Raw genomic sequence first — 72,089 nt, forward strand, 5'->3', positions numbered from 1 at the left:
TTTTTTACCTTTTGCAAACAGTTATCTCCATTTCACTTAAACGATAACAATAACAGTACATGGAACCAAAAATGCGAACATTGAATGAAAACCACAACGATGGAAGTGACGAATCCGTAACACTTCCTCCCCCCTCCCCCCCCAGAAAGAAAGTTTGAACATAGTGAAAACTTTCTTTTCATGCAAAAACCCTTTTAACAAACAAAAGTAAAACTCACACCCAAATGATCAATTCACGTGAGAAACAATAATTAATATTCCCCAGAATAAAGCAACAAAACTTCCAAACAACCTTCAGAAATTTCCAAAGTTAGTTCACTCTGGACAAAGCATCAGCAACGACATTGTCCCTGCCTTTTACATGCTCAATTTCCAAGTTGAACTCCTGCAAAGCCAAACTCCATCTCATCAACCTCTGATTTTTATTTTTCATTTTTTGAATGGAGGTTAAGGGGTTGTGATCACTGATCAGTGAAGACTTTTATAGGAAAGGTAGTAGTTCCCAGATACACCTCATAATGCTGATGCGCTAGCAGGAGAGCAGAGGTCTCTTTTTCCATTGTGGCATAATTTGCCTGATGTTTGTTAAACTTTTTCGAATAATAGCACACCGGGTGATCCACGCCATCACCATCTTCCTGCAATAGAACTGCCCCAGCCCCCACATCACTTGCATCAATGGCCAACTTGAATGGTTCTTGAAAATCCGGGGCTGATAGGACAGGAGAGCTCATTAATATTGCTTTGACGTGAGCAAAGGCAGCTTGATATTTGTCATCCCAAACAAACTTGGTCTCTTTCCTCAGCAAATTCGTTAAAGGGGATACCACATCAGAAAAATTCCTGCAGAAACGCCGGTACCAACCAGCCATACCCAAGAACCTCATAAGCTCCTTCTTCCTTTTTGGAACTTGGAAGCGATCAATGGCTTCTATCTTGTCTGTCACCGGTTCCACCTGACCCTGACCGACTACATGGCCTAGGAACACCACCTGTGCTTTCACAAACTCACTCTTAGATAAGTTGATGGTCAACCCTGCCTCTGTCAATTTCTTGAAAAATGCATGAATTTGTTTAATATGATCTTCAATGGTCATGGTGTGGATGATGACATCATCCAGATAAGCCTCCACCCCCTCAAGGTCTGCAATAAGCTTATTAATCAGCCGTTGAAATGTAGCATGCCCGTTTTTCAATCCAAAGGAAAGAACCTTGTACTGATAAAACCCATTTGGTGCGACTAAAGCCGAGATTTCCTTGGCTCTATCAGTAAGTGGAATCTGCCAATACCCTTTCAGCAAGTCAAATTTAGTTACAAATTTAGCTGGGCCTATTCTATCAATACAGTCATCAATCCTCGGGATGGGATATGAGTCGGTCTTGGTCACTGCATTAACCCGTTTTAAATCCGTACAACAGCGAAAACTGCCATCGGGTTTTGGAATCAACACACATGGTGAGCTCCGTTCACTGCTGCTTGATTCGATGATGTCATTCTCCAACATATACTGAACCTCCTTCTGAAGATACTCCATCTTCACAGGGTTCATCCGATAGGGGTGTTGCTTCACAGGAGTGGCTTCCCCCACCTCAATATCATGATATACCAGGTCAGTATGATCAGGTACATCTGTGAACAAATGTGCAAACTCAAAAATTAGGCTGGAAAGTTGTCCTTGTTGTTCCCTTGTCAAATGACCTAATTTCTCATCTAAATGACTCAACACTTCCGTGTTCGTCAATCTCGGACAAGCCTGGTCATCAAAGTTATCAAACTTCACAATGGCCTCAACCTCTGGATTCTCTTGCACCCCGACTACAGGCACGACAGGTGAGACAGGAATCATTTTTTTCACAGGCTTCCTCTCATAATCTTTCTTCAGTCGGTTGACATGACACAGCTGCCGCTTTTTCCGTCGGTCGGGAGTTGTCACCACGTAATCTGTTTCATTAACCCTCCTTTCGATTGCATAGGGACCAAAATATCTAGCCTGTAGTGGCTGACCTGGAATAGGAAGCAACACTAACACTCGGTCCTCAGGACTGAAATTTCTTATCTGAGATTTCTTGTCATGTCTCACTTTCATTTTATCCAGTGTCACTTTCAAGTTTTCTTCTCGCAACTTCACAAGCCTTTGCCAATCTGTGCCTAACCGTTGACACATACTCTACCATTGTTGACTGCGACTCCTCCTGTAGCCACTGTTCTTTCACCAATTTCAATGGTCCTCGAACTGCGTGTCCAAACACAAGTTCAAAAGGACTGAACCCCAATGACTCCTGAACAGATTCCCTCGTAGCAAACAACAATAAGGGTATTCCTTCATCCCAATCCTTGTCACATTCAAAACAATACGTTCTGATCATATTCTTCAATGTCTGGTGAAACCTTTCCAAGGCCCCTCGGCTGTCGGGATGGTAAGTACTTGATCTTACTTGCTCCACTCCCAACAGGTGTACCACTTGCTGAAAAAGCGTTGACATGAAATTGGAACCCTGATCAGACTGGATGATCTTAGGTAGGCCAACCAAAGTGAAAAATTTAATCAAGGCCTTCGCAATAACTGCCGCAGTAATTTTCTAAGAGGCACTGCCTCTGGGAACCTTGTGGAAGCGCACATGATGGTCAGCAAATACTGATGTCCAGCCTTAGTTTTAGGTAAAGGGCCTACACAGTCAATAATGACTCAGCTGAATGGCTCTTCAAAAGCTGGAATTGGTTTTAAAGGTGCGGATGGGACTTTCTGATTAGGTTTTACCACCAGCTGGCAAGAGTGGCAAGATTTGCAGAACTCCGCCACATCACGTCGCAATCCTGGCCAGAAAAAAATGTACCAATATTCTGTCACATGTCTTGTTCACTCAAAGGTGCCCGGCCAAAGGTGTCTCATGCGACAAACTCAAAATCTCCTTCCGGTACGGCGGTGGCACTACTATTTGGTGATGAATTTTCCACTCATCATTTGCTGGCACCTCCGGTGGTCTCCATTTTCTCATGAGTATTTCTCCTTTCATGAAGTATCCAACAGGTATCTTCATAGCCTCTTCCTCTGTGACGGCTTTATCAATCAAACTCCGGAGCTCCACATCTCCGTGTTGTTCTTCAACAAGTCTTTTTCGGACCAGCACCGTTTGCTCAACCTCGTTCACAGATGTCTCCGACTGACACTCCATTTCCTCTTTTGGTCCAGGTGCCACCTTTTCCTTCGGTTCCTTGATGTCACTCCCTTTCCTATTACCTCTTTCAGAATTTTCCTCCAATACCTCTAAGGAACCCAACTCCACCTCGCCTTCCTTCTCCTTCTCTTCAGAGCGCTTCCTACCCATAGCACGAGTCACGGCACAGGATTGAAAGATACCCGGAATCTCCTGCTCTAACATGCAGTGTTATTTTCCATACGAGGCTTTTCAACAAACATCGGGTTACCAGAAACTTGACCACCAGCCAAATCATTCCCGATAACAAAAGATATTCCCACTACAGGAAGCGTGGCTTGTAAACCTACGGTGATCGGTCCTGACACCAAATCAGACTTCAAATGGATGACATGAAGTGGAGCTTTAACATAGCCACCAACCCCCTGTAAAAGAACACTAACACCAGTTGCCGTCTTCTCTGACAATGGCAAAATGCCTTCAAGCATCAAAGATTGATGTGCTCCTGTGTCCCTCAATACCCTAACAGGTCTCTGGTTAGTCAAGTCCCCATCCAGTGACACAAACCCCTCGGAAATAAAAGGTTTGTAACCCTCTTGGACAAGGTCGTTCTGTGGTGCCATAACTTTGGCATGGGAACCTTCACAAGGCACTGTCCTCCAAGGACGATTTTCCGCATTGGCCAATGCATTCGGAGTTGCACTCGTTTGACTCCGCTCCTGATTTTTCCTTTTCAGGGTGTAACATTGGGACATCAAATGCCCAGGTTTCTTGCAAAAAGCGCAAGTAGGCCCAGAGGAAAAACTCGTGGTCTGCCTCGGGCCCCCCGGAAGATAGGTATGTCTTCGAACTGCAGTCTTCTGATCCCTGAAAGTCGCGGTATCAGATTTGTTCCCATAGTCCACTCTACGACGCCTCCATGAAAATTTGTTCTCCAAACCTGATTTTCCGTAACTCCCCTGGCTAACTCTAGGTGGGAAGTTAGGTTTATGGAACCCCATCCTGTGTGTCAAGGCATAGTCATCTGCCACTGTTGCTGCCTCATACAACTCCGGTACTTTTTTTTCATCCAGATGTACTTTAATGTCCACGTGGACACACTGTTTGAATTCCTCCACCAAGATCAATTGTCGCAAAAGGTTGAAGTCTTTCCCATTCTCCTTCGAGTCACACCACCGATCAAACATAGTTTCCTTCATTCTGGCAAACTCCACATGGGTCTCACTCTCCCTCTTCCTGGCATTCCTGAATTTTTGCAGGTAAGCTTCAGGGACCAATTCATAGGCTTTGAGAATGGCTTTCTTCACTATCTCATAATCTGCACATTGGTCAATCGGTAAAGCCGAAAATATATCTTGAGCTTTACCCACCAGAACACTTTGCACTAACATAGTCCAGGACCCCACAGGCCATTTTAACATTTGAGCCACCTTCTCAAAGTGTAAAAAAAGCTTGGCTACCTCCTTTTCATTGAAGGGTGGAACCAGCCTCACATGCCTACCAACATCCCAAGAGTTCTGACTGGTTGGCGAACTAGCCGGCATGGATACTACTTCTCTCCGTTCCCCCAGTAATTCCAGCTCCTTGAGTTTAAGTTCCTTCTGATACTCCATGTCCCATTCCTTTAACTCCCTTTCGGCTCTCCTTTCCTCTGCTCTTTCCTCTGCTCTTCTTTCTTCTTCAGCTCTCCTTTTCTCTGTTCTTCTCTCCTCGAGGTCCTTTTCAGCTCCCCTTTCCTCTGCTCTTTCCTCTGCTTTTCTTTCCTCGAGTACTCGTTCCTGTTCTGCTCTTCTTTCTTCGAGTTCCTTTTCAGCTCTCTTTTCCCCTGCTCTTCTCTCCTCGAGTTCTTTATCAGCTCTCCTTTCCTCTGCTCTTTCCTCGGCTCTTCTCTCCTCGGCTTTCCATTCCAACTCTTTTAACCTTTCCTGGCTCTGCAATTGCATCTCCAGTTTTCGGATGTCCACATTTCCTTTTTCCTCTGGTAACTAATCCAAGGCTACCTCTTCCCATGTTCCTTGTCCCACTAGAGACTCTACCACCAATGTCTGAATCTCTGCTTTCTTCATACTAACTGAGACGTCCAAGTTAAAATATTTGGCCAATATCATGAGTTCCGATCTTTTTAACGCCTGGAACTGTGCCTCGACTGGGTGCGGTGAAATGGCTGAAGCGAGGTGAAAAGCCTGGAGCGATGCGAAATCCGGAGCGAGGCAAAATGGCCGACGGGCCCGTACTGAAGGCGTACCTGCACTTCAACAACGATTCTCTTCGGAATCAACCGCAAAACCCGGCACGCAGGTTTATCTGTCACAGCAATAACCACTCTTTCACCGGAATCCCTTTCCTGGAAACCCAAAGTTCGCTCGTGACCCCCCGTTCACCAGCGTTTGCTCAAGACTTCAAAGCAGCTCGGCTTCTTCTCGACTTCACTTGCTCCGCTTCTTCTTCCTCCTCTTCTTCATCCGGTTTTCTCTCAATCCGGTTTCCGGTTTCTTTTAAAACATTAATTTTTTTACCTTTTGCAAACAGTTATCTCCATTTCACTTAAACGATAACAATAACAGTACATGGAACCAAAAATGCTTACATTGAATGAAAACCACAACGACGGAAGTGACGAATCCGTAACAATACATATATACATATAAATACATATATACATACATATTGTTGCGGTTTTGAGAACCCACACTTGTTGTAAATATCACATCATTAAAGCTTAAAGGTAGCACCCCATAGATAGGCCAGAAGCAACACATAGGTCACCATAGGACATCAGTTATTCCTTAGTCTGTGTGTAGATAAGGCATTTTCCAATAGATGAATCTGCGTTGTGTCAATCAAATAAGAAGTAGGCCCTTAAATCCATTTTGCAGCCTCCCTCCAAGCGACGTCATTAGGCGCGCTCCAGTCTGTGCCCCATGGCCCTTCTCAATTTGTTATGCACCTTTGTTAGCAGCGTTCACTGCCCTTGAGCGTGAGCTCGCTAAACGCCGCCATAAGCCAGGAGGTGAAGCCCGGAAAAATGGGGCGGAGCACCAAGGAGGAGGTGTGGCCACGTCACCCAGCCATCAGGGCGGGGCCGGTAAGCGATAACCAGCCAACCAGGGCTGGAGTGACATCGCCTGACAGGGCATGGTTGGGGCTCGCGGAGCATTCGCTGGCTTCACTTATAAAAGCCAGCGCACAAAGCCCTTTTACAGGACTTACAGCGCGCTTGGTAGAGAGGACTGATGAGAAGAGTGCTCGTTAGAGAGGACTCGTGAGTAAAAGGACTTACTTGCTGGCGCTGATTACCACAGGACTCGAGTGAAAGATTGACATTGAGAGGACTTACTCGCTGGCACTGATTACCACAGGACTTATGCAGCGGCGCTCGTTAAAGAGGACTATAAGGAAGCGCGCTGATGAGAGGACGGTGCGAAGGTCGACGTTAGGACAGTGCGGAGAGGACCGGACTTGCACAATTGGCTCTTGCGTACAGGACATTGGGGAGGCGGCATTTGGTGCAAGTCATGCGCAAAGTACGTACGCAATGTACCAGCCTTCCCCCATGAGATAATTGTCCGTTCGCGTTGCGTTACGCTATACGAAGAGCTGCCTGCCGGGTTTTTCATTGACTGGACCGGTGCCGGACTGGAGCCTGGACATGCTGGTGACCTTCCAACCTACCATCTGCAATTCCCCGTGTGAGTGACTTTGTGTGAGACGGGCCCATTTGTCCAGTGAATAAGTTAAGACCGTAATTAAGACTGCCCTGTGTACTTCTCCTTCCTCTTTCTATCATGTGCATTTCTTTCGTTTCCTCTTCTTCTTGTACATTTGTTAATAAACCCATCTGTTCTTCCTATTTTCCTGGTTTCCTCTCCATCCGATCGCATCAGTCTTTTCTCCAATTGGGTAAGCGTGGCACGATTAGGAACCGCTAGAATCGGGTCTAGTCACCTTGTTAACAGCTCGGATCGCGGATTGCTATCCGCTCAGCATTTTCCATCAATATCCTTGGTTCGAGCGGGGGTTATTTCCTTGCTTACTGGGCGGCGTTAATAAGTAGGTAATAAGAAGACGGCTTACAACCCTATTTAACACCGACCGGAAGGAACGTGATAGCCCCGGATGGCGTCGGCTAGTAAAAAGACAAGGGGACTAATCCCCCCTTGGTAAGGGGAAGGCCGACGTTTTGAGACCCACAACAATTGGTAATCAGGAGTGGGGATTTGGAACCTGGGACTAAATTTTTTAGACTAAATTTTGGACACCAATTGCGCATATTGGCCGCAACAATTGGTTTCTGGGAGTGGGAATTGACCCGAAGTGTGCCTAACGCACTCAAAATTACGAGCGGCCGAAATTTTATTGAATATCTAAATTGAATCATGCCATGGATAGCCAAAGTGGTCGGATGCTGGTGGGGGTCTTAGATGAGGAGGAGTTAGAAATAACCCAGGACCCCCGGGAAGAATTGGGACAATTGGGAGAAATGGAAGAGGAAATTGAAGAGGGTGCAGCAGTAGGGGTGGCAGGCGAGCAAAATGGCGGCGCCTTGCACATGGCGACGAGAGCCGAGCCCGCGACACCAGTGGACTGGGGCCTATTTATGACCCACATGATGGCCTTTATGGTCAAGACAGAAGATAACCTGAAAGGAATAAGGGACGAAGCAAGGAGTAACAAGGACGAATACACCCGGGAGCAAAAGAAAATGGGAGAGCAATTGGAAAGTCAAACTGAGGGAATTGGGGGATTAGAAAGCAAATTGGTGGGATTAGAAAGCAAATTGGGGGGATTAGGAAGCAAATTGGGGGGATTATAAAGCAAATTGGGGGGATTAGAAAGCAAATTGGGGGGCCAATTGAAAGACGTGGGTGGCCAAATGGGAGAAATGAACGAGGGGTTAGCGGGGTTGGAAAACAGGATGGGCACCCACGAGAATCGAATGAAAGGGATGAAAGATGGGTTAATAGGGTGTGGTAGCAGAATAGGTGGCCAAATAAAAAAGATGGGGAAGGACATAGACCGCAGGTCGAGCGGGAATGGCACACTGGCACGCAACGAGGTAGCGCGACTTGAGGAACGCGGGGAAAGCGAGGTTGAGCCAAGCACAGCCTGCTGGACTGGGGTAGAAATCGCGACACGGGGTGTGGAAAAGCCGACGGCTGCCGAATTAGAAAATTTTATTTTATTAGCACCGGCTGTCGTCGAGGAAAAAGAAATTGAAATAAAAGAAATCATGGAAATTGGGGCTGAAGAGACGGCAGACTTAGAAAATCAATCGTGGGAGGAAAAGATGGAATGTACCCAAAGTCTGCATTCGCATTGTGATGTCGTGCTGCGTAACCCAAATTAAAGTTTGCAGATGCGGTTAGAGGAGAAATGGGCCCCGAAGGTAAGCATGATTGTGTATGGCGCGAAAAGTTTTGGCGCGAAAGTGTTTGGCGCGAAAGGATTTTTCACGCGCTTGGGATCCCGACGTCACCCAGGCGCTTGTGGGAGGTCCGTGGTGCGCTGTGTGAAAGTGAATGGCGCGAGTGTGAGGGAAAGGGGTGCGCTGAAGCGCGAGTGTGAAACAGAGTGTGAAGGTGAGAGTGAGTGCACAACAGTGTATGTGTGCAGAGTGTGACACAGAGTGTGAGTTGGTTGTGGAGAGTGTGCAAGGATGCACACCAGAGCGTGTCGGAGAGAGTGTGCGAGGATACACACCAGAGATGGATTGAGAGAGTGTGCGGGGATGCACACCGGAGCGGTTGATTGGGTGTACAATGGAGTGCACACCCATGGTGGTTACGGAGTACGTAACGGGGGAGAGTGCACAAGAGGAGTGCGGGGAAGAAAGGGGTGTTACGGAGTGTGTAACAGAGAAGTGTGTAACAGAGTGTGCGAATAGAATGAGTGCACCAGGGTATACGCGAGGGTGTGTAATGGCCAGGTGTGTAATGGAGTGTGTGAACGGCATGAGTGCGCCTGGGTGGTGTGCAAGAGAAAGTGCAATAACGGAGTGTATGGAGACGCCTGGATGTGCGAGTGAGAAACGGGTCGCGTGGTGTGAGAATGCGATTCAAGCATCGACGCAGACCGGGGCAGCCTTTAGGCCGACGGATAGCCAAAGTGAGCTCTCGGGACGTGGTGTGCTTTGTGTGCTGTGGGAGCTGGCGGGGATCGTTGCCACGGCACTCTCGCAAGGAGTGCCGTGCACGATTCGTGCCGGGCCCTACCCTGTATGGTCGGTGCCGCGCTTTGACTGGAAAGGCGAACGGCACGATTCCGGGGGAGGTAGGCCAGGTCGGACCCTCGCCCCCTGGCGGGCGCGGTGCTCCAACCGGTGGAGGTTGGGTCATCGTGGCGGAGACTGAAAGGCTCCGCGCCGAGATGGTGCCTGGAACCTCAGTCCGAGTATGCCTCCTCCCCAGAATCGAAAATGCCGGACGGACCCAACCAACAGGAGACAGGCCACCAGTATGCATTGCTCGGCTTTTCAAAGCCGAGCTGGGATGATGTATTGCCGCACCGAGAGGCTCGAGTGGAGTGGACGGATAGCGATAGTGTTGGCGATGGTAACCGGTGTAGCGGGATGGTAGATCTACCATCCCTCACATCAATTCTTGGGGCAGAGGAGCAGTAGCTTATGGGGTTTGGCAGTGTGAACTAGCCATGGCGGGCTAGGATAATTGTTAGGGACTTAGAAGTGACAGTAGGGACAAGATTTAAGTGGAGACATTGTACCAGTAGTGGGGACGTAGTCAGATTAGGTGGATATTAATGACGAGGGATGTGCTTAGTATAAGGGATGATGGGGAGCACGAGTTTTAGAGGGAAATAGATAGTTAAATGATGCTGTGTGTGTGGAGAAATTGTGTATGAGTATGAGGATGCGCTTTAGGCGCAAATGAGGAATTGAGAATGAGAGTCTTTGTGGTGAGAGTGAGCAAATGAGGCATTGGTTGTGAATGATGTGTGTGTGTGTAAAAGTGTATGGCTGGAGTATTGTGGACAAGTGTAAGTGTATTGAGTGATTGACTTGCATGGGGTGCAAGTGAGAATACTGAGTGGTGTGGAATAAATGGTGTGGAGTAAATGGTGTGTAGAATGAGTGGTGTCGAGTGCATGGTGCGAAGGCGTGGATGGGGGAAGATGGAACCCCTTCACGAATACCCGGGGAGGGTAGTTTAAAGTTAGGTAGAGGGAGTAGGATATTGACATATTGACGTTTTGACGTTTTGAGATCCGCAACAATATATATATATATATATATATATATATATATATATATATATGTATATATATATATATATATATATATATATATATATATATATATATATATATATATATATATATATATATATATATATATATATATATATATATATACATACATACAGGGTGAGTCAGAAGTATCACCCGATTTCTGTTTTTACAGTCACGTGAAAAAGTAAGTACACCCCATGTAAAGTTTTGACTTTTTCAACATATTTCAACATACACCTATTTGATCTTCATTTCAACAATATTGATAGATAAAGGTGATATAATATAACAAATATCATGAAACATTTACATTTTGTAGTCCATTGTATAATTTAAATAAACATAAATGCAAATTTCGCACGTTCAAAAAGTAAGTACACCCCGACATGTATCCCTACTTCAAATACCTAAACTTAGAATCAGGTGCACCAGCTCAGGTGCAAATGATTAGAACATCGTTAGAGAGGATCTTGGAGGAACCTGTCTTATTTAAACATCAAACATTTAGTTTGGTTTGCTCTTCGTTGTTGAAGTGTGTGACGTCACCATGCCTAGATCAAAAGAGCTCTCTGAGGCCTTCAGAAAGAAGGTTATAGATGCCTACGAGTCTGGGAAGGGATTTAAAAAGATCTCCAAACAATTTGAAATCAATCATTTGACTGTCCGGAAGATCATCTACAAATGGAGAAGATTCCAAACAACTGCCAAATTGTTCAGGCCAGGCCACCCCAGCAAGTTCAGCCCGCGAGCAAGATGCTGAAAGAAGTCTCTAAGAACCCTAGAATGTCATCACGGGACCTACAGGTAGCTCTTGCCACTGTTGATGTCAAAGTGCACGAGTCTACCACTAGAAAGAGGCTGCACAAATATGATCTACATGGGAGGTGTGCCAGGAGGAAACCTTTGCTGTCCAGAAAGAATATCAGGGCAAGACTAAAGTTTGCCAATGAACACCGAGGCAAAGACCAGCACTTCTGGAACAATGTGCTTTGGACAGATGAGTCAAAGGTAGAGCTACTTGGCCACAGTACCAGAAGACATGTTTGGCGAAAACCAAAGACAGCATTTGACCACAACAACCTGATACCAACTGTAAAGCATGGTGGTGGAAATATTATGGTTTGGGGCAGCTTTGCTGCATCAGGGCCTGGGCAGCTCACAATCATAGAATCCACTATGAATTCTTCATAGTACCAAGAGGGCGCTGGAGGATAATGTGAGGCCATCTGTCGGAAAGTTGAAGCTCAACCGAAGGTGGACCTTGCAACATGACAATAACCCTAAACATACCAGTAAAACCACCAAGGAATGGCTGAAAAGAAAGAAATGGAGGGTTCTGGAATGGCCAAGTCAAAGCCTGGATCTAAATCCCATCGAGATGTTGTGGGGGGATTTGAAACGAGCTGTGCATGCAAGAAACCCCTCAAACATCGCACAGCTGAAAGAATTCTGCATGGAGGAGTGGGCAAAAATTTCTCCCAGTCGATGTCAGAGACTGCTAGACAGTTATAAGAAATGCCTACTTGGGGTTGTTTCTGCCAAAGGGGGCAATACCACCTATGAGAGCCAAGGGTGTACTTACCTTTTCCACATGCGAAATTTGCATTTATGTTTATCGGTATTTAAATTATACAATGGACTACAAAATGTAAATGTTTCATGATATTTGTTATATTATATCACCTTTATCTCTCAATATTGTTGAAATGAAGATCAAATAGCTGTATGTTGAAATATGTTGAAAAAGTCAAAACTTTACATGGGGTGTACTTACTTTTTCACGTGACTGTATATATATATATATATATATATATATATTGTTGCGAATATGGAATTTGGCCTCCATATCCGCTTGTAAATATTCCCCTATTTCTCCAATACTCCCCAACTTTCCCCAATCCCCCATTCCCTAGTCCCATTGCATGTAAATAACAATCAGTAGAGCCGACCTTCCCCTTATTCCCTCATTAAATGTCGTGCCCAGGTCCACCGCACCACACACAACTTTCGGACATCTTCCTAGTTATTCTTATTCTATGTCAGTTAAGGCCTCGTCTCCATTAATTATGACTCTTCGTTGCACCAGAATGTGATTATATGGCATCAGTAGTGAGTTTAGGACCTTTCCCATACCTCCTTCCATCTTCTTCCCCAACAATTACAACAACAACAGAGGAGATGGCGGCGGAGCGGGGGAGGATGCGTCCTCACACCGGCTCGATTAGCTCCAGACCATGCGCTCCACGGGGTTACCACGAAGGGGCTCCTTGTCAGCTCCTCGTCAAGGGCGGAGCCTGGTAAACCCCCCGCACGCACCCAATGAGAAGCAACGTGCCGATTCCACGAGGCGGAGCTAACGAGCCGAGGGCGTGTCACTCCCCGCCGGATATACGCGGCCACGCGCCGGATGTGACGTGAGATGCGCACCCAGCTTGGAGAAGGAAAGCCACCTGCGAGCGCTGAGTCAGATGCGCACCCAGCTTGGAGAAGGAAAGCCACCTGCGAGCGCTGAGTCAGATGCGCCCCCAGCTTGAGCAGACAAGATGCCATCCGAGCGCTGCGACCTCCCCGCATCTCTGGACCGGACCGAGTCGATTCTGACCTTTGAGCCCAGGTGCACCTGGAGCCATCGCTACCTGCCTTTCCTTGCCATCAATCCCCGTGTGAGTCAGCATTTTGTCCCGTTTATCTGTCGTCTGTTGGGAATAATATAAGATTGTGTCTAAGTGCTTGTCTTTCTATGCTGTCCCTCTTGTAGTTGTAATCTAACCTTCCGCCTTAATATAACCTCCTCCGGAGGTCTTGAGAACTGAACCCTTGGTGTCGTATTGTGTTATTGTAATCCAGCCGGGTGTCTTCTTTTTCTTGTTGAGCCAGCATAGCGCGATTCGTCAACGTTCGGGCACAATCGGGTAACTTGTGCAGACGTGGTCATACCATAAAACCGCTCGGTAAATAACATCCAAGCCACGTCTGTAACAATTGGTGTCGAGGAGTGGAATTCGAACCCGGGACTAAATTAGTTAGGCCCAAATTTTGGGAGGGAAAATCGAGCCGGAGCGCGTACGGCGCTCGACCGAATCGATTCGGAGCGCGTTTCCCGCGCGAAATTATAACGGCGAAATTTGAATTTGTTTTACGAAAATATAAAAATAAAAAACCGAATTTTGAAAGTCGCGCTATGGCGGATCAAGACAGCTGGGGTCCGGTAAAGGAGAGTGAAGCAGGGTCGGTCCAGGACCAAATTGAGACACGTGAGGAGAGCGAAACAGCGAGGGTAGCAAGCACGCAAAATGGCGCCTCGCTGGTCACCGCGCCGGCAACCGTGGCAGCGCCCCCGATGGATTGGAACTTGTTTTGTATACAAATGACGGCCCTTGTGGTCCAGTATAATGAAGACATGAAAAACAGGATGGAGCGATTGGGAAACCAGATGGGGGTAATGAGGGACGAAGCGAGGGGTACCGGTGAGGGGTTAGACAATAATTTTAAGGGATTAGACAAGAAATTTGGGAAGTTAGACAATAATTTTGAGGAGTTAGACAAGAAATTTGGGAAGTTAGACAATAATTTTGAGGAGTTAGACAAGAAATTTGGGAAGTTAGACAATAATTTTGAGGGGTTAGACAACGGGATAAAAGAAGTGAAAAATGGGTTAGAGGGGGTAGAAAATAGAATGGCTGCCCAGGAGAATCAGATAGAGGGAGTGAAAAATGGGTTAGAGGGGTTAGAAAACAGTATGGAAGGCAAATTGAGGGACATGAGGGACCAAGCGGAAAGGGAAGTTAAACAAATGGAGCAGCAGATAGAGGGGGTCAGAATGGGGGTAGAAACCAAACTGGATGCTCACAGGGAGGAAATGGAGCAGATGAGGGTGGCATCTGGGCAGGAGATGCAAGTGATGGGAGAGGAGATCAGAAGAGGAGTGAGTGAGGAGGTCGGAGGAGTGCGCGAGGAGGTGAGGCACTGTAAGGAGCACATGGAGAAGGAGGTGAGAAAGGGGACTGTAAAGTTACAAGGGGGCATAGAGGACCTGACGCAGGAGGTGGAGCAGCTGACGGTGGGACAGACGGAGTTAGTGGAGCAGGTTCAAAGGAACACTGCGGTATTAGGAGGGTTGAAAGCGACACAAAACGACATAAAAAACGACTTGATAGCGACAAAGAGGGAATGTCAGATGGTACGTGAGGGACTGACAACGAGGTTGGACGAGGTGATAGAGGTAATGGAGACGAAGGACCGGCAGGTGAGGACGCACCTGGAAACGGTCAAGGTAGCCTTAGAGGATGAGCTTGAGGAGACGTACCGGGACATAAAAGAGGTGAAGCAGAAACTAGAAGAAGTGGAAGAAGGGATGAGCGAAATTAAGAAGCGACGGAGAGGGGATAACAAAGAGATAAAAGAGGAAGTAAAAGAATTGGTCCAAAGTCTGTGTTTGGATCGTGATGATGTGCTCATTAACCGGATGAGGGATTCGCAGGTGATGGAGGAGAAGCGAAGAGGAAGAGGACCCGGTGTAAGTGGTGACCAATATGGTCGTGCGTATGATGCGCCAGGGGATTTAAAAAGCTTGGGGATTGGTTTGGATCCGGGTGTTCGTGAAAGGCCGTTGGTGAGGTGTGTGACAGGTCTGGTGTGCGAAAGAGGAGGTGTGCGAGAAAGTCCGACTCTGGGGTGTGTGAGGAAAAAGTGTGTGCCAAGGAGTGAGGGTGCTGGCGAGAGTGAGTCGGTCGTAGCGCGTGTGCGAGGGAGCACATGGAAGCGTGGTGTGGTGAGTGTTACAGAGGGTGTGACGGGAGAGTGTGCGCGAGAAAGGTGTGTGACGGACAGGTGCATGAGGAAAGAGTGCGCTGTCAGAAATAAGGAAGAGTGTCCACCTGTGGTGAGTGTTACAGAGGGTGTAACGGGAGAGTGTGCGCGAGAAAGGTGTGTGACGGACAGGTGCATGAGGAAAGAGTGCGCTGTCAGAAGTAAGGAAGAGTGTCCACCTGTGGTGAGTGTTACAGAGGGTGTAACGGGAGAGTGTGCGCGAGAAAGGTGTGTGACGGACAGGTGCATGGGGAAAGAGTGCGCTGTCAAGAGTAAGGGTGAGTGCTCTGTCAGGAATGGAGGTGAAAGTAGTGAGAGTGACATGGAGCGTGAGTTAGTTGTGACAGGTGAGCGAGGATGTACACCTGGGATGGAAGGATGCACACCTGGAATGGTAGAGCGTGAGTGGGAATGCACGCTGGAATTGGTAGTGAGGCACGTGGTTGGGTGTGCGAATGAGAGCACACCTGTGATTGTCACAGAGGAGGTGACAGAGGAGGGGGCGCGAAGAGGTGTTTTGGTGAGGTGTGCTACCAACGAATGTGTGCCAAAGTGTTCGGTGGTCAGGTGTGTGACCAAGGCTGTGAGTGGAATGGGTGTGCCTGGGTGTGTAAGGAACGGTACGAGGAGCATGGGCACAGCTGGATGTGTGAGCAAGGAACGGGCTGCGGGGTGTAAGCGTCCAGGTGAAGCATCGACGTTACACGGGTTAGAGGTTAGAGCGACTTTTAGCCGAAGCAGGCCCTCGGTGCGTGCCGGGCCTCGCTTTGAACGGCCGCGTCCAGGCTCCACTAGGCGGAGCTGGCAGCCCGATAGAAAGGGTCGTCATGGCGACCACCTTTTGTTGAGACGTGCCGGCAGGTCGAGATCGGGACATTGGATGGCTCCACGCCGAGGTGGTGCGTGGGATCTCGGCCCGGGTAAGCCCCCGTCCCTGCCCCGAATGCCGGACGCATCCAGCCGCTGGCACAAAACAACCAGCATCCATTGTTTGGCTTTACGAAGCCGGGCTTTGGACAGGAATTGGCGCACCGAGAGGTATTAGTGAGTCGACTGGGTGATGAGGTTAGTGTTTTGGACCCAAAATTAGAGAAAAGCAAAATTTGATGATTGGCAAAGGATTGGCAGAGTGATGATTGGTAATGGTACAGTGATTGGCAGATGATTGGCAAATTTTTAATTTGTTGCAATTTGATGTGCAAAATTGGTAGTGAGAGACCCCCGATGTGGTGGGATGGCAAATCCACCATCCTTCCCATGTGGGGGCAAAGGAGCAATAGATTATGGGGTGTATGGCAGTGAAAACTAGCCCGGGTGGGTTAGGTTATATTGATAGGGCCCTTGAAGATGACAGTAGGTAACGTTAAGTTTAGTTAGTGACTGATACCTGTAGTGGGGACGCAGGTAGTTTAGTATGGATGATAATGACGAGGGAGCGCAATAGTTTAAAGGGACGACTGGGAAGCGCAAGTTTCAGAAGGGAGTAGTTAGCTGAGATGATGCTGTGTGTGTGAGAATTGAACAGGTGTGATTGCACAGGTGTGCAACTGGACAGGTGTGTGGAGCAGTGTATGAGTAGTGAGTGTGTGGATCAGCGCGAATGCGCTTGGGGAGAGAAGGGTGCAGGTGGCACCAGGTGTGAGAGCACAGGTGTGCAAGTACAGGTGTGTGGAGAGAGTTGGAGTAAGTGGTACGGAGTGGTGTGCATGGTGCGAAGGTGTGGATGGGGGAAGAGTGGACCCCTTTCACGAGTACCCGGGGCGGGTAGTGTAAGTGTTAGGTAGAGGGTGCAGGTAAATTGTGGTTGGATATTGGCATTTGTGGTGCGGTTGCAGAATGGTGTTGTGGATGGGTGCATTAGTGTTGTGGAAATGGCTGGGCGTGTAGCCTGTTAGTGTGTGTAGTTGGTTGGGCACTCCACCACTGTGAGGATGTCGGCCAGGTGAGGCCGCAGGTGGGCTCTGGGAGCCGGTAGTTGTGAGTGGGTGCCTGAGGATCCCGGGTGTGGATCGGGCAGCCCAGTGCCAGAGAGGGCACGGAGTGGGGAGAGAGCCAGAGGGCCTTCCCCTGGTAGTTAGGTTAGGGTAAGGAGCAGGTAAGCTCGGAGGCAACTGCAGTGGTGGAGGTGTGCAGGTGGGTAGACCCACTGGGAGAGGTACACGTCGCAGCCCAGAAATTGTACGAGGGCACCGGGAGATGAATCGGGGGAGTGAGACCCCAAATTGAAGAGCACCACAGTTTGGCCAATGGGAATTGGTTTTTAGAACCCATAGTGTAAGAGGGCCAATGGTTTGGCCGGAGAAAGACCCCGGGTAGTGTAAAGTTGTTAAAGTCATTTAGGAAATAGTTAGGATTAATGAACCTGTCGCACCATACGCAGCCACTTACCTGAGGTGATGATGATGACTCCACACCTGTGTTTTCTTTGTTCTGTTGCAGGAGATGAATCGCTGTGTGGATTTGTGAGACGCATCACGACGTGGATGAGACATTGGGGTGATTCCATCTCTCCCTCCCTAGGAGGGACTGATGATGAATTGGTAATGGCAAATTATGATGTTGAGTTGGAGATGGCAAATTTTGATGAGAGTTGAAAATGGCAAATTTGATTGGTTAGGAGGGAGAGAAGATGAATTTGGTATATGGGAGGAACGGGGAAGACAGTAGGGATGTTTGTTGATTTGTAAAGTAGATGTTTATGGGTAGTGTTGTGTTGTGTGGACACAGTAAGGGGTAAGGGAGGGGCCATGTAGGTTACCTGGTGGGGGGGGGCGTACGATAGGAACGTACCTGTCTCACCTGGTTCCCATGTGCCCCCAGTGTGCATCACCTTACATTGCGTGCACTTTTGCGCCCTTACCACCTTACTCACTTGTTTCTTCTTTTGTCTCCCACCTCCGAGGATCTGGCTTTGGGGTAGAGAGAGAGGAGAGAGAGGTGCTGGCTGCGCAGTTGTGGGCCTGCACTTTCGCTGTTTGCTGCCGGGATCGATACACCATATGGACCGCAATGTTTGTGGCCACCCACAATGGACCGCAGTTCGTTTGCGGCCAAGCACCACCCGGGGATGGACCTATGGATCAACGTGGCACCTATGCCATACAGGTGAACCACTAATAGTTAACACCACCAAGTGCACCACAAGAAGAGCAAGAGACACCTGCAGGGTTAGGGGTTGTCGAATTTATTTTTATTCCAATGAACAATGGTGACTGCACCGATTGGTGGTGGGGTGGTGCTGTTGATGCTCGGGAAGGGTGCTCTGCACGTTATTAAAGGCCGTCGGCCACAGAGCACTCGTGGGTTGGTGTATCGATGCTGGCAAGCGCGCTCTCTCTATGCATAACATCTGCATGTGTCCCTCCAAAAACAGGTCCTGGATCGTAGTGTAAATAGCAGCGTAGTCGTGTAAATAATGCTCCCTACCGGCTGTATGTGTAGTTTGAGAATTCTTTCCGGATTCGGTTATCCTGTGGGTGTGTTTCTGTGAGGAGAAGGGTGCAACGTCGCAGGGGGACATATTTACTCATTTGTGAATATCTGTAAAACTGTCGCACTCAGGGTAGAGTTAATAGTAGAGGGAACTACACTGCGTGCCACACTAAAGTAGGTAAAAATTTATCGGGTCGGGACGCCCCGAGGGTAGAGAAGGGTGCAATGTTGCGAATATGGAATTTGGCCTCCATATCCGCTTGTAAATATTCCCCTATTTCTCCAATACTCCCCAACTTTCCCCAATCCCCCATTCCCTAGTCCCATTGCATGTAAATAACAATCAGTAGAGCCGACCTTCCCCTTATTCCCCCATTAAATGTCGTGCCCAGGTCCACCGCACCACACGTAGACAACTTTCGGACATCTTCCTAGTTATTCTTATTCTATGTCAGTTAAGGCCTCGTCTCCATTAATTATGACTCTTCGTTGCACCAGAATGTGATTATATGGCATCAGTAGTGAGTTTAGGACCTTTCCCATACCTCCTTCCATCTTCTTCCCCAACAATTACAACAACAACAGAGGAGATGGCGGCGGAGCGGGGGAGGATGCGTCCTCACACCGGCTCGATTAGCTCCAGACCATGCGCTCCACGGGGTTACCACGAAGGGGCTCCTTGTCAGCTCCTCGTCAAGGGCGGAGCCTGGTAAACCCCCCGCACGCACCCAATGAGAAGCAACGTGCCGATTCCACGAGGCGGAGCTAACGAGCCGAGGGCGTGTCACTCCCCGCCGGATATACGCGGCCACGCGCCGGATGTGACGTGAGATGCGCACCCAGCTTGGAGAAGGAAAGCCACCTGCGAGCGCTGAGTCAGATGCGCACCCAGCTTGGAGAAGGAAAGCCACCTGCGAGCGCTGAGTCAGATGCGCCCCCAGCTTGAGCAGACAAGACGCCATCCGAGCGCTGCGACCTCCCCGCATCTCTGGACCGGACCGAGTCGATTCTGACCTTTGAGCCCAGGTGCACCTGGAGCCATCGCTACCTGCCTTTCCTTGCCATCAATCCCCGTGTGAGTCAGCATTTTGTCCCGTTTATCTGTCGTCTGTTGGGAATAATATAAGATTGTGTCTAAGTGCTTGTCTTTCTATGCTGTCCCTCTTGTAGTTGTAATCTAACCTTCCGCCTTAATATAACCTCCTCCGGAGGTCTTGAGAACTGAACCCTTGGTGTCGTATTGTGTTATTGTAATCCAGCCGGGTGTCTTCTTTTTCTTGTTGAGCCAGCATAGCGCGATTCGTCAACGTTCGGGCACAATCGGGTAACTTGTGCAGACGTGGTCATACCATAAAACCGCTCGGTAAATAACATCCAAGCCACGTCTGTAACAATATATATATATATATATATATATATATATATATATATATTTCTGTCAGTTGATTGTTTGTTTGCCATTTGTATTGCAGTGTACAAGAAGGTATAAATAAATGAATGACATGTTTATGTAACCATTTATTCGGGGGAAAATTATTACGGAAGTGTATGTGGATCCCGGAAAGTGGAACGGCTGCCGTGGTCCGATCGAGTGGCCGGCACGCTCCCCAGACCTTACACCTCCAGATTTCTTTCTTTGGGGGCTCATGAAAGACCTTGTTTATCGTGAAAAGCCTCGTACAATTCAGGAATTGAAGGCTCAAATCACTGCAAAGTTTGAGGAAATTGATATCGAACTCTGCAAGCGTGTGTGTCACTCTGTGCCTGCTCGGCTGCAATTGTGCATCGATCACAAGGGAGGGCACTTTGAAAATTGCAAGTAAAACAGCTTGGTACACTTCCGTAATAATTTTCCCTCGAAAAAATGGTTAGATAAACATGTCATTCATTCATTTCTACCTTCTTGTACACTGTAATACAAATGGCAAACAAACAGTCAACTGACAGAAATATATATATATATATAAACAGAAATCGGTCGCTACTTCTGACTAACCCTGTATATATATATATATATATATATATATATATATATATATATATATATATACATACATATATATATATATATATATATATATATATATATATATATATATATATTGTTGTGGTTTTGAGAACCCCTCACTTTGTAAATACTTGTAAATAATATTCCATCATTTAAAACGTTAAAGGTCGCACCCATAGTTAGTTCATATGCAACACGTAGGACACCATAGGAACTTTAGTTATTTTCTTATTATGTGTCAGATAAGGCCATGTTCCCAATAGTTGAATCTGCGTTGCATTAATCAAATAAGATAGGCCCCATTCGCTTCCTTTCCAATCTCTCTCTCCCAATTATATAACGCGCCTTCGCTTGCCAGCAGCGTTCGCTGTGTTGAGCTGAAGTTTGCTCAAACAAACGCCATTAACCACACGGTCAAGCTCGAGGAAGAAGGGGGCGGAGCGCCGGGAACGAGGCGTGACCCTGTCAACTCGCCGTCAAGGGTGGAGCCGGTGAGCCCTCACCAACCAACCAGGGCTGAGGTGAGCTCACTGGCGAGCGTGGTCTCAAAGTGCGCGCATTGATCTCAAAGCGCGATGTATAAGCGCAAGCGCGACGCCCTTTTACAGACTGCGCCGTGGATTGCATTGTACAAACTGCTTGTAAAGGACTGCGCAGGGGACGATCGATTGTAAAGGACTCGTTGGGAAAGGCGCTTTATGAACTTATTGATCGGGAGGCGCGCTTGTTTCAAAGGACTGCGCGGAGACGCTGATTGCACGAACTGCCTGTGATACGAGCCATTGATCGGGGGAGAGAGAGAGCGAGAGTTGGCACAAGCTACGTATTACGTACGCCGCATCCCAGTCCCCCCCGATATATGTAACCCTGAGATACGTAAGGTCCGCTCGCGCTGACGATACGTGCGAAGCTGCCTGCCGGATTTCGCCCGCGGAACCAGAGCCTGGACTGGAGTGGACCGGAACCGGATCCCATCGCCTGGACCATTTGCCTGGACCTTCCTCCCCTACCACTACAATTCCGTGTGAGTGTGTCTGTTTGTCCTGGGGTTATAAGTTAAGACTGTATAGGTAAGCCTGCCCTGTGTCCTGCTTTTTCTTCTTCTCCTTGTACATCCTTTTGTTTCCTCTTTTCTTGTAAATTTGCAATACACCCACTCTTTGTCCTTCCCTTACTCTGGTTTCCTCTTATCCGATCGTTTTGGTCTTTTCTCGATTGAGTACCTGTGGCACGATTTGGAAACCGCTCAGGATCGGGTTAGTCTTTGTTAATGGCTCGGGCCGCGGATTGCTAACCGCTCGGCAATTTCCATCTTATCCGTGGTTCGAGCGGGAGTTATTTCCCTGCTTTACGGTCAGGTTAGTAAGTAGGTATTTGGGACTTCATTGACCAATCACCCGAGCTAATTCCGACCAGAAGGAGCGTCATAGCTTCCATGATTGGGGGACGGCCAGCTTAAAAGACAAGGGGGTTAACCCCCCCCCCCCACTTGGTAAGGGGAGCGCTGACCCCCGAATCCGCAACAATATATATATATATATATATATATATACATACATACAGTGGCGTAGTGACGGGGGGCAGAGGGGGCGACCACACCAGGCACGCAGTGGCGCGCAGACAATGACACCCTCCAAAAAACGTTTTCATGCTCCATTTGGATGTATTATATATCTATATATATAAAACACAGTTTGTGTGTGTGTGTGTGTGTAATGTTACCGATAGACTCCTAAACGGAGAGGCTCACGTACTTGATATTTGGCACAGACATGTCCATTGAGCCTGGGAAGAACATGGCCGACCTAAAAATTTATTTCATAATATTTTTTTCCCATATTTTTACCTCAGCGCATTTCAGCGAGGAATAATATCTGACCGGTGGCAGAGCAGCGTGCTGATTCGCTCAGAGCGATCACGTGATGTTCCTTGCCGCCATTAACTCAGTTACGCGTTCGCACGTATTTCAGAGCGAAAAGCGATTGCATTTTTTCACATTTCAGCGAGGAACATTGCCATTCACACCACATAGGTTTTTTTTTCTTTCATCTTTAGATCCATATTTTTTGCCATAACGTAGCGCATTATGGCTCTCTCGAGCTCGAGTTAGCCAATCACCTGGGAGCATGAGGCCACGTTGGCCATGCCCATGACTCGACGCAGAGTTGCAATCGATCGCTCAGAGCGATCACATGATGTTCCTTGCCGCGCGATTGCGTTTTTTCACATTTCAGCGAGGAACATTGCCATTCACACCACATAGGTTTTTTTTTCTTTCATCTTTAGATCCATATTTTTTGCCATAACGTAGTGCATTATGGCTCTCTCGAGCTCGAGTTAGCCAATCACCTGGGAGCATGAGGCCACGTTGGCCATGCCCATGACCCGACGCAGAGTTGCAATCGTGCGTTTGCGTCGTTTCTTACCACGTGTAAACGTGGTATTTTGTCTACGAGTATTTTGAATTTGGTATTTTGAATTTGTCTATGAGTGAGCGAGACATTGGTCATGAATGTAGAGCAAGCACCGAAGAAAAGAAATTTGTCACGTTCAACCTCCCGAGCAAGGAAAATCGCTGATCGGAGACTCCATGAAGCCGATGAAGGTACTTTTCACCATCGACAAGCCAATCAAGAACGTGTCTCTAGATTCAGACAGTGAGAGACGGAAGATGAGACAGAGGCACGTCTAAACGCCAATCAACAATGTCTGGCGAGGGCCAGACAGCGAGAGACAGAAGATGAGACAGAGGCACGTCTAAACGCCAATCAACAATGTCTGGCGAGGGCCAGACAGTGAGAGACAGAAGATGAGACAGAGGCACGTCTAAACGCCAATCAACAACGTCTGGCGAGGGCCAGACAGCGAGAGACAGAAGATGAGACAGAGGCACGTCTAAACGCCAATCAACAATGTCTGGCGAGGGCCAGACAGCGAGAGACAGAAGATGAGACAGAGGCACGTCTAAACGCCAATCAACAATGTCTGGCGAGGGCCAGACAGCGAGAGACAGAAGATGAGACAGAGGCACGTCTAAACGCCAATCAACAATGTCTGGCGAGGGCCAGACAGCGAGAGACAGAAGATGAGACAGAGGCACGTCTAAACGCCAATCATCAACGTCTGGCGAGGGCCAGACAGCGAGAGACAGAAGATGAGACAGGGGCACGTCTAAACGCCAATCAACAAAGTGTAGCGAGGGCCAGACAGCAGGAGACAGAAGAACAGCGCCAAAAACGACTCAACAACTGGCAACCATCAGGCAGACGGCAGCCGGCCATTGCATGGGAGAAGGCTGCATTCAGTTACAATCCGAACACTGACTACTCCTCAAACGTTGATATTTGCTCCATGTCGTTCACCTGTCAGTTTTGCCATGCCTTGAAATGGAAGGGAGAAACACCAGGAATGTGTTGCAGGGGAGGCAATGTCCTTTTGCCTTCTCTCCAATCTCAACCGGAACCTTTGAAAGAACTACTTCAATCAACTACGACTCAATCCAGACACTTCCTGAAGGAAATCCGTAATTACAACTCTTTGTTCCAAATGACTTCGTTTGGAGCAGACCGCGTCGTCACTGAGCAAGGATTCATGCCTACATTCAAGGTGCAAGGTCAGGTATACCACCTCATTGGCTCTATCCACCCTCAACCAGGTGAGCAACCGAAATTTTTACAAAGCTATTTTATGGGTGACCACCGAGAAGAAGCTGACCGACTCCCCTCCCCCCTCCCCCCTCCCCCCTCCCCCTCCCACTCCCCCCTCCCCTCCCCCCTCCCTCCTCCACAACCCCCTCCCCTCCCCTTCCCCCTCCCTCCCTCCCCCTCCCCCTCCCCTCCCCTTCCCCCTCCCTCCCTCCCCCTCCCCCCTCCCACTCCCCTCCCCCTCCCCTCCCCCCTCACCCTCCCCTCCCCCCTCTCCTCCCCTCCCCCTTCTCCTCCCCTCCCCCTTCTCCTCCCCTCCCCCCTCTCCTCCCCTCCCCCCTTCTCCTCCCCTCCCCCCTCTCCTCCCCCCCTCTTCTCCCCTCCCCCCCCTCCTCCCCTCCCCCCCTCCTCTCCTCCCCCCGTTCCCCTCCCCTCCCCTTCCCCCTCCCCTCCCCTTCCCCCTCCCCTCCGCCGTCCGGCAATGCCGGCTACTTCTGCTAGTAAATTATAATACAACGGACTCCTATCGTGAGATCACGAGGAGCAACTTTCAAAACCACGTTTTATATTTTAAACTCCGTGCTATGTGCCAATCTGTCAGGTCGATGTTTACAAACTTTTTACATCCGGATTCACCTTTTTCCTAATTGTCCCCCGTCGCACCGCGGAGCGAAAGGGGGACTATGGTTTTCCCCTCCGTCCGTGTGTCTGTCCATCCGTCCGTGCGTGCGTGTGTGCGAGCGTGCGTGCGTACGTGCATGCGTGCGTGCGTAAGCGAAGGTCGGCATTCAAATTTGGTGTGTGGGAGCAACCCACGTCAAAATCCAAGATACTGACTGCCATTCTGCTTTGTCCTGTTTTGCCAAGTGTCGCTCCATGAGTGATTTTTCATTACTTGACAGAGAAAATTCCGGCAAGTATGTTGATCGGTTGGCTTGTCTGTCTGTTTGTCTATCTGTCTGTGCGCAGCACTACATCTACACCATTGCACGTAGAATCACCAAACTTTACACACCTATTTGTCTTGCCCTGGAATAGACTGCGCCCAATTGATGACTTCATCGGTCACGTGGTTCGGCCGCCATCTTGGAAAAACCGAAAAAATTTGCACCTCTATATCTCCGAAAGTGCTGAATAGAAAAAATTGAGACATGCCTCCTTGTAAAGAACTCTCCATGGGGAATAAAATATGTTAATGATGATGTCATAGGTGCCTCCATTATGACGTCATGATTCGACAAGTACAAAACTTGATCCGATCAAGATGAAATTTCTTGAGCATAATCCAGGAATAAATTAGTTTAGATAATGATGACAAAATAGATGATAGTGAAGAAATAATGATGATATCATCGGTCACGTGGTTCGGCCGCCATAATTGTCCAAAATGGCCGATAAAAAAGTATATTCCAGCAAGTCCTCTGTCTCTGACCGATTTTTCATCTGTCTGTCTCTGTCTGTGTGCAGCACTACGTCTCTACTGTTGCACGTAGAATCGCCAAACTTTACACACATATTTGTCTTGCCCTGGAATAGACTGTGCCCAATTTTTAACTCTTTCGGCCCAAGGCCTCCATTATGATGTCATAATTTGATAATTCGACAAGTACAAAACTTCATCCAATCAAGATGCAATTTCTTGAGCGACATGACGGCATAAACTGGTGGAGAAAAAAAGTATTGATGACATCATCGGTCACGTGGTTTGGCCGCCATGTTGGAAAAACGGAAAAACTTTGCACCTCTACATCTCCGAAAGTGCTGAATAGAAAAAATTGAGACATGGCTCATTGTAAAGAACTCTCCAAGCGGATTAACATATGTTAATGATGATGTCATATATGCCTCCATTATGACGTCATAATTCGACAAGTACAAAACTTCATCCGATGAAGATGAAATTTCTTGAGCATAATCAAGGAATAAATTAGTTTATAAAACAAATAATGATGATGTCATCGGTCACGTGGTTCGGCCGCCATATTTGTCCAAAATGGCCAATAAAAAAGTACATTCCGGCAAGTCCTCGGTCTCTGACAGTTTTTTCATCTGTCTGTTACTTCCCAGAAAAGATTCCGGCAAGTATGTTGATCGGTTGGTTTGTCTGTTTGTCTGTCTGTTTGTTTGTCGCACTACGTCTACACCGTTGCACGTGTAATCGCCAAACTTTACACAAATATTTGGCTTGCCCTGGAATAGACTTTGCCCAATTGGTGACTTCATCGGTCACGTGGTTCGGCCGCCATCTTGGAAAAACCGAAAAACTTTGCACCTCTATATCTCCGAAAGTGCTGAATAGAAAAAATTGAGACGTGGCTCATTGTAAAGAACTCTCCATGGGGAATAAAATATGTTAATGAAGACATCATCGGTCATGTGGTTCGGCCGCCATCTTGGAAAAACCGAAAAACTTTGCACCTCTATATCTCCGAAAGTGCTGAATAGAAAAAATTGAGACATGGCTCATTGTAAGACATGGCTCCTCACTCTCTGACCGTTTTTTCATCTGTCTGTTTGTTACTTCCCGGAAATGATTCCGGCAAGTATGTTGATCGGTTGGTTTGTCTGTTTGTCTGTCTTTTTGTCGCACTACGTCTACACTGTTGCACGTAGAATTGCCAAACTTTACACACATATTTGGCTTGCCCTGGAATAGACTTTGCCCAGTTGATGACGTCATCGGTCACGTGGTTCGGCCGCCATCTTGGAAAAAGCAAAAAAAAATGCACCTCGATATCTCCGAAAATGCTGAATAGATAAAATTGAGACATGGCTCATTGTAAAGAACTCTCCATTGGGAATAAAATATGTTAATGATGATGTCATTGGTGCATCCATTATGACCTCATAATTCGACAAGTACAAAACTTCATCCGATCAAGATGCAATTTCTTGAGCGCCATGTCGGCATAAACTGGTGGAGAAAAAAAAGATAACGTCATTGGTCACGTGGTTCGGCCACCATCTTGGAAAAACGGAAAAACTTTGCACCTCTATATCTCCGAAAGTGCCAAATACAAAAAATTGAGACATGGCTCATTGTAAAGAACTCTCCATGGGGAATAAAATATGTTAATGATGATGTCATAGGTGCCTCCATTATGACATCGTAATTCGACAAGTACAAAACTTCATCCGATCAAGATGAAATTTCTTGAGAATCATCAAGGAATAAATTAGTTTCGAAAACAAATAATGATGACGTCATTGGTGACGTGGTTGGCCGCCTTATTTGTCCAAAATGGCCGATAAAAAAGTACATTCTGGCAAGTCCTCGGTCTCTGACCAATTTTTCATTTGTCTGTTTGTCTGCACAGAATAATTATGATTTCCTCTGCAACCGTTGGTCCGATTGACAGGAAATTTTCACCACAGGTGCAACTCCACCTGTGTAATTTTTTAATGATAATTATGACATCATAGGTCACGTGGTTCGGTCGCCATCTTGGAAAAACCGAAAAACTTTGCACCTCTATATCTCCAAAAGCGCTGAATAGAAAAAATTGAGACATGGCTCATTATAAAGAACTCTCCTTGGGGAATAAAATATGTTAATGATGAAGTCATAGGTCCCTCCATTATGACGACATAATTCGACAAGTACAAAACCTAATCCGATCAAGATCAAATTTCTTGAGAATCATCAAGGAATAAATTAGTTTAGAAAACAAATAATGATGACGTCATAGGTCACGTGGTTCGGCCGCCATCTTGGAAAAACCGAAAAAATTTGCACCTCTATATCTCCAAAAGCGCTGAATAGAAAAAATTCAGACATGGATCATTGTAAAGAACTCTCCATGGGGAATAAAATATGTTAATGATGATGTCATAGGTGCCTCCATTATGATGTCATAATTCTACAAGTACAACACTTCATCCAATCAAGATGAAATTTCTTGAGCGCCATGTCGGCATAAACTGGTGGAGAAAAAAATAATGATAACGTCATCGGTCACGTGGTTCGGCCACCATTTTGGAAAAACTGAAAAAAATTGCACCTCTATATCTCCGAAAGCACTAAATAGAAAAAATTGAGACATGGCTCATTGTAAAGAACTCTCCATGGGGAATAAAATATGTTAATGATGATGTCATAGGTCCCTCCATTATGACGTCATAATTCGGCAAGTACAAAACTTCATCTGATCAAGATGAAATTTATTGAGCATAATCTAGGAATAAATTCGTTTAGAAAAAAATAATGATGACGTCATCCATCACGTGGTTCTGCCGCCATATTTGTTTTAACACAAAAGCTTTAAAAACCACTGAAAATACATCCTGGTGAGGCTTTGCAATCTCTGATTGCTCTTTTTCTTGTTTGCTTTGTTTCTCTTTCCATAATTCGATGATGAAATCATGGTCAATTACAAATTCAAAGCAGTACTTAACATTAAAATTGCAGCAAGGTTTGATGAGGCTCACACAGAAGTAGTTGTTCAGTGCCATTTCCGAAAGGAATATGGCAGAAACAAATCAGCACCAAGAGGAAAAAATATATAAATTACAAAATTTATTATGATGCCATTGAATATGGCTTTCCATTTTCAATGCGTAATACTCAGACCAAAGAAATTCACATTTTAGGAGGTTGTTGTGGTCCTTGAAATTTTTAGAACAACTCTAAAAAAAAAAAGTCAGTTCGACAGACAGCTTTAGAGATGATCGTGTAAAAGACCTCAGTTCACAAGATTATGAAATAAGCGAAGCTACATCCATACAAGCTTTAAAATCTTCATAAAAGGATCAAGGAGGATTACGTTGCTCACATGTCATTTGTTCAGAACATGTTAGAGATATCAAACAAGGTGACTCTTTTATTGACCGTGTCATGCTCTGTGATGAAGAAAATTTTCATTTGGATGGCACATGAACTTCATTGAATGTCTGAGGAAATTGACCATAATGAACTTTCTAACTTGACACAATGCCACAGCAAAAGTTATCCAATTGTTACATGCTCCTCCCCAAACCCCGGTCACGGTGTACCTCCGAGCCCCGAGAGGAGTCACGGCAGAAAGATGTGTTATTCTGTATGTCTTAGATCAATGGTGAAACCACACCAATTGTTACCAACAAACAAGTATTGTATTAAGATCACACAAGAATAACAGTACAAAAACAATAGTAATCAATTGTACAACCAATATATCCTTCCTATGATGGTACCATCAGTTTCGTACAATATAACTCACTGTGCTCCAAGTGAGTGAAACAAGAACATTCCCAATGTCTCTATTCCAGCATCAAGCCAAAGTCGATCCGCTCCAGTGATCGTCAGAACGATGTCGTATCGAAACCAGAATCCCGCTCGGTTGACAGTCACACTGCCAAAGATGGGCGAAGGCACCCTCCCGAAGCGATGGGGAAATCACACCTTCTGGTATGGGCGTTCAACGGCTCCCACTCGACGAACCGCAATTTCCCATTCAAAATCCACGTTTCACACACACACACCAGATTAATGTCAGGATGTGGTGAAAATGGTTGAAGCGAGGTGAAAAACGTGGAGCGATGCGAAAATCGGGCGTGAGTCAAAATGGCCAACGGCCCGTTCTCGAGACGTAATGGCACTCCAACGATTCTCTTTGGAATCGACCGCAAAACCTGTCACGCAGGTTTATCTGTCACAGCGATAACAACTCTGTCGCAGAAACCCAAAGTTCACTCGTGACCCTCGTTCGCCAACGTTTGCTCCAGACCTTTGCTCAGGTCTCGTCTCTTCAAAGCTGTCCATGCACGCTCGCTTTCGAAGTTAAGTAACTTTTCACAATTGTGTTTTTGTCGAAACTGGTCTTGTATGTACCTATTGGGGTGTCTTTAATAGTATTCTTGGCGTTGGTTTTTTGTACCTGTGTACAGAATCGTCGGTCTTTCTCATCGTGTATTCTGAGGCCTAAGTGTAGTACTAGGCTACTGTGTCCAACCTTGGCTTTAGGCTTTGTTTTTGTCTCAGCGGTTCTCCGATCACGCTGAAATTTTTTTCCGGTCTCTGTTTTCACGGTCTTTTCATCCCATACTTCCTTGTTTTAAAATCTCAAAAAAAAAACAAAAAAAAAACCCAAAAACATTTCCTTCCGTTTTTATTCGTTTATTCGTTCTTAGTTGTTCGTTCGTTCATTCTTCGACCACGCTGTTTGTGATCACGTTGTTAAAAAATGTCTCATCTGAACCCTGAAGACCTGTATTCTGTCATATTCTATAACACCTTTTTCTTCTTCTTCTATAAAAGGATGCTTTCGACTTGCTCACCAAATCCATTCATTCCAAAAAAAAATTCCATCTCTTATAGTGCATCTTTCATTCATTCCCTAAACTCTCCAGCACTCCATCCTCCCTCCAGCGTCCTCAAACGTATTTTTGACTCGAATGTCTCAAGAAACTCATTTTGCAATAAATGTTCGTTTCCCATTAATCGTACATTTTTCAAAATCCCATCACCCAAAATCCCATTTCCCATCACCCCTCCCCTCTAAATCTACCCCCTTGCCCATCCCCTCCAAATCATCCCCATCACCCATCTCTTTCAAATCTTCCCCCTTGCCCCTCCCCTCCAAATCTTCCCAATCACCCATTCCTTTCAAATCTCCCCCCACACCCCTCCCCTCCGAGACTCTCCCTCGCTCCTCCCCTCCTAGACTCCCCTCTCACCCCTCCCCCTCAAACGTCCTCCCCGCTTCTTCCCACTTCCAACTTTCACCTTCATCTCCCTCAACCTTCTGCCTCGCTCTTCCCCCTCGTCAAATAACACCTCACTGCACCTCTCCCAATCACCATCAAACCTTTTGTCTGCCCCATCCTTCCCTTTCTCCGAGCTATTCTGTAATCTCTGACACACCTTCAACAGCTCTCCCTACCTCTTCCTCCTCTTCCACATCTTACCCTACCACTCCCCCCCCCTGTTCTGTATCCGATGCTCCCCCTTCCTCTTCCTTAACAGTATGGACCTCAAACATCCGGGGCCTTCGCTCAAACATGTCTGATCTCTCCATACAGGTTGCTTCTGACAAACCAGACGTGATCTGCTTAACAGAAACTTTCCTCCTTCATGATGTCTCTGATTCCTTGGTATCTCTCCCAGGTTACTCCCTACTCCGGTATGATAGACCTGAGCCTCGTCCTGGAGGTGGGGTTGCTATCTTTATAAAAAAACTCTCTTCCTCACTCGCCCTGCACTGCCCTCTCTCCACCTCACCCCCAGGAATACCTTTGTCTACGGCTTCCCCTTCGCTCCCACCTTTTGTTCATATGTGTGTTGTACCGTCCACCAAACAGTGATGACTCCATCTACATCTCACTGTCTGAGAATATGGACCAACTTCTATCGACCCATCCCAACTCTCTCTTCCTCATATGTGGTGATTTCAACTGTCACCATGCCAGTTGGCTGGGTGTGGGTACCTCTCTCACCAGCCATGGCTCTTCAGCAAAGGACTTCTGTGACTCACTGGGACTGACACAAACTGTCAATTTCCCGACCCGGATTTCAGTCAACGGAGCATCTTCTCTTCTGGACTTGGTTATGACTAACTTCCCTGAAAATGTCTGCTGCTCTTCTTCTGCTCCAATCGGCTCTTCTGATCATGTGCTTGTTAAAGTGGACATCTCTCTGACCATTCTCAGAGAGCCTCCTCAGCGTCGACGAGTCTGGCATTTCACTCAGGCCAACTGGCACGGTCTTCAAGCAGCCATCAATCATCTGGACTGGTCTCCCATCTCTACTGCCTCTGACATAAATTCTTCCTGGGAATTCTTCCAAAGCAAACTGCTCTCTCTCATGCACAGATTTATCCCATCTCGTCTTCTGTTGTCATACCCTTCCTCCCATCCATGGTACACGGAATCTTGTGGTGAGGCTATTGCCCAGAAACAACTTGCTTTCGTCTCCTGGAAAGCAAATCCAACGGAAGGAAATCTCATTTCCTTTCACAAAGCCCGAAACAAGTGTGTGTCCACCCTCAGGAGAGCCAGGAAACAATATCTCTCCGTTCTCAGGACCGAACTCTCTTATCTGTCTCCCTCTTCCAAATCCTGGTGGCGTCTGGTCAAATCTGTTTCTGGTGTTTGTTCCCCCTCCATCCCCTCCCTCACCTCAAATGGCCACACGGCTGACTCCGCACATGAAAAAGCTGAATGCCTCAACTCTGTGTTTGCCTCGAAATCTTGTGTCCCAAACCCATCCCTCTCTGTACCCACCGTACACAGTCGTACCCAGCTGCTCCTGGACTCTGTGTCCTTTCCTCCTGACAAGGTGGAAAAGTTTCTGTCAACCCTCGACTCGGATTCTGCAACTGGACCTGCGGCATCAGCCCATGGGTCCTAAAATCCTGTTCTTCCGCTCTTTCACTCCCTCTCTCTGTTCTCTTCACCCTCTCTTTTGCTCAAGGTCATCTTCCATCTGCTTGGAAATCTGCCAACATCACCGCTTTGCACAAAAAAGGTGCAAAAACAGATCCCAGCAACTACAGACCAATCAGCCTTCTCCCAATTATCAGCAAAGTCATGGAATCCATCATTGCTTCAGATATGAAATCTTTCCTCTTCTCCAATGGCTTGATCTCTGATCATCAATTTGGTTTCAGACCTGGGCACTCTACTCTGGACATGCTGCTTCTGCTTTCTCAACAATGGATGGAGGTCCTCAATGCCAAACAGGAAATTAGAGCAGTCTCCCTTGACATATCACGTGCCTTCGATACGGTCTGGCACCCCGCTCTGCTCACCAAACTCTCCTCTTTTGGTATCCATGGAAATCTCCACGCATGGCTGGCGGACTTCCTCTCTAGTCGTAGTCAACGTGTGGCCCTGAATGGGTTTCTCTCATCTCCTCTTCCTGTTCAGGCTGGAGTTCCACAAGGCAGTGTTCTTGGCCCTGTCCTTTTTCTGGTCTTCATCAATGATCTCTCTGACTCTCTTGAAAATCCTCTGTATCTCTTTGCTGATGACTCTACTCTCTGTCGCTCCATTCTTCATCCCTCAGATCGGCAGTCTGCTGCCTCCTCACTCTCTGCAGACCTGGACAAAATCACAGACTGGGCAAACAAGTGGAACATGTCTTTCAATCCTGACAAATCTCACACTCTTACGATGTCTCTCCGAAAAGACCGACTGGACAACCCTCCCATCCACTTTCTGAATAATCCTCTCCAAGAAGTTCTGTCACTCAAGCTTTTGGGTCTCACTATCTGCCATGATCTTTCCTGGGAAAACCACATTTCAAATCTGGCCTCCAAAGCCAGTCGCCGACTGGGCATCCTCCGTCGTGTGAAGTCCTTCCTTGGCACACCTGAGCTCCTCACCACATACAAGGCTTTCATCTGCAGCTCAATGGAATACTGCTCTCCCCTCTGGGCTGGTGCTCCTGCCTCACACCTAGCTCGTCTTCACGCTGTTGAAACCAAAGCATTCAGAATCATTGGAATCTCCCGCGATGAAGCTAACTCCAAGGGCCTCTCACTCACTCACCGCAGGCAGGTTGGTGGTCTTTCCATCTTCTACCGACTCCTCTCTGGCCTTGCCCCCCCAGCTCTCTCTGGGCTCTGTCCCGCAAATATTCCTACAGGTCGCACAAGATCTGCCTGCAACCCTCTTATGGTCAAACTGCCAAAATCAAGACTCTCTGCTCACCTTCACTCCTTCATTCCTCTTTTCTCCCGCCTCTGGAACAAACTCCCTCACTCTCTTCAATCCCACTCCACCCTCCAGGTCTTTAAAACAGCTGTTCACCACCATCTCTTATCTTCCCCCATCCAAAACCTTGATCTTTTCTACCCCCGCTAATTTCACCCCAATTCCACTTTTTGAAATACCAACTTCTGTCCTGGAAGTCATTGGTGTCCTTGTGTTTTATACTTCTCCCTCCACCCCCCCCCCCTTCCCATGCCTCCTCCCCCCAAGCCCTCTCCCTTCCACACATCTCCCTGCTCTCAAATGTTGTGTTTGTGTGCTTCACCTTCTCTCCCCATCTTGTTTTCCGCTCCCGCTTTTTATATATTTTGTTTGTCTGGTTGATTTGTTTGTGAAGTAAATGTTAGCTCTTTCACGAGCCTCGATTCAGTATACAAAAAAAAAAGAAAAAAAAAAAGACCTCAAAGCAGCTCGGCTTTCTTGTCGAACTCACTCGCCTTCCGCCCTGTTTCCCTCCTTCTTCCTCTTCGTCGTCGTCCAGTTCGGTTTCATTTAAAACATTAACTTTTTTACCTTTTGAAAATAGTATTCTCTATTTCCCTTAAACGACAACAATAATAGTACATGGAACCAAAAATGTTTACAGCGGATGAAAACCACAACAACGGAAGTGGGGAATCCGTAACACAATAAAATAACATTACTTAGTTTTTCTTTTGTCAAAAGGAATACACTAAACTGCTTTCTCAAATTTATCTTCACTGGGAATAAGTAATTAAAGATAAACAAGCCTCAAATTTCAAAAATTCAGAATTACTAAAACTGGCCATCATGTAATTCTTACATGTGACATGTCACAGGTTTACAAGAGCTCTGCATGGTTGTTGTTCTTCTTCTTCTTGTTGGGGGGTCGATTTTTACGGCATAGCCCGCAAGGGAAACACCGTTTAGAACAGCATTTGTCTGTCCGTCTGGTATGTGTATGTATGTCCCATCTGCCGGCATTTTGCATGTTTATTCCCTTTAAAAGTCGTTTTCTCTGCAACCGTTGGTCTGATAGGTACGAAATTTCCACCATTCGAGCAACTCATCCTGTAGCCTTTTTCGTGATAATTATGATATCATAGCTCACGTGGTAGGATGCCATCTTGGAAAAACCGAAAACGTTTGCACCACTCTATCTCTGAATCTGCTCCATGGAAAAAATTGAAAGGAGGCTCATTGCAAAGTACTCCCCATGGAGAATAATATATGTTCGTTAGGATATCATAGGTGCCTTTATTATGATATCATAAATCGACAAGTAGAACGCTTGATCGGATCGGTATGAAATTTCTTGAGCATGGTCTCGGGATAAATTGGTCGAGGAAAAAAAATTGATGACATCATTGTTCATGTGTTTCAGCAGCCATATTTTTAGGGCGTACACCATAGAGCAATGCCTTCTGGAACAGCAATTGTCTGTCCGTCCAGTGTATGTATGTATAAATGTCCCTCACAAATGTCCACCAATCAGAGCTGAGAATATGGTCACATAACAGGGGGACAGCAGATCCTCCTCTCAGCATGTTTAAGCCCGGCTAGGCCATTTTAGACTATCGGTTTTGTTGAAATGTGCACCCATTGGTCAGACAGATGCCGGACCCAACCCACATTTGTTGCTTGATTCCATCCACCATGCCACCCTGACAAAATAATATGGCCACCATCTTGGGTTTCTGGTAGGCATAAGACATCAGACCTGTAGGCATCTGCTGATTATACACTGCCCAGATTTGTTGCATCAGATTTCCATTGCCTTTGTTTCAGTCAAGTGTTACTCACAATGAGGGATCCAGAAAAATCCAATCATATGTCGAGTAAAAATCATTATTAATGTTTAATCAAGCCCGTAAGCATGCCCTCCCTAAAATGAAAGTTATTAGTAAGTTTTATTTGAGCCTATCAGCATCTACGGTACGTGATGAATTGTTCCCTCAGAGATGAATTGTATTATTTATTTTTTTTGTATACAGAATCGAGGCTCGTTAAAGAGCTAACATCTATCACACGAACAAATCAAACAGACAAACAAAGTATATAAAAAGAGGGAGCGGTAGACAAGATGGGGAGAGAGGGGGAAGCACACAAACACAACATTTGAGAGCAGGGACATCGGGAGATGTGTGGGAGGGAGCGGGCTTGGGGGGAGGAGGCGTGGGAAGGGGGTGGGGGGGGGGGGGGGGTGGGGAGAAGTATAAAACACAAGGACACCAAGGACTTCCAGGAAAGAATTTGGTATTTCAAAAAAGTGGATTTGGGGTGAAATTGGCAGGGGTAGAAAATATCAAGGTTTTAGATGGGGGAAGATAAGAGATGGTGGTGATCAGCTGTTTTAAAGACCTGGGGGGAGGAGTGGGATTGAAGAGAGTGAGGAAGTTTGTTCCAGAGGCGAGAGAAAAGAGGATGAAGGAATGAAGGTGAGCAGAGAGTCTTGATTTTGGCAGTTTAACCATAAGAGGGTTGCAGGCAGATGTTGTGCGACCTGTGGGAATATTTGGGGGACAGAGCCCAGAGAGAGCTGGGGAGGGGGCAAGGCCGGAGAGGAGTCGGTAGAAGACGGAAAGACCACCAACCTGCCTGCGGTGAGTGAGTGAAAGGCCCTTGGAGTTAGCTTCATCGCGGGAGATTCCAATGATTCTGAATGCTTTGGTTTCAACAGCGTGAAGACGAGCTAGGTGTGAGGCAGGAGCAACGGCCCAGAGGGGAGAGCAGTATTCCATTGAGCTGCGGATGAAAGCCTTGTATGTGGTGAGGAGCTCAGGTGTGCCAAGGAAGGACTTCGCACGACGGAGGATGCCCAGTCGGCGACTGGCTTTGGAGGCCAGATTTGAAATGTGGTTTTCCCAGGAAAGATCATGGCAGATAGTGAGACCCAAAAGCTTGAGTGACAGAACTTCTTGGAGAGGATTATTCAGAAAGTGGATGGGAGGGTTGTCCAGTCGGTCTTTTTGGAGAGACATCGTAAGAGTGTGAGATTTGTTAGGATTGAAAGACATGTTCCACTTGTTTGCCCAGTCTGTGATTTTGTCCAGGTCTGCATAGAGTGAGGAGGCTGCAGACTGCCAATCTGAGGGATGAGGAATGGAGTGACAGAGAGTAGAGTCATCAGCAAAGAGATAGAGAAGATTTTCAAGAGAGTCAGAGAGATCATTGATGAAGACCAGAAAAAGCACAGGGCCCAGAACACTGCCTTGGGGAACTCCAGCCTGAACAGGAAGAGGAGATGAGAGAAACCCATTCAGGGCCACACGTTGACTACGACGAGAGAGGAAGTCCGCCAGCCATGCGTGGAGATTTCCATGGATACCAAAGGAGGAGGGTTTGGTGAGCAGATCGGGGTGCCAGACCGTATCGAAGGCGCGTGATATGTCAAGTGTTACGGATTCGTCACTTCCGCTGTTGTGGTTTTCACCCACTTGACATGTTAAGGGAGACAGCTCTAATTTCCTGTTTGGCATTGAGGACCTCCATCCATTGTTGAGAAAACAGAAGCAGCATGTCCAGAGTAGAGTGACCAGTTTTGAAACCAAATTGATGATCAGAGATCAAGCCATTGGAGAAGAGGAAAGATTTCATATCCGAAGCAATGATGGATTCCATGACTTTGCTGATAATTGGGAGAAGGCTGATTGGTCTGTAGTTGCTAGGATCTGTTTTGCATGGTGGTATAATACCTTCAACAGCAAGAATGAGGGAGTTGAGTGGACAGAGGAGGCAATATATATATATATATATATATATATATATATATATATATATATATATATATATATTGTTACATATTTATGTGAATGTATGTGAATTACTATTCAGGTCTTTGCTTATCAATGTGTAGTCGATTAAAGGTTGTTGTGATTAAAGGGTCAGGAGCCCTTCTGAGAAAAAGGAGACTGGAAACGGAAGAAGAAAAGACACGAGGTCCTGGAGACGCGACGATTCTTTTTTCTTCCTCGCCGAGCTCGGAGGCGAGCGGTCTCGATTGAGCAACGAAAGAGAATCGGCGTTCCAAAGCCCGTCTGGCGAGAGGAGTTACCGGGACGTGTAACTACCCTTTGACACGTCAAGTCACTGTGGGTTTGTGCACAGAACCAAGCAGCTGGCACAGTTCGCCTCGCCGTCTACCAGGCCACGTACGGGTCGCACCTTGGGCCGCGCGCGCTGGGCAAGCCGCGTGTTGCTTTGCCTGCTTTACATTACCCGCTTTGCTTGGCCAGGAGGTGCGCGCTGCAGCCGTTGTTCCTGGTACGGGACGTGCCCGGTGAAAGCACGTCAGGATGGGTCCGTTCAACCGCCCACGTGCGGAGATCGAACTACAGGAGTACGGAGACATTGTGAGAGACATTGACCATGGAGGGAGTCGGGAGTGGGGCTCACGTGAGGAATGTATAAGATGGCCATCTTAGAGTTAATGTAGAGGAGTTTACATCTTTGTACTATTGATTGCTGATGGTTGATGGTTGATTGCTCGGGGAATATATCATTGATTATTCCGGATCCTTGGTGTGGGGTTTTTTTCTTGGTTGGAATTCATATTGATTGCGTTACGAAAGCGCATACATAATAAATCTTTCTGGCGGAGTTCCTCTCACGGTCCGGGGGTCACCGAGACCAGGTAGTCACCGGGAGGACCACGTAACAAAATTGGGGGCTCGTCGAAATTACGATTTGCGGATTCGCAATTGGGTCTACGTCTAGGATTTAAAATTGTATAACATAATAAAATAATAGTTTTTATTAATTAAAATTTATTAATTAATTATTAATTGGTAAATTTTTGAGAAATTGTGGTAAAGTCTTGGGTGAAGGTTAACAGGTGTTAACGATAGTCACCATGGCGTTTGTTGCACAGAACTTTGCGGTAACACCTAGTGAGGCACAGTTCCGAGCGTTACTAAAAGCGGACCTCTTGAAATTGGCCAAACATTTTAACTTGGAGGTCCGAACTAATTTGAGGAAGGCAGAGTTGCAGACCACGGTGATACAGTCTATGGTGGGATTAGGAACATGGGACGAGTTAGCCTGGCAGTGGCTACCCGAAGAACCAGAAGACGTTGAGCTCCGGAAACTGGAGTTGCAATTACGGAGCCAGGAATGGATTAAAGAAGAAGAAAGGAAAGCAGAAGAGAGGAGAGAAGAGAAACAAGCAGAGGAAAGGAGAGTGGAACGAGAACTCCAGGAAAGGTTAGAAGGAAGAAAAGCAGAGGAGAGGAGAGCTGCAAGGGACCTCGAAGCAGAGGAGAGAAAAGCGGAAAGGGAATTAAAGGAACGTGACATGGAGCTTCAGCAAGAAATTAAATTCAAGGAGCTGGAGTTAATGAGAGAACGGGGAGAGGGACCACCCTTGCTGACGGGGTCGACACCTAGCCAGAACACCTGGGATGTGGGCAGACATGTGAGGCTGGTTCCACCCTTCAGTGAAAAGGAAGTCGCTAAATTTTTTCCGCACTTTGAGAAAGTGGCTCGACAGTTAAACTGGCCGGAGGAGGCCTGGACCATACTAGTACAAAGTGTGCTGGTGGGAAAAGCTCAAGAGATTTATTTGGCGCTACCAATGGACCAATGTGCAGATTATGAGGTATTGAAGAAGCACATCCTCAAAGCCTATGAGTTGGTTCCGGAAGCTTCCCGTCAAAAATTCAGGAATGCCAGGAAGAGGGAGAGTGAGACCCATGTGGAGTTTGCCAGAGTGAAAGAAAACATGTTTGATCGGTGGTGTGAGTCAAAAGGAGTCGGGAACGACTTCGAAGCATTGCGTGACCTGATGCTGGTGGAGGAGTTTCAACAATGTGTCCACGAGGACATCAAAGTGTACCTGCAGGAAAAGAAAGTACCGAAGTTGTGGGACGCAGCCACCATGGCAGATGATTATGCCTTAACACACCGGATAGGGGTCCACGAACCTAACTCCTCGCCTAGATCTCCGCAGTGGAGGTGGGGAACAGCAGGTGCGGAGAACGACAATACATGGGGGCGGCCTCGAGAGGATTATGGGGACAACGCGGATACCCCACCTGTTCGAAATCAGAGGGCTGCGGGCCCAAGACAAACTTATTTTTCGGGGGGCCCGAGGCAGACCACGAGTTTTTCCTCCGGGCCTACTTGCACTTTTTGCAAGAAACCTGGACACTTGATGTCCAGTTGTTACCTCATGAAAAGGGAAGACCCAGAGCGGAGTCTGACTATTACCACTCCGAATGCGATGGCAAGCGTAAGAAATCGCCCACAGAAGAGTTACCAACCATTTATTTATGAGGGGTTGGTCTCACTCAAGGGAGACTTGACTAACCCAAGACCGGTTAGGGTTTTGAGGGACACAGGAGCCCATCAATCCTTAATGCTTGAAGGCATTTTGCCATTGTCAAAGAGTACCGCAACTGGTGATAGTGTTTGGTTACAAGGGATCGGTGGCTGTGTTAGTGCCCCACTTCATGTCATCCATTTGGAATCCGATTTGGTGTCAGGACCGGTCACCGTCGGTTTACGAGCCACGCTTCCTGTAGAGGGAATATCTGTGATTATTGGGAATGATTTGGCCGGGGGGCAAATTTATGGTAACCCGAGGGTTGGTAAAGAGCACAGCAGGGAAAATAACACCCCACCAGCTCGGGATGTCGACAAAAGTTCCAAGTTATTTGTAGGGGGACTGAACTTCAACACAGAGGAAGAAGTTCTGACCTCTGTCTTCAACAGATATGGGCCGCTGGTGGAAGTGCGGGTGGTAAAAGACAGGGAAACGCAACCGTCAAGAGGGTTCGGCTTTGTCACGTTTGCAAGCACAAGAGACGCCAGAGAGGCAGAGAAGAATTGGAATGGTAAGGATTTGGAGGGTCGGACCATAACAGTAGGGAAGGCATTTCGTAGGCGTCGAGAGGTCTACAGAAGAGGACCACTTGGCAGGAGTTTTGGGGTTGGCAGCAGCCGATATTACTATGGAGGCTCCCAGAGTTACAGCACCTCCCGAAAGAATGAAGGTCAGAGCACTGGCCGAGAAGGAGACCGCCAGTCAGGTAACGGCTGGGACAAGGGGTCCCACCGTAACTGTTAGGATTCTGGAGAAGTTGAAGCACTATATACGGGGGAGCCGCCGAGCCAAGGCTCCTACATGGACTAACCGTGAACGCCACGTTCTTAAAGGCGTCCAGGTAGTGAACTTTCCTGCACGGACTAACCGTGAACTCCACGTTCTTAAAGGCGTCCATGTAATGAACTTTCCTCCCCGGACTAACCGTGAACTCCACATTCCTTAAGGCGTCCATGTAGGAATACTCTGCTGGGCCTCCTGAAAAAGTGCTATAGAGAGGTTTAAATTTGGGGGGCTTTGGGTCACCACCTCTTAACCGTCATTCAAGAGAAACTAGAAGTGGTTGACGCTTGGTCCAGAGGGAATTAATCTAGGGGATGGTGTGAAATTTTGTTGCTTTATTTTTAAGTGATGACTGTGCCCGGGGGGAACGGATGATTTGGGGGGGGGGGGGGGGGGGTGAGTTATCTGGTTTGTTTATCCAAGTTGGCCGGCAAAGAAAGTTTTCGCTGGGTTCAAACTTTCTTTCTTGAAGGGGGGGAGTGTTACATATTTATGTGAATGTATGTGAATTACTATTCAGGTCTTTGCTTATCAATGTGTAGTCGATTAAAGGTTGTTGTGATTAAAGGGTCAGGAGCCCTACTGAGAAAAAGGAGACCGGAAACGGGAGAAGAAAAGACACAAGGTCCTGGAGACGCGACGATTCTTTTTTATTCCTCGCCGAGCTCGGAGGCGAGCGGTCTCGATTGAGCAATGTAAGAGAATCGGCGTTTCAAAGCCCGTCTGGCGAGAGGAGTTACCGGGATGTGTAACTACCCTTTGACACGTCAAGTCACTGTGGGTTAGTGCACAAAACCAAGCAGCTGGCACAGTTCACCTCGCCGTCTACCAGGCCGCGTACGGGTCGCACCTTGGGCCGCGCGCGCTGGGCAAGCCGCGTGTTGCTTTGCCTGCTTTACATTACCCGCTTTGCTTGGCCAGGAGGTGCGCGCTGCAGCCGTTGTTCCTGGTACGGGACGTGCCCGGTGAAAGCACGTCAGGAAGGGTCCGTTCAACCGCCCACGTGCGGAGATCGAACTACAGGAGTACGGAGACATTGTGAGAGACATTGACCACGGAGGGAGTCGGGAGTGGGGCTCACATGAGGAATGTATAAGATGGCCATCTTAGAGTTAATGTAGAGGAGTTTACATCTTTGTACTATTGATTGCTGATGGTTGATGGTTGATTGCTCGGGGAATATATCATTGATTATTCCGGATCCTTGGTGTGGGGTTTTTTTCTTGGTTGGAATTCATATTGATTGCGTTACGAAAGCGCATACATAATAAATCTTTCTGGCGGAGTTCCTCTCACGGTCCGGGGGTCACCGAGACCAGGTAGTCACCTGGAGGACCACGTAACAATATATATATATATATTTATATATATATATATATATATATATATATATATATATATATATTGTTGCGGAGATGAGGACTGTATTTTTTTGATTGTGTGCTGTATTATTATTATTATTGTTTATTCTGCGCCCCCCTACCTCCGGAGCTGTGTAAAGGTGAAAGGGCATCCCATAATTAGTCCACAAGCATACACATCAGCCAAGTAATAGAATACCCCTGTTGATAGTTATCTCTTATTCTGTGTTTTAGAGTAAGGCTGTGTCTCCCATTAATTGAAGTACTCCATTGCACCAGTGAAAGAGAATAGATCCCCTTTCATTCCCATCCCCAAAATCCCCATTTCCTTCACATCCCCTTTCGTCATTGCCGAGCCTCGATTGCCCATATTACATCCCCTCTCGTCATTGCCGAGCCTCGATTGCCCATATTACATCCCCTCTCGTCATTGCCGAGCCTCGATTGCCCATATTACATCCCCTCCAAAACCACCATTGACCATGTGCTCGAGTCGGGGAAGAAAGGCGTGTCTCCACCTCGTCATAGAGGGGAAGAGGGGCGTGCCCGCCCGTCGTCATCAAGGGCGGAGCCCGAGGGTCGCGCGACCAACCAGGGCCGAGGTGAGCACCCCGATGGGCGTGTCCAAAAGGCCGGCAGCTTAATCGCCGGAGGCGTTATAAAGGCGCGCACGCAGGAAGCAAGTGAGTCGGTTGCCAGGGGAGAGTCGTGAGGAGTCAGTCAGTGGAGTCGGTGGTCAGTTGGTTGCGTTGGTTGCGGTGAGGAGTCGGTGGTAAAGAGTGAGTGGGCCAAGAAAGAGTTGAGGGTTGGACCAGACGAGTCGGACAAGGCCTGGCAAAGCACGCGACGTCCACAGCAGCCACAACAGCAGCTTGGGGCCCTGAACGGCGGTTTGGAGCAGGGCCGTAAAGGAACGGCGGCTGCTAAACGCGCCGGTTGAGCTGCAGGACCCCCTTGGACCTCCCTCTCCCTCTAGCCATCCACCTCCTGCCTTTCCACCTTTCTTGTGTATGTGAGTTTGTTTTGTTTGTTCTGTCCCTGGGTTAATTAAGTCTGTATAAGTTAATAATTGCACTGTGTCTCTGATCCTTCTGTATATTATTTTATTATCTTTCCTTCTCCTTGGTTACTTTGAGCATGTAAATAGTAGGAATAAATTTAGTAGTATTTCCAACCTTTTTGTCTTCTTCTTCTTCTTCTTCACATCCGTGTCGCCTTTGTCTTTTCCCTATTGAATAGCTGCGGTGCGATCCGGCCAACGTTTGGGTTCTAATCGGGGAGTAACTGTTCGGTCGCGGAGCCTTCACTCGGACCATCATAACATCTAAACCGCGATCAGTAACAATATATATATATAGATATATCTATCTGTGCAGTGTCTGTGTTGTCTTGTGTTGTCTTGTCACTGAACTACTCCCTCAAACTTTTTTGAAATCGTACCAAACTTCTGGTATGCAACTATCTCTCCCGTAGGTATGTCCTAAGGGTATTAAAAAAAAAAAATGCAATTTTTTGGGGTTTTTTTTTTTTTTTTCCACTTAAGTTTTCGACTTCAATTGTTTATCAAATGTAATATCACGTATATTACAAATACATTTGTGCATTATGATTGTTTGAATTATGATTGGTGTAAACCATGACAAAACAGCAACTCAGGTGCAGTCATTTATCTATATCTACATATCAGGGCAGTGTCTGTTGTCACTCAACTACTCCCTGAAACTTTTGTTTCCGTGGTTGTGAAGTGTTTTTAATAACGGGGTCGTGGTTTTGAATCACGTGGTGGTGGTTTTGAATCACGTGGTGGTGAGGTATTTTGAATTATGTGGTGGTGAGGTGCTTTTAAATCATGTAGTGGTGAGGTGTTTTGAATTACGTGATGGTGAGGTGTTTTGAATTACTTGGTGGTGAGGTGTTTTTAATTATGTGGTGGTGAGGTATTTTGAATTATGTGGTGGTGAGGTGTTTTAAATTACTTGGTGGTGAGGTGTTCTGAATTACGTGGTGGTGAGGTGTTTTGAATTACATGGTGGTGAGATGTTTTGAATTACGTGGTGGTGAGGTGTTTTGAATTACGTGGTGGTGAGATGTTTTGAATTACGTGGTGGTGAGATGTTTTGAATCACGTGGTGGTGAGATGTTTTGAATTACGTGGTCGTGAGGTGTTTTGAATTACGTGGTGGTGAGATGTTTTGAATTACGTGGTGGTGAGATGTTTTGAATTACGTGGTGGTGAGATGTTTTGAATCACGTGGTGGTGAGATGTTTTGAATTACGTGGTGGTGAGATGTTTTGAATTACGTGGTGGTGAGATGTTTTGAATTACGTGGTGGTGAGATGTTTTGAATCACGTGGTGGTGAGATGTTTTGAATTACGTGGTCGTGAGGTGTTTTGAATTACGTGGTGGTGAGATGTTTTGAATTACGTGGTGGTGAGATGTTTTGAATCACGTGGTGGTGAGATGTTTTGAATTACGTGGTGGTGAGATGTTTTGAATTACGTGGTGGTGAGATGTTTTGAAAAAAGTGGTGGTGAGATGTTTTGAATTACGTGGTCGTGAGATGTTTTGAATTACGTGGTGGTGAGATGTTTTGAATTACATGGTGGTGAGGTGTAATCGTTCCAAACTTCCAGTCTGCACCTACCCCTCCCATATGTTTGTGCTGAGGGGTTCTTTTTTGAATTTATATATATTTTTTCAACCTAAATCTTCAACCTAAATTGCTTATAAAAAGGTAATATCACAAACACTACAAATACATTTTTGCAAAAAAAAAATTTGTATTATGATTGGTGTAAATCATGACAACACAGCAACTCAGGTACAGTCATTATCCTCAGCTAAAATAAGCCCGCTCCTCAGTAAAGCGTGGTGATGCGAGCGCAGCGAGCCGAGCTAAGCTAGTATATATATATATATACACACACACAGGGTGAATCAAAAGTAGCGCCCGCGCCCGATTTCTGTTTTTTCGGCTGTCAGATTCTTTCTGGGATGTCATGTTGTTAATAATTGTCTTGCAGATTATTAATTTTCTTAGTTATTTTTTTTTGTTTTTGATTTGCAGGTTATTGCTGATAGTTTGGAGAGTTACTGAATTTGCACCAAATTGAACCATGAATTGCCTTTCAATGAATCAACGCATTGCGGCCGTGAAACATTACTACAAATGTAATGAACAACCAACGATGGCGGCACGCCGTTTGGCACAGGAATTCGATATTAACCCACCCCAGGGAAGAAACATACGATTGATTGTCGAGAAATTTGAAGCAACAGGGTCGGTAGCCACTGCAAAGAAGTCCGGTCATCCGAAAACGGCAACGAATGTAGCTAAGGCTGAAGAAGCCATCAGGAGACTGGAACAAAGTCCGCAAAAGTCAACTCGCCGTTTTTCTGCAGAGTTGGAAGTGAGCCAATCAAGTGTTATCCGTGTCCTTCACCAGAAAAAATGGAAACCTTACATTCCACGCTTACTGCATGCTCTTCATGATGAAGATGACGACCGCCGTCTTCAATTTTGCGAAGAGTTCTTAGCTAAACTTGACGAGGAGGACACAATGCTAGACAACATCTGGTGGTCAGATGAGGCATGTTTTGAGCTTAACGGCACAATTAACAGACACAATTGTGTCTACTGGGCTGCGGAAGACCCAAGAGTGACAATTGAGAAGGAGGTAAATTTACCTGGCGTGACAGTTTGGGCAGCCATATCTCCATTAGGGATAATTGGACCCTTTTTCTTTGAGGGATCTGTCACTGCAGAAATTTACCTGGAATCATTTAATGAAATCTTTTATTTCTACCTTCTTGTGCACTGTAATACAAATGGTAAACAAACAATCAACTGACAGATATATATATATATATATATATATATATATATATATATATATATATCAAAATATATATATATATATATATCAATATATATATATATATATATATATACAGAAATCGGGCGCTACTTTTGACTAACCCTGTATATATATTAGCTTGGCTCGGCTCGCTACGCTCGCCTCACCACGCGTTACTGAGGAGCGGGCTTATTTTAGCTGAAGATAATGACTATACCTGAGTTGCTGTGTTGTCATGATTTACACCAAACATAATACAATATATATGTATATTTGTATTACAAAAATCATAATACAAATATACATATATATATAATATATAATATATAATATATATATAATATTATATATATATATATATAATATTTTATATATATATATATATATATATATATATATATATATATATATATATATATATATATATATGTATATATATATATATATATATATATATACATATATATATATATATACATACAAAACACACCTGGTCAAAAGTGTGCCGCACTGACCGGGTCCTCAGTGATTGGTTTCGGCCCTTCAACCTCGATACGGTCAGCTAAGGTGGGCCAGCAGGGGCACGTACACATCCACATGCAGCAACTGCACCTGGATGCGTACATACCCCCACCCCCAGCCAGTGCGAACAACAACAACAACAACAACAACAACAACAACAACAACAACAACAACAACAACAACTACAACACCTCCACATCCAGAATCCACAGCACCAAACAAACTTGGTGGAACACTCAAACACCCACCTTTATACCCTTCACCACTCACCAACAAAACACACGATCATTCATACATACACATACACACCCATACACACACATACACACCCATACACACACATACACACCCATACACACACATACACACCCATACACACATACATACAGAACACCAACCAAACAACCACCTACACTTACATCATAAACCACTGAACACACAAAAACACACACTCATGCAAAAATTAATTCATGCAAAAACACACACCCTCACCCACTCACTCATATACACAAAATAGGAAGTAATAATGATAACAAAAAAAAAAAAAAAAAAAAAACACAACCAACCTACACCGTTCGACGGGCTTTTGCCGTGGTGTCAATAAATTGACAAAAGAATTGTACTTTTAAAATACATAATTATATATATATATATATATATATATATATATATATATATATATATAATTTGTTCTAGGTTGTGACCACAGTGCGGTCATTCTTGTTATTAACACATTCTTGTCTGAAAAAGGATATTATTATGTCAAAAATTATTCTTCAGTGAACTTAGCAATATTTTATGTGGAGGCAGCCACATCGTTAACTTGAGGGTTCCTGATTGATTGTGAAATTTTTATGCTTTCACAGCCAATAACTAGAACGCCACTCAGTAGAGCGCATACTCCCGCCGTGGGTCAAGTTGGAATAGTACGATTTCACAAAGGTTTGAGGGAGTAGTTCAGTGACAACACAAGAGAAGACAACACAAGACAGACACTGCACAGATATATATATATATATATATATATATATATATATATATATATATATATATATATATATATATATATATAGAATATATAGAAGATTAAAAACACCTCACAGCCACAAAACACGAAATTAAAAACACTTCACAGCCACAAAACTAAAAACACTTCACAGCCACAAAACATGAAAATAAAAACACCTCACAGCCACGAAATTAAAAACACCCCACAGCCACGTGATTTAAAAACACCTCACCACCACGTCATTTTACACCTCACCACCACATAATGCAAAATACCTCACCACCACGTGATTCAAAACGAACACCACGTTATTAAAAACACTTCACAACCACGGAAATAAAAGTTTCAGGGAGTAGTTCAGTGACAACAAGACACTGCCCAGATATGTAGATATATAGATAAATAAACCTGAAAATCGCAGAGCCAGAATTATTTTTTGGTCTGAGAAGCCCATGCGAGGTTTCTTCTTCTTCAGCCTCTCACAACCCTGGGTGAATATGCGATCTTTAAAAAAAAAAAGTTCGAATTTTGCCAAATCTGTTTTATTCGTTTGTTAATATACCTCAGCCATTGACAAATCTGGAACTAAGTCTTTATAAGTTCATCAAATACTGACACTGCGAATGACATTCGCTGAGCTAAATGTTGATATCTCTTCTGAGGTAAAAAAAAAACAAAAAAAAAACAGTTTTAAAGCATTATACGTATCAAACGATACATTTTATGAAACGGGGAAACCTAATACACACTTTGGCGGTTTTAAAATGACAGAATATGTCTTTATTAGAATGAAAAAAATGAACATTGAAGACGACGCTGCTAAAAAAATACACCGCTCTAACGCATAACCACGAGTTTAAACTACATTTACAACAAATATGAAAACTATTTTCATATCACTGTTAAATATAGAATACATAGAAGATAATGTTAAAAAAAATGAGCCCTATCTTCCAATGGTAAAAAAATCCTTCAAAAAATTCCTGGATCCGGAATAATATCCTGAGCTTCACCAAAAACTAATCAATTCTTCCTTATCCCAAGGGCAATCATCCCTCCAACTTTTATCCAAATCCGTTCAGAACTTTTCCAGATATCTTGTTCACAAACACACGAATACACACACACATGGACACGAGTGAATGCATTCCTCCCTGGAGGGAGTAATTAATAGACAAGCAAAGGCAAAAATTACTGGAAAATTGGCAAGTTGCATTTGCTGGGAAATTGTACTTCAATAAAATTACTTTCAATGCTTGTTTGAAATTCATGATATCTTTCCACTCCTGTTTAGTCACTTCCACGATGAATACTAAATTGATTGTGAGAAACCCGGAAAATTGTGATCAGTAAGCTCTCTTACTCATAGGATTAAAAGGAAACAGAACACAAATTAAAACAAGACTGGAACTCTAACAGCGGCATAGCCAGGCTTGTAAAATAATATAAACCATAAACACATGATTAGCTTTTTAAACATTCGCTAATGCTGCTTATAACATTAGACAAATAAATTTGGAGGAATCCTGACATCCGTGAGGTAAGTTTTACTTTCAGAACTTAGGGAAGATCTACTGTCATCTAGATACCCCGCAAGGGTTGGGTTAATAACATGCTATAAAAAAAACCGAGGAGTATTTCTTACTTCCGCGGTTGTCAGTACCCTACACCGCTTATCATCGATTCATGAAGCTACCCCGCTTCAATCCATTAAGTTTATATTCACGACATTGGAATTAGTGTTATGGTCATATTTACTAGATTATTATTATTATTACTATTACGAAAACGATACTACTGAAACAATACACTACTGTATTAAGAAACCTGGCTTAATTTGTCCAAAGTTTTCCAAAGGGTAGGCGTAAAGCCTAAGGCCTATACGTACCGTATTGTTGGAAGACCCGTAACGCCAATGCTTTCAATATTTTATGGTCATTTTAACAATCGGTTTGTTTATGTTTCACACTGAATGAAAAACGTAAAGGCAGAGCATGGTGATTGTGATATATGACAGGTTCGACGATATGAACGGCATATCAATCAACATGGCGGTGTGTGGAGCATCAGCCGCTGTACTGCCGTAATGACATCAGACAATCACATCACCCTGTCATGTGACCAGATCCTCAGCTCTGATTGGTATACGCTTGAGGGGACATACATACATACATACATACAGACAGGCAAACACTGGTCTAGACTGCTTTGCCCTATGGGCTATGCCTTAAAAATATGATAATTACAAGATCTACCGTAATGTTTATTGTGTTTTTCACTTTGCTTTGTCAACTCCTTTTGCTTCAAAATACAAAAGCAAAGTGAAAATTATAACAATGATCTTATCTAGTGACTTAAAAAAATTTGATTCGCGTTTTGCTTTCCTTTAATTCTATTCATGAGAAAGATAACTGATCACAGATTTCCTGGTCTCTCACAATTAGATATGCATTCATTTTGGAAATGTATTGTCTCTACTGACACAGAAGTGGAAGGGATATCATGAATTTCAAACAATAAGTCAAAGTCGTTTTGTCAGAGAGCTCATGTACTTTTGACAGTCTGGTAGTCAAATTGCTTGTCAAATTCCCTACAAAGGCGTAAACAACTCGCTATACTTGCTGCTACCGCATTTTCTCTCCACACAGCAATGTGCCGCATTTGATGGCATATCCATGGAAGACAGCACTCCTCAGAGAAGTATTTTGAACATAGTCTTGCTTTTGAATCAACAACATCTTCAACTTCTTGAAAATCTTTTGTATTTTTTGAAAATCTTTGCTGACGACTCGACTACATCTTTTGTTTGTTTTAAGTTTCATTTAAAAAAACCGAAGAGACAACTCCAACTCATAATTGAAGTTGCTTTTATGAAGCAAATCCATGGAAATTTAATAAAATCTGATCACCAATGTGAAATAATTTTTACTCCAAATCAATCACAATTTGTCATTATCTTTTCATAAAACTACTGGAGCATTTTTGAGGCAGATTCCACATAAAGAACATGGAATACATTTAATCAACTTTATGCATGCAACTTCATGCCTGATCTCTTAAGATCATTTGTTGTACACAGTTCATTTCCATCCTGGTCTCTAAAGAAAGGTGCCACATTGTTGTTGTTTTTTCTTCTGCTGTGCCAGTCCAATAATGGCACCTTTTGGGTTTTTACATCACCCAGAGCTTTTTCTAAGTAGCAACATGGAGTAGGCCTCACCTTATTATGTTTGGCTCTTTTCAGCTCAGTTCAAAGTTATTCACATAAATATTTTCTCAAAGAAGTAAAAAATAAAGAGCCTGCTGCTTTTATATCGAGTCAGGCTGGTGTTCTCTTCAGTTTCTTCTGGCTCTACTTTGATAATTCACAGTAAGCCTTTTCTGTCATCCATATCCTATCCTCAAATTCCACAGCTGCACGTGCTCATCAACAAAAAACCTTTACGCAACTGATCTTGAAAGTCAAATTTGCATATTTTTCATTTGTACCTTCCTCAACCTGTTCAAGTTACATTTGTCGGCAATACTTTCTCTCCACTATCGTTTTTATCTCAAATTACATGTTCATTCTACTATGAATTTGCAATTAGTCACCGACTTCGACACCAATACAATTTTTTTACTATGGAACCTAGGCATCAAAAAGCCATAAACTGTATATCAAACAAACAGTTTCAAGTGGAGCCATATGAACATTTACATTATATCAGATGTGGCAATAAATATGAAATTTTTGCTCCCAGCTTGCTGGTTCGATGACAGAGGACACCATTTGCATTTTTGCTTCCTCCATCTCTACCCCAGTTAGAATCCCATGTGGGCACTGGCAACTTGCTAGCACGTAAATTGTTAATCATTGCTAAAATGTATAAGCAGCTTCAATTTTGATGCAACCCCATAAAGCTACTCATAGTTGCTTCCTACTCTCAGTCCTTCTCTACCCTTCTTTCACTCTATTCAGACAACATTTGCAACAAGAAAGAGCAATCAAAGATTACAGACCGTCGCCACAACGTGTTTTTAGTGTTTTTTAAGGCTTTTGTGTTAAAACAAATATGGCGGTCAAACCATGCGACCGACGAGTGAAAGAACGTGACCGATTTTTTTCTCCAACAATTTATCCCCTAGATGACGCTCAAGAAATTTCATCTTCATCGGATGAGGTTTTGTACTTGTTGAATTATGACCTCATAATGGAGGCATCTATGACATCGTCATTAACATATGTTATTCCCAATGGAGAGTTCTTTACAATGAGCAATATCTCAATTTTATCTATGCAGCGCTTTCGGAGATATAAAGGGGCAATTATTTTTCGCTTTTTACAAGATGGCGCCCGTACCACGTGACCTATGACGTCATAATTATCATTATAAAATTATACAGGAGGAGGAGCACATATGGTGAAAATTTCCTGATAATCGAAACCAACGGTTGTAGAGAAAATCATATTTATTCTGTGCGGACAAAGACAGACAAACAAACAAATGGACTCAAATGCAATACCCTCTCCTCTGGAGAGAGTAATGATGACAAGGAAAAGACACATGCAAATCTTTTTTTTTTTTAATGAATAAGGCCTGGTGGCTGGTGGTGGCTTAGCGGTTAGGGTGCCAGCTTGGGATCCTAGGATCCTGAGTTTGAACCCCGGTCGATCGCTGAATTAACGCCAGGGGAGTTGACTCACTGACTCAGCCTGTCATCCTTCCGAGGTCGGCAAATTGAGTACCAGCTTGCTGGGATGAATGATCCCGGTGTGTACCCCGGCTTAGAATAGGTACACCGTATCCCTGTGCATCGTAAGAGCGTGACCAAGGGTTGGCGTCAGTAAGGGCATCCGGCCATAAAAAACATTGCCTCAAACAGGGACCCATGATTGTCATGGGGCCCGCAAGGCTAACCCCTGCTCTAGCAGGGAAAATGGCCTTAAAACGATCATTCATTCATTCATTCAAGGTGCACTCTGGAATACCTAAGACTATTTAAGCAGCGGAAGTAAACAGCTGAATTACAAAGATGCAGTGAGACTGACCGGCTGAATGTTTTTTTTATCGTGACCTTGACAATAGCATGCAAGACAAAGACATGAGGGAGCATCAGTGTATGTTTTCATGTATTACAAGGAATTTAGGAGACAATGGATGAATAAACCAAAATAGGGGACTGAGAACCTAAGATTCCACCACCATGTGGTATGTGTCAAATTCCAAAGGTTATACCAACGAGATATGCATAACAGTCCAAGTCTCTCTGAGGTTATATTATTTTTCAATCTACAACCATACATGAATGGAGAGAAACTATTTCTAATTATATGCACTTATGTATAGGAATTGAAAAAAAACCTCAGCATATGTCTGACTATTGTGAATATATCTTTCAAATAACTTATTGAATGTTCCAGATATTCGCTCAGATGGGAACGGCAAACAGGCAAACACAAGCTGAATTTAACAATGTAGTTGTTCATTACCATTGTCACTTCGGTAACAATTTTACATTAGTTGTGCTGAAATTAGTGTTACTTTAAGCTACTGTGTAGCTTACAAATCATGCCCCATTCAGTCTGTCCTACTTCGGCAGCCTCAACTCTGCATGGAAGTCAGCAAACATCAATCCCGTCCACAAGATGGGTGCAAGAACAGCCTATAAACTATATGGCAGTGATATTGCGTCCCAATGAAAGCAAAGTCATGGAATTCATAATTGCTTCTGATGTAAAGTATTTCCTGTCCACAAACGGCCTGATCTCTGACCATGACTTCAGATTTGGTTCTGGTCACTCAACTCTGGATATTTTTTTTTTTCTTCCTCTCTTTCTGTCTCTTTCTCTCTCTCTCTTTCTCTCTCTTTCTTTCTCTCTCTCTCTCTCTCTCTCTCTCTCTCTTTCTCTCTCTTTCTTTCTCTCTCTCTCTCTCTCTCTCTCTCTCTCTCTCTCTCTCTCTCTCTCTCTCTCACACACACACACACACACACACACACACACACACACACACACACAACAATGGTTGGATCCCCTCAATATCAAGTAAGAGGGTAGGACTGTTTCCCAAGACATAGCTCAGGCATTCGACACATTCTGGCATCCTGCACTGCTTGCCAAGCTCTCTGCCTGTGGCCTAGAAGGACACCTTTATTCTGGATTTCTGATTTCCTCCACTTATGCAGCCAATGTGTTGCCAAAAAATGGAAGCAAGTCCTTTCCTCTCCCAATGGAGGCTAGATCTCACCAAATAATTTTTTTGTGCCCAGTCTTGTTCCTCATCTCTCCGATATTCGGATTTGCAACATCGGAGTCATCTGCACTATAAATGACCTTTCCGATATTCTTAAAAGTACCTCTCCGATACTCATTTTGCAGACGACTCCATATTGTGTTGTACACTATAGGCAGACAGCAGCTGCATCCTTCACTCTGCTGATGTGAAAATTATTAGACTCTGGACAATATCCTTCAATGCTGGAAAATCTCACAGCACCCTATCACTCTAGATGGATCATGAAGCGAACACACCTATCTATTTCCTTTGTCATCCACTGGAAGGCCTTACCATCAGCCACAGCCTTTCCTTTCTAGTCCTCCTTTCTTGACAATAGCAAAGCTGGCCTCCAAAATAACCACAGACTGGGAATTGAAAAAAACAACCTTCATGCCTGAAAATTCAATCCAACAATTTTCTTGGGAAATCAGACCTCTTTAGCATTTTAGCAATCACCATCTTTACCTGCAAAGCATTTGTCAAGCTTATTGGAGCATTGCTCTCTACCATGGGCTGGTGCCCCAGCATCACATCCATCTCTGTTGGATTATTTGGAATCTAAAGCTCTCAAAATGATTGGAATGTCCCATGATGATGCTGAAGCACAAGATGTGTTGCTTTCCCAATGCAGGCAGGTTGGTGGTCACTGTTTTTTTACTGACTTGACTGTGATACTTTGTATTCCTGTGTAACAACATTTCCCCCGAAGCTCTCTCAATCCTCTGACCCTCCCTAGCTATACCAATATGCACGTGTTCTTTCAGTTCTTTCAGATTTTTAGCGTCTCGCTTACACTGGCGAACTCCATCAATCAGCCAAGGTTTTGCGTACATACTCAAATCACAGGATAAAACCTGCTGAAGCCATGGATGTTCCTATTTAGTGCCATGGTAAGTCAGTCACCAAAACATTCAAAGTGGTTTCCCTCCCACAGGAAAACACAATATCCGTAGATATAGTGGAAGTTCTGGACCTGATCATCAAACTGGATTCCGTTGACACTGGAGTGGACACCTGCGACGTGCTGACTGAGCTTAAGGAATATCCAGTTGTAATGTGAACTACTGGAACTCTGCCAGGGACTTATACAATTAAATCCATCTACAGGGCAAAGTCATGGAATCCATCATTGCTTCGGATATGAAATCTTTCCTCTTCTCCAATGGCTTGATCTCTTATCATCAATTTGGTTTCAGACCAGGTCACTCTACTCTGGACATGCTGCTTCTGCTGTCTCAACAATGGATGGAGGTCCTCAATGCCAAACAGGAAATCAGAGCTGTCTCCCTTGACATATCACATGCCTTCGATATGGTCTGGCACCCAGCTCTGCTCACCAAACTCTCCTCCTATGGTATCCATGGCAATCTCCATGCATGGCTTGTGGACTTCCTCTCTGGTCGTAGTCAACGTGTGGCCCTGAATGGATTTCTCTCATCTCCCCCTTCCTGTTCAGGCTGGAGTTCCCCAAGGCAGTGTGCTGGGCCCTGTGCTTTTTCTGGTCTTTATCAATGATCTCTCCGACTCTCTGGAAAATCCTCTCTATCTCTTTGCTGATGACTCCACTCTCTGCCGCTCCATTCCTCTTCCCTCAGATCGGCAGTCTGCAGCCTCCTCACTCTCTGAAGACCTGGACAAAATCACAGACTGGTCAAACAAGTGGAACATGTCTTTCAATCCTGACAAATCTCACACTCTTACTATGTCTCTCCGAAAAGATCGACTGGACAACCCTCCCATCTACTTTCTCAACAATCCTCTCCAAGAAGTTCTGTCGCTCAAGCTTTTGGGTCTCACTATCTGCCATGATCTTTCTTGGGAAAACCACATTTCCAAGCTGGCCTCCAAAGCCAGTCGCCGACTGGGCATCCTCCGTCGTGCGAAGTCCTTCCTAGGCACACCTGAGCTCCTCACCACATACAAGGCTTTCATCCACAGCTCAATGGAATACTGTTCTCCCCTATGGGCTGGTGCTCCTGCCTCACACCTGGCTCGGCTTCACGCTGTTGAATCCAAAGCTTTCAGAATCATTGGAATCTCCCGCGATGAAGCTATCTCTGAGGGCCTTTCACTCACTCACCGCAGGCAGGTAGGTGGTCTTTCTGTCTTCTACCGACTCCTCTCCGGCCTTGCTCCCCCAGCTCTCTCTGTGCTCTGTCCCCCAAATATTCCTACAGGTCACACAAGATCTGCCAGCCACCCTCTGATGGTTAAACTGCCGAAATCTCGTCTCTCTGCTCACCTTCACTCTTTCATTCCTCTTTTCTCCCGCCTCTGGAACAAACTCCCACACTCACTTCAATCACACTCCTCCCTCCAGGTCTTTAAAACAGCTGTTCACCACCATCTCTTATCTTCCCCCATCCAAAACCTTGATCTTTTCTACCCCCACTAATTCACCCCAGAGCCACCTTGTTTGAAATTCCAACTTCTTTCCTGGAAGTCCTGGCAGTGTCCATATGTTTTATACCTCTCCCACCCCCCCCCCCCCCCCCGTTCCCATGCCTCCCCTCCAAAGCCCTCTCCCTCCCACAGTTCTCTCGATGTCTCCATGTCTCTCTGTCCCTGCTCTCAAATGTTGTGTTTGTATCCTTCCCCCTCTCTCCCAATCTTGTCTACCGCTCCCGATGTTATTTGTTTTATGTGTCTGTTTGTCTTTCTGTGTGATTAATGTTCGCTCTTTCACGAGCCTCGATCCTGTATACAAAAAAAAAATTAAAAAAATCGCAATCTGGTGCGAAGGGAGTAGTAGTACGTGCTTCTCGGCGATAACCAGCTTCGCTCTTTCCACGTATTAAAACCGGACTGTGGTAGATGGTCACCAATGGATACATTGCTAATGTTAATGAACCAACAGAATGGGTCAGTTTAATGGTGGTATCTCTCAGAAATGGCAAGGTGAGAATCTGTCTTTATCCAACCATCTGAATGAGGTCATCAAGAGGGAGCACCATCCCATGCGCACTGTTGAGGAGGTTGTTGCAAGTATACCTAATGCCAAGGTGTTCTCAGTTCTTGACACAGAGCCAGTTTTCCGAGAAATCAAACCAGATGAATTATTGCACCTGACGTGTTTCAATACACCATTCAGCAGAGTTGGTTATTCGGACTTGAGCAGAAAACCTCACACCATCAGAGACTCCTCCTCACTCACCACATTCAAAACATCACTCAAGACCTACCTGTTCAACACTGCATTCAACATTTAACCCACAGCATTTAACCCCTGACTATCTCTTCTCCTTCTCCTTCCTTTTGCTTTGATTATTTACCTATTGATTTTTGCCTTTTTGCACTTGTTTTTTGTACTCTGTCAAAGCGTCTTTGGGATTCTTGAAAAGCGCTATATAAAATAAATGTATTATTATTATTATTATTAAAATTTTGCGACTTGCGACTTGACTCGGACTTGTGAATTGGTGTTTGGGGACTTGCAACTTGTTTGCGACTTGCATGCGACTTGCATGCGACTTGAGTTAATAATGACGTGTTGGCAATGTTCGGAAATAATCGTTGAATAAACATCAAATTAAAACAAGGTTTAAAATAAGCTGTAAAAAAATTTCCATCTTTGGCATGCCAGGTTCAATCAATGATGATATATACCTTGTACGTGTATACAGTGCATGTGCAGCGCAACAGCACTCATGACCTCCGGAATGTATGCCGTTCACCACTGAGGTTGAAGGGAGTGTCCATTCTTCAGACGGCGCACCATATCCTAGCAGAAAGCCCCAATCTTACCAACGTGGCTACGTGGGAAAACTTTATTCAACCCATCAACATTTGCCCTGGGAGAAACCTGGATACTGATTGGTAACCCCGTGCACATCCCAACCCCCTAAACATATTTTGTGAGGATTTAAATATGTCAGTTGACTTGGATTATTTAAACTTCTGCAATAATTATAAATTATATCACTACTTATCTTTTTAAAAATAAAACATAAAAAGTGCAGTATCTTAAAAGAAAGCACTTTTTGAGCCTGGTGTTGGCTTAGCGGTTTGGGTGCCGGCTTTGGATCCTAGGATCCTGGGCTCGAATCCCAGTCGATCGCTGAATTAATGCCCGAGGGGTAGACTCAGCCTGTCATCCTTCCGAGGTCGGCAAATTGAGTACCAGTTCACTGGTAATTCCCTGTGCATCACAAGAGGCGACTAACAGGCTTGGCGGCAGGAAGGGCATCCGGCCGCAAAACATTGCTCAATAAAAGGGGGAGCACAGTGCCCAAAAAGGACCAACTCCCACGCTGCGGGTAAAAATGGCCTCTAAAGGTGGTTCTAAAGGCGGTTCTTAAAAGAAAACACTTTTAACTTCATAAAAGTTATACATTTCATTTAATAAATATACAAGTGAATTATTAGAAGCTCCTTACCTTTTTCACATTGAATGCTTTGGTTCTACATGTCAACAATTTACACATAAGCTGAGGTTACTGACTAGTCTCAAGTAGGTACACTGGATATAAAAAGTAAATTAAACAAATAAATATTGTTGCTGGAACAAAGCAAAAAATTCCACTGTATGAAGTTGACAAAAAAAACTTGTTTTTCAACTTTTCAGAACATACACTGAAATATTGAGCCATATGTCTTGATTCATTGATTGGTTGTACTTCAAGGTTTATAAGTAAATGTGGGACTTTACACAAGTTAAAGAATGAAGTAATGCCACAAATATTTGAGACTTGACTTGAGACTTGCCGTCAAATACTTGACTTGAGACTTGCCCTCAAATACTTGACTTGAGACTTGCCCTGAGACTTGCCCTCAAAGACTTGACTTGAGACTTGCCCTCAAGACGACTTGAGACTTACCCTCAAGACTTGACTTGAGACTTGCCCTCAAGACCTGACTTGAGACTTGCCCTCAAGATGACTTGAGACTTGCCCTCAAGACTTGACTTGAGACTTGCCCTCAAGACTTGACTTGAGACTTGCCCTCAAGACTTGACTTGAGACTTGGCTCAAGTGCTCGAGGCACAACATCTTTGCTGTTCGGTAGGTATAAGAGGCTCTGTCTTCCCTTTTGGCTGAAATGTGCACCTGAAATATTTCAGAAGATTATGGACCAGATGATTGAGGGCATAGGTGGAGGATCCACGATTGTGGATGACATGTTCGACACATGCTCAACTAGAACGCCACTCAGTAGAGCGCATACTCCCGCTGTGGGTCAAATTGGAATAGTACGATTTCACAAAAGTTTGAGGGAGTAGTTCAGTGATAACACAAGACAAGACAACACAAGACAGACACTGCACAGATATATATTTAGAATATATAGAAGATAATGTTAAGAAAAACAAGGCAATTTCACTTACATTTTCGGATTCAGCGTTCAATCCCATATAAGTGAGTGTATTTTGAGGCATGTTTGACTTTAAATAAAATTATTGTAAGCCAGGAAAACGTTCGTTTCATTCCTTAGGGATACAACATGTAAAACTGGCCCAAACGTCAAAACAAAACTCGCTCATTTTAAGTCGAACAAGCTAATGCGACCACTCATTCTTCTGGGAATAATCCCGTGCACATGCTGGTAACACTTATAACTCACCTAAGTCTTTATACATCTATCTATAATTCCAGCAATCTCTGTGTGTCTGTCTGTGTGTCTGTGACCGCTGTTTCTCGACAACCACGGGTCCGATATACTTGAAACTTGCCAGGTATATTGCTGGGGACCCGAGGATGTGCCTTTTCAAGGTTTGTAATTAATCGGACAAGTACCTACCGAGCTATGTCCAAAAAACGCTTCAACCAATCAGAGAGCAGCGAGCTATCACGTGTGCCGAACCGTTAATGCAATGCAAGCGTTAATGCGTTAATGCAAGGCTTTTCTTTTTTTCCCTCTTCTCTTTCTACTTTTCCTTGCGATTAAATTGCAAACAGCCAAAATACGTTGGCGCTAATTGAATAATTGGCCATTAACACTAAAATAATCGTAACTGCGATATGCCAACTTCCGGACAGTGCAGCCTTCCATGTTGTTGTTGTTTGCAGCAGCTGTTTGCAGCAAGGCAAGGCTTTTCAACTATGTTGCCGTTAAACTATGTTTTAAAACGAATTCAAACTGCGATTAAATTAAAACGATTCATCCTAACTGCGATTTGCGAACTTCCGGACAGTGACGACTTATCTTCCGGCAGCCAATCACAGAACGCTCTGTTGCGTAGGCGTGGCCGATGTGAGACGAGCGGAGCTGAGCGCGTTACGAGCTGACCGCCATTACGGTACGTAATTCGATTTCTTATGCGCATTATTTCTCCCAATTCAGTCAGAGCGAAGGGCGGAAGCGAAGAGCGTTGCTTTTTTTGTTTACGGGCGTACGGGCGGGGTAGAGCGTACGGGTAGCGTTTTTTTTTTTTTTTGGCCACGGAACGGGCACCCACGTACGGGCAATGCCCTAGTCTATCTATAATTCCAGTAATCTCTGTGTGTGTGTCTGTGTGTCTGTGACCGCTGTTTCTCGACAACCACGGGTCCGATATACTTGAAACTTGCCAGGTATATTGCTGGGGACCTGAGGATGTGCCTTTTCAAGGTTTCATATTAATCGGAGAAGTAGTTACCGAGCTATGGCGATTTAGCCGTTCGCCGTTCGCTTTGGCTTTGCGAATGGACCAAACCATTTCATGTAAATAGAGGGGGGGGGGGGTTCTACCGTACTCGCAAGCCGTTCGCTTTGGCTTTGCGAATGGACCAAACCATTTCATGTAAATAGAGGGGGGGGGGGATATAATTTTAGATATATATATAGTACGGGCACGCCCTAGTTCATTAAATACTGACACCGCGATTGACATTCGCTGAGGTAAATGTTGATATCTCTTCTGAGGTTAAAAAAAAAAACAGTTTTAAAGTATTATACGTATCAAACGATACATTTTATGAAACGGGGAAACCTAATACATACTTTGGTGGTTTTAAAATGACAGAATATGTCTTTATTAGAAAAAAAAGAACCTTGAAGACGACGCTGCTAACAAAATACACCGCTCTAATGCATAACCCCGACTTTAAACTACATTTACAACAAATATGAAAACTATTTTCATATCACAATGTTAAATATAGAATATATAGAAGATAATGATAAAAAAAATGAGCCCTATCTTCCAATGGTAAACAATCCTTCAAAAAATTCCTGGATCCAGAATAATATCCTGAGCTTCACCAAAAACTAATCAATTCTTCCTTATCCCAAGGGCAATCATCCCACCAACTTTCATCCAAATCCGTTCAGAACTTTTCCAGATATCTTGTTCAGAAACACACGAACACACACACGCACACACGGACGCGATCGAATGCATTACTCCCTGGCGGGAGTAAATATATTGTACCATTACATCCCAGTGATGAAGTTGAAATTGAGCCCCATCCAGGTTCCAAAATGGTGGATACCAACTGTGATTATTAAGCAGCAACTCTGAGCCATGTTTGTACGTTATTCGGTCCCAAAAAACGGATGACCCTTATCGCTGTAACCGTCGACATTTATGTAAGAGTAGCAGTGTAGCCAATAAGGGTGCTAACCTCGACCAGTCTGTTGTTGAGACTGATCATAACGCTACCAGTGAGGTCAGTGATGGCCGAAGACGCTCGTGAAATTTGAAGTCTCCAGCTAGTGACACTGCACGTTCCGTAGGTCTGCATAAGCTGGACAGAGTAGTCACCCCACAGGTGCTTACAGCTTGTGTTCAGTACTATTTGCTGATCTATACTATAAGAGAGCTGTGTGTGTGTGTGTGTGTGTGTGTGTGTGTGTGTGTGTGTGTGTTGCCACGACTCGCTATTTTTCTCAAAGATGGCTGAAAGGATGTTCGTCAAACTTTCAGAGGTTCATCAGTGAGTACCTGAAAGGGTTTAGGCAAAAGTAAATTATAATTTTTTTTTAAAAAAATCGCTCTATGCTCCCTAAGCACTTGTAGCTTTGTCAAAGGTAATACCGTATCAAATGAACCTTAACCCCATTTCTTATTGGGTATAGAGAAGTGTTTTTGCCCTCACCAAAAAATTGAAAAAAACCCAAATAGATTTATTCAATATGCCAACAGGATTGGAGCAGCACAACAGGTACTCCTGCTTGTATAACAATAACATCGCTGCTCTTTTCCATCTTGAGGGGGGAGATGGAATGTATAATATAAGTGCAGGCAATCTGGGAGCAACTATAATGTTGTTGTTGCTGTCGTTCTTTTTGTTGAGAGTTGTTGTTGTCCCAAGGGACCTGATAATACACTTCCAGAGTCTGACAGCAAAAGTTGGACTCCAGCTTAAGCTACAGAGGGCTGGGCAAAAAAAAAAAAAAAATGAAAGGAAAGGTGGATGAGAAAATATGTGGTGAAGTAAATGTAATGGATCTTACACAGAGATGGAAAAGGAGGGAGATTAGTCGAAGATAAGAGTTAAGGGAGAGGTACATATGGAATATATGAGCAGGAAGAAGGAAGAGGTTTAAAATGTTGCTATGTTTTAAAAAGTAATGATCCCTTGATTGACATTTTACCACCTCTTTGGAGATAAAGTTTCATAAACAGAAATAAAATGAAAACATATCTATATATATATATATATATATATATATATATATATATATATATATATATATATATATATAAATAAAACGATAGTACAGAGAAAAAAAACAAGGAATCATCAGCCGTGCCAAAACATCACAGCCTACATAAACTTTTAAACGTGACAAACCACCAAGAATCCTGTCCACAAGAGATAAAGGAGTGAACAATCAGAGGTCCATCAGAAATTAACCATTGGAAACACACGAAAACAAGGAACAATGAAAAGCAGTAGATTTTAAATTGAGGCAGAGTTTGAAAGTAGCAACTATAATAATCAGAGTAGTGAAGGAAAGGAAGGTGAGCGTCAAGGCAGGGGAAGGGGATGAAATGAAAAAGATGAAAGTGTAATCGTTAAAATGAAATAATGACAGGAAAAGAAAAGGCTCTGATAATGCAAATTAAAGTTATATTATTCCTGCAATCCTCGAGGTACAAAGGTAAGTCTAAAGTAGATGGATTATTATCGAAGATCAGAGAGAAGATTAGAGCAGCATTCAGAAACACAAGCAAGTGCAAAAGTTTGATGTCAAGATGGTCTTCTTAAATTAATGTTTTTTGTTTAATGTCGAATATTTAAATGTGATGGACTATCAATATACTGTGCACGATATATCCGTGGAGTACGGAGCCATCCTCATATTCTACCGTGTGCAATGGGAAAAGGAGAGTGGCCGAGGGGGAGGTGAGAAAATTAAAATTGAGAAAAAGATTAGAGGTGGAGAAGTCTCCTTTCCTTCATTCGAACTCACAGATTATAGGAGAGAGAAAGGAGGTTATGGGAGTCGGGAGAGAAGGAAAGGAGATTTGGACATAGGAATAAGTATGGAGTGCGAGGGAAGACGAGGGCCATCTATAGAGCTTATGTAATGGGGATGCGGAGGTGAACACGTGTGCCATATTTCAGTACATAATAAATATATGGCTGATAATCTCCAGTTTGGGAGTGGAATGCACTTGAAGTGTCGGAGGAAATAATGCGATTAATAATTGAAGAGGTAGGGTATGATGGAGCAATTATAAGTTCAACTCGACTTGAAATGGAAAGCAAAACGATTACGCAATTTTCACTTGAATGGGACATTTATAGAACAAAAGTTGTCAATTTAGAGGTATGGCATCCGCTTTCTAATAATATAGAGATTATTGAGAGTTAGATGATCAATAAGGATCAAGACAGGTGGAGTGGTGGTGTGGGCGGAGGCACAGGGGATCAGAAGTTTGCCATCGTTTGAGGTTTAAGAAGTCATCTTCGGCTTTCGTTAATGCCAATTGTTTAGCTTCATTCGGAGTTACAAGTTAAAATACCGTTATGCCTTTGGCTGACAATGGTTGTGATTGCCAGGAAGGCACTGAACAGGATGTTCACCATCCTTCACCTAAAATTTAAAAGGATCATGAAAATAATCTTCAACTAAAAATAACTTAAAATTAAATAAAAATCTTCATAAAAAATTTTTTCACCTAAAAATCACTTAAACGAAATAAAGACCTTCACGAAAAAAATCTTCACCAAAAAAATCTCCACCTAAAAATCACCTAAAATTAAAAAAGATATTCACCAAAAAAAATCTTCACCTAAAATTCACTTTAATTTAAATAAAGATGTTCACCAAAATAATCGTCACCAAAAAATTTTTTCACCTAAAAATCACTTAAACGAAATAAAGACCTTCACGAAAAAAATATTCACCAAAAAAATCTCCACCTAAAAATCACCTAAAATTAAAAAAGATATTCAACAAAAGAAATCTTCACCAAAAACACCTTTGCCAAAAATCACCTTAAATTAAAAAAGATCTTCACCAAAAATATCTTCACCAAAAAGATCTCCACCAAAAACACCTTCACCGAAAAATCACCTAAAATTAAAAAATATCTTCACTAAAAAATATCTTCACCTAAAATTCACCAAAAAATCCATCATCGAAATTTAAACACAGCAGACAAGGTGACATAGATTCCAGTGTTGTGTTCCTCAAACAGCAAAACATTTGCCACATCGAGTGCGTGGAGACTGTACAGCACCATAATTAAATGTGATGGACAGAATAACAAACTTTCTAATAAGACACTGTCTACCATTGCTGTTTTAGGTCCAATTTTAACTACAATTTGAGACAAGTTAGCGTCATGCACACTGATATCATCACTGTATCAGAGAACGCAAGAAGGCCCTGCATTATGTGGAGCAGTGAAATAATCCAAACTAAAAAGTGAAGACATCGTCAACTAGAATAGCAGCACAGCGGACAAGGCTCAGGTATGACGCTTGGACAACAGAGTGATCTTCAACCAGAGCAATGCAGGCAACGTCTGCTAGACAGGCCCCACCATCTTCAGTCTCATGATGTCCTCTTCCCCTTGGGAAAGTACTTAAAACCTGGCAGATGCTGCCAACACAGCCACAGATGAAGACCATTCGGTGGTCAAAATGACGGAGGTGAGCTTTGCCTGCAGAACAGCTATATGGACGAGTTGGTCGTGCTTTTACCTTTTCAATATGGATCTTACTACATTCAATTTTTACAAACGTGGAACAATCCAAAATATGCAAACAAATAGCGTGTGATAAAACATCGTTTCGTTGAATCCAACTGTATTTTATATTTATGATTGTTTCCCATGCATGACACAACGCGAACCACAAAATAAGCTGAAAAACAAGTTTTACCTTTAGAGTGGTAGTTCTTTCTGCAGTGGTTATCCATGGCTCTCATCCTGCTCGTAGACTTGGATGAATTTTTCAGTTCACGAATGGTCTTCCGACCATAGCGTATGGTCCCTTCACCTGACCCTTTTCCCTTGGACCCCTTTGAACGCTCCGTCTCCAGTGCGATGGCTTTTTCAAGAAGGCTCAAGTTACCTTTGACAAGATCAAAGTCATCTGAATGGCCACTACTGCTTGAACTTGTGGAATGGTCATCTTCATCTTCATCATAATCATCACTTCCATCACTGCCAAAATCCTTCACCCTATCCTCGCCATCATTTTCATCACCATTGCTCTCGCCATCTGCCTCTTCGCCTTCGCTGCCCTCAAAGCGTGTTGTATCCCCTTCCTCAGCTGCAAGGGCCATTCGAAAACTCGGTGCTTTACGGTTCAACTGCTCCTCCAGCTTAAGCAGATTCACCATATCTGAGCAGTTGGCATCACGTGACTCCATGGCAGAGCAATCATCTCTGTGGTATGCTGTTTGCCCATGATCAAGATTTGGCTCTCCGCATTGCCGCCGTTCCTCCTGCTGCGAATACTCGCTCAACTTGCGTGCCAGATCATAGCATTGGTTGCGCAGACATTCAAGGCTGCTAAGACAAACGGTATCATCTGATTCATCACGGTTGTTCTCTCTTTCCTCCATCAACAGCAATGGTGGCGGTGGTGGGGGAGGTGGAGGGGGCTCAGCAACTTGAGACATTTCATCAGGCCTCCTTGGTCTCTCAGCTTCACGCACGCCTTCTAAAGGAGTCAAGCGATTACGGCTGCGCCAGCCCGAGTCACTGCTGTCATCATCATCGTCGTCGTCGGTTTGTTCATTGCTGCTGCTGCCAGTGGCACCACATCGTGCTGTGTCACGCGAAGCGCTGTTCGCCACCTCCTCGGCAATCTTGCCGAGGTTGAGCAGTGACTTGGCAACGAGCTCCTCGTAGTTGCCATACTCGTCATTGTTGTTGTCATCACGGTCTGCTTCAAGATGTGACACAGCCAGCAATGGCTGTTCAGTTACTGCCGGGGAATAACACAGCAGGGGAGACATTTAGATGTCACTGAAGTTTAAAGAACACTGAGGAATATATTGTGAAGTTGTGAATTAATTATGTTTTTTTTAGCTGGAATCATGCGTATTATACACTTTAAGCACAGGTTGCGCAAAGCCATTAGAATGAAAAGACACCATCTCAATGTTATGTACATAAGAGATGGGGGTAAGAGGAAGGGGAGAATAAAGAAAAAAAATAATCAGTAATGGATGGTTAAGGGGTTGTTGGCATGTGAGGGGTAAAAATGGAATGCAGGAGAGTTGAAGAGGATTGGGAAGAGAAGGGAACCAAATAGAGAAAAAGAAGGCGTAAAGGTAGGGAAGGAAAAAGAAACACGTATAAGGCATGTGGGGCCATCTTTATATTACGTATGGCTCATTTGTGGGTGAAATGGGGGTGAAGGGCAACAATTCCATCGTTGAGATACGTATTGTGTAATTGGTATTAAAGATGAAGTACTCTGAAATAAATAGCACAAAATAAAGCAGTGTACACCACAAATAGGTAGAAATATGACAACATATGCAGGGGAAGACAAGTACAACTACTGCGTTAAACACAAGGCATTGAGTCTCATCAGGTTAACCTTTGCTTTCCAAGCACGTGGTGAAAATTAATGCCACGAGAAGATATGCAGGCTCTTGAACTTATAGTCCTCAAGATCAGGCATGAAATCCCCCGTGATGGCCGTATAGCAAATCCAGCCAGTGACTGGGCATCCTCAATCATTCCAAGTCTATCCTTCAAAATTCAGAACTATTCACAGCCAACAAGGTCTTTGTCTGGAGCTCAGTGGAGTATTGCTCTCCTCTATGGGCTGATGCTGCAGCATCGGATCCTTTCTCTTGGATTGTGTGGAATCTAATCATCTCTACATTATAATAATAATAATAATTCATTTATTGGAATCTTCCATGATGAAGCTGAGGGGCAATGCCTGCTGCTTTGACATTGCAGGACGGTCAGTGACCTCACTGTTATTACTTGAAAAATCAAAGATTTTTCAAGTACGTATATTGGTTGGTCTTGTGCATTATTCTGTCTGTTTGTCTGTCTGTCAATCGCCTACAAGTCACAATTTTAAACCGATCTTCACGAAACTTCACCAGATGGTAGAGTTGGTCATAAGGAAGAAGCCTATTGATTTTGCTTTCAAAGGTCAAAGGTCATTTTGAGAGCAAATTTCTAAAATCGTCATTTTTTCATCCGAATGACTTGAAAATGAAAGAGCAATTGCATATTGAGTCAATTAATTGGGAAAACAACTCTTTTTCAAGGTCAAAATGACAAAGGTCAACTTAAGATCAAACTTATACTATCAATTTTCATCTGAAAAATCATCAATTTTAATCCGATTGACCCGAGCTTTGATTAAGATCGTCAATTTAAATCTTAATGAAATGGACAATTTGATGTATCCATGGCAACTTTGTATATTTGGGAAGGGGTGGATTTTGCAAGTATCATGCTCAACATGACGTCTTTTTTTTCTTTTTTTTACCACCTCACCTCCAATCTAGCTTACTCTGCTCTCTCAGGTCTTTGACCCTCCCCAGCAATTCCAGGATGCACACTCTCTTGCAGGAATCCCCTTCTCATTCGTTTTCTAAAATGCAGGCTGTTGCACTTTAATGCTCTTTTGTTACTCACTTCTCGCATCTTTTGAAACACCTTCCTGAGATTGTTCCATCCCAATGTTCCCTCCAGCGCTTCAAGTAGGTAGTGTTTCATTCAGTTCACGAAGTGTTTCAAGCTCCTCGTAGTTGCCACACTCGTCATTGCATCTCACTCCTATGAAAAATCCTACATCCTTACTCACAACAATTTTGCCCCTACTGGCCCTAACACAACTCTCTTTAACTGCAGATTACTGTGTTTCTTCCCATCTGTTCCCTTTCCCTGTAAATTAATTCCTTTCCTCATTGTGTCCGACTGTTGCCCCACGGTCAGCCACAACCCTCCGCCACCTCACTCTTTTCTTAGCCTTCTTGTAAAGATTTTTTTTTTTTTACAAATCACCAAATAATCTGTCACTTAGTGGCTACAGAACTGACGTATATTCAAACACAAAAGGCTTCTGACACAACAACACTTTTCTCCATTTCACCAATTACACAAGAAAATGTTGAAACGGTAAAGCAAAGTGATGAAAAACAATATTTTGTTAAATGCCATTCATGCACTTGAAGTATACACATTCAGCAACAATGGATGAGGCCTTTTAACATCTAGAATAAATAAATAATAGAAGGACAAAGACCCAAATTCACCTTTTTACATTGTGTAAAGGACATTTTTGAAAAATTGCCAAAACAATCCTTTAATAAAAACCACCTTTAGAGGCCATTTTTCCCCGCAAGCGGGGGTTGGCCTTTTTGGGGAACCGTGGTTGTTGTTGTTTTTCGGTCCCCTTTTTGAAGCAATGTTTTACGGCCGGATGCCCTTCCTGACGCCAACCCTTTTTGCCACCTTTAACGACAAGCAGGGAATTACCAGTGAACTGGTACTCAATTTGCCGACCTCGGAAGGATGACAGGCTGAGTCAACCCCCCTGGCGTTAATTCAGCGATCGACCGGGATTCGAACCCAGGATCCTAGGATCCTAAGCCGGCACCCTAGCCGCTAGCCCAACACCAGGGACCAATCCTTTCATGCCAGGCAATATAAAAATATCTTCCAAACTGAACACATTTTATCCTGCTGTCATAAAATCTCTCTGCTATGAAAAATAAGGGTAATTAAAAAGCGAAATACAGATAATCAGAACTGACGTATATTGAGGTGTTGTTGTCCCGTAGCCAAGCCAAAGGGAGCGTGGGAATCCAGCAATTTAAAAAAGCCCCCAGGAGAGAAGTCCCATCGTGTATCCATGATGTATGATGCTCTGGATTTGCAGATTAATTATTGCATGTGCGTAAACAATTTATTTATCCGCATGCTCGATGAAAACTCTTTAATTGAGATCTTGTTGGAAAATTGTACATCTTCCAAATTATCTTTCTTATCCAATTTCAGCAGAGATGACAATTAACAGGAGGCATCTGTTTTAATTCCTCAGTTGGCTTGAATGAGTTAGATTTCGTCAGATCACAGAAGTTGAGCTGAGTCGGGCCTGCTCGGTACCCGGATGAGAGATCTCTGTGGAAGGGCAGGTGAAGGCTGAGGGGGTGCGGGGTAGCTCACTTGGTAGTCTATGAGCATCTCGGGCCATAAATTTGTTCTCCTGTGGAGTTGAACCTGACTGAAACTGCAGTCCTGGTGCGATGCCAACAGTAGTGCCACACCGATAATCATGCCATCCTTCAGATGGGGTCATAAAGTAAGCCGTCTGGTCTAGATTTAAATTTCGGATGTTAGAGATCACAAGGTATTTCTGAAAATGAGTAGACTGCCTTGATAATAATGAGTTCGCAAGTAGAATAACAAGAGAATGCCTTCATCAGTGGACAAGTAGAATAATAACAACAACAAAAACTGATGCCTGAGTTGGTTACTTAACACATACATGAGGATGTTATGTTATATTAAGTTAAAAGTGAGAATGGAGTTACTAGATTGAAGTAAATTGATAGATAACGTTAAATGGGTGTAGACAAAGCACAAGCATGGCAGTCCGTCAATCTACAGTTGACGTCAATACGAGCCAAGGACTGTTGCCTCATGGTGTGAATGAATCTTTTGATGATTTTTCGAAGAACTTGGTATCATTCATCTTGCAGAGAAACTGTCAACTTGTCCAGCATTGGACGGAGTTCGAGCGATGATGAATTGCTGTGGCCAGGACATCCCAGAGGTGTTTTATTGGGTAAATGTCTGGAGACAATTCAGGCCGTAGAAGGCTTTGAATACCATTCGTTTGGAAAACGTTCTGTGCGAGCAACGTTTCTGAAGGGCGGGGCAGATATGGAAATGAAATGTGGCCTTCATGTTTTGCAAATAGAATAATAATTGAGAGTTTATTATATTTTTGTATTATATGGAAACAATACGTAGTGCTTCATGTAATGCTTCACAATACGTAGTGCTTCTTGTGGCATTGATAATCACAAGCTCTGTGTTTGCGCATCAAATTATTCCAACCAATTCTATCAGGATCCTTCCACCAAAATTGATAGAATGTGATGATTGTACTACTGGACAGTAAGACACTCAAATATGCGTATATAAGCTCTTCAGATATTACCTAATTCACCCTGTCCTAAGGTCACAACTCATGACCGTGACATCGTTATCATCTTACCATGTGTTTGCCCTGCCACCATTAACGACATGTTGTAGGGTCTAAAAGCGTGCTGATTTGCAGTGTGTGTGTGTGTGTGTGTGTGTGTGTGTTGCTTGTCAAGGTTATTGTCGATCTTCATCAGTGGACAAGTAGAAAATGGATGCTATCAACAGGATGTTGCTTGACGTAAGCTAACCTCAGTCAATATCCTGTTGATATATACAGTATATATAAAAAAAATAATTATATATATATATATATACAGTGCATTCTGAAAGTATTCAGACCCCTTCACTTTTTTCACATTTTGTTATGTTGCAGCATTAGGCTGAAATCGTTTAAATTCATTTTTTCCCTCATCAATCTACACTCAATACCCCATACTGACAAAGAGAAAACAGCATTTTAGAAAGTTTTGCAAATTTATTAAAAAGAAAAAACTGAAATATCACATTGACATAAGTATTCATACCCTTTGTAGGCGGCCGGCCAGCAAGCCTAAAAAACACTTAGCATGGCATTTTTTGTTAGAAGCTGGCAACTTCACCAATTATCTTCAGAATACCTTGCTGAATAACATAGGGGTGGATGCCACGCTTAAATATGTATATTTCGGACATAATGGTCAGTTTTGACCTTATATGGTCAAAAATGACTATTTTTGACTTTAATATGCATTTAATCTACATTTCATCGGCTTTCAGAAAAAAACAAGTATATAAGCCATAGCCTTGTTAGGTTGAACACAATTACTGTCTGTAAGTTTGGAATTACATGATAAAACAGGAATTTCAAGGACCAAATGTCGTTTTCTCGATTTTCATTTTTACAGTTTAATGCGTCTATTTCAGGGTAGATATGAACTGTCCACAGCATACAAAGGAAATATTCGTTAATACTAGCCTACATTACACAATCTACTCAATAAAACAAGCTTTCTTTATCTTTACAGATTCACATTAAATAGAAAGCAGTCCTACCGAAAATGGCAAGCCCTGGTGTGAAGCCGGTGAAAGTGTTGAAGCGGAGGCGAAATACAGATGCACTACATTTCACTCTCTGTCTATTTTGTCAAGACGACAAGGTAGAACCTCTGCGAATCGGCTCATCTGCTGGAAAAGCTCGAATTTCCGATGTTATTGGGATAAGAAGAAAATTAGGAGACACTGATTCGGCCCTCCTTCTAGAAAGTTTGAGCGATATCTCACGAAACGAAGCATCTGATGGGGGCTGAGAGATGACGATCAGGCGATATCTACTCGCAAAGATTTCCTACCTTCTCGCCAAAAGAGTGACGAGGCTGCAGTTGAACGGCTTCGTCATGAATTTCAAAGGTTCAGCATATTCCAATCAAACAAGCGCTACCAAGACAAGTCGCCGATATTCCCGACGATGACTCAGATGACAATGAGGAACGTGAATCTCCCGACGAGAAGAGTCGACTCATGTCATTAACAACA

This window comes from Myxine glutinosa, chromosome 3, assembly GCF_964187855.1.
Source record: "Myxine glutinosa chromosome 3, kmMyxGlut1.1, whole genome shotgun sequence".
Lineage (NCBI taxonomy): Eukaryota > Metazoa > Chordata > Myxini > Myxiniformes > Myxinidae > Myxine > Myxine glutinosa.